At 37.4% G+C, this 72,089-nt stretch overlaps 3 protein-coding genes across 7 annotated transcripts in view; 1 reads left to right on the top strand and 2 right to left on the bottom strand.

The window, feature by feature from the left end:
- SGO2 (shugoshin 2) overlaps positions 1–694 on the bottom strand; it is a 39,791-nt gene extending 39,097 nt beyond the window's left edge. Inside the window, exon 1 of the mRNA XM_069070106.1 lies at positions 539–694. The gene's annotated coding sequence lies outside the window, so the exon portion shown is untranslated. The remainder of the gene's footprint in view (positions 1–538) is intronic.
- A 19,531-nt stretch (positions 695–20,225) lies between these two features.
- KCTD18 (potassium channel tetramerization domain containing 18) lies at positions 20,226–47,430 on the top strand. The gene is made up of 7 exons (XM_069070109.1): positions 20,226–20,504; positions 23,905–24,108; positions 26,420–26,631; positions 28,323–28,510; positions 38,675–38,769; positions 41,061–41,163; positions 45,582–47,430. The coding sequence occupies exons 2-7, from the start codon at positions 23,952–23,954 to the stop codon at positions 46,093–46,095; spliced, it is 1,269 nt and encodes a 422-aa protein (XP_068926210.1). The 5' UTR covers positions 20,226–20,504; positions 23,905–23,951; the 3' UTR covers positions 46,096–47,430.
- Positions 47,431–57,732: 10,302 nt separating this feature from the next.
- Positions 57,733–72,089, bottom strand: part of SPATS2L (spermatogenesis associated serine rich 2 like) — a 254,703-nt gene continuing 240,346 nt past the window's right edge. For all 5 annotated transcript variants that reach the window (XM_069070110.1, XM_069070111.1, XM_069070114.1 and 2 more), the window contains 4 exons: positions 65,889–65,998; positions 64,396–64,498; positions 60,121–60,335; positions 57,733–58,621 (listed from right to left, as the gene is read on the bottom strand). In XM_069070110.1, the coding sequence (XP_068926211.1) occupies positions 58,226–58,621; positions 60,121–60,335; positions 64,396–64,498; positions 65,889–65,998 (824 nt within the window). In that variant the 3' untranslated portion in view covers positions 57,733–58,225. The remainder of the gene's footprint in view (positions 58,622–60,120; positions 60,336–64,395; positions 64,499–65,888; positions 65,999–72,089) is intronic.

Genomic DNA, 72,089 nt, shown 5'->3' on the forward strand with positions numbered 1-72,089 from the left:
ACCTTCCTCACTGCAATTCTGCGAGGGCGTGTACGTATTACCCCCCAAGTGAGAAATAAATGTGCCCGGCTCAGGGAGGGGGAGGGGCCTGTAAGCATTAACCCCAGCTCCCAACACCTGGACCCAGGCTTCGGGGCCAAGTCCTCCAGTTCCAGATCCAATGCTCCAATGTTTCGGGCTCCAATATTTCACGATGTGTTATGGGCAAAAGCACAGTTCTGCTCGGACACCCAGCCCATCCCCAGGTTACCAGGCCCGCCCCGCTAGCAGCAGCCACAGCTACACAGACATTCTCCGCCCTAAGCTCCCCGCTAGGGCCGGCAGAAGAGGGGTGGAGATGCGAGGTCCCTCTGCAAGGGACCTGCCCCCGTGCCCAGGCCGGAGGAAGGCGGCCCGCGAGCGCTAAGTGAGGGCGGCGAGGGAGGACGGGCACCGGGGCAGTCCAGGAGGCGCCACGACCCCAGGACCTGGCCGTGCCCTTGGGACCAAGGGGAAGATGTTCTGATGACGGTCGCGGGCTCTGCAGCGGCTCGCTTACCTGTCCTTCAGCGTCTGTCCCGGACCTCCTGCGCCCAAGCAGAGGCTGCAACCCCAAGGAGCAGCACCCCAGCCTTGCTCCACCGCTCCAGGGCAGGCTGCGGATCGGGTGCCTCCTTTGGATTTTCAAATTTCACAACCGTTGATAATCGCAGGAAGTTAACCAATCACATTCCGGAGAAGGGATTTGGGGGCGGAGAGAAGAACGCTACGTTCGCTTCAGCGTCTGCGTGGGGCGGAAGGGCCCCGAATGCCCGCCTTCAAGCGTCCGGGAGTGGGGAGTCTGGGCGAAGCCAGTGTTGTGGGAGAGGGGGCGGAGCTCAGAGGCTGGGAGACTGGGCGGAGGGCGGGCGGCTGGCTTCAGGTCAGCTTGTTTTGTGTTTGGGGCTGCTCAGTGGCATTCCAAAGTTAGGTGAGACTGTTTTGTCATGAAACCAAGAAAAAGGAAGGCCATTTTAGAGACTTGAAAGGAAGAGAAATCCGTCTAATAACAATAGCTTACCACTGTGGTCTGATGAAGAGAAGGCTGGACTTGGGGCCTGAAAGACCTGGGTTCAAATCTCCGGTGTTTACTGGCCCTGTGAGACTAGGTGGGCGAGTTGTATCTGTATCTCAGTTTTACACTGTGCTAAGGTCTTTACGGTATCCTTCCCAGCAACCCTGGGAGGTAAGTGCTATTATTATCCCCATTTTACAGATGAGAAAATAGGGATAACAATACCTGTACATAACCTTTGCAAAGGACTGTTCTGTTAATGGTAGGTAAATGCTAGTTAGTGTTATTATTAATAATAATAAAAACAATGAATGAAACAACCCCTACCCAAAAGGAGTTTACAGCTTTAAGGGATATTCTTTATATTTATATAGTTCTTTCCACTTACAAAGAAATTTAACTTACTTTTATCTCACAGAATTATAAAATCTCAGGGCTGGAAGGGACCTTAATTAAAGGTGTAGTCCAACCTGTTCCAGGTCCTGGTATCCCCTCTACATGTCTGCTCTGACAAGTAATCATCAGGCCTCTTAAAGACCTTTAGTGAGGAGTTCATTACTTCCCTAAGTAACCTGTCCAAAAGGACAGGTTTGTTTTGGTCTGAAAGGTGTATTTATCTGGTGAACATACATATATACGTGTATGTATAATACACACACACACACACATATACATTAGATGCTTGAATGTATAAGCAGTCAGTTATAAAATACTAAAAGTTGTGTGCATATGAATAAGGTCCTTTTATTTGTACTATTGATTAATTGTTCCAGATAGACTACTAATATGTTTGCATTTACTTCTAACTTCTTCATTATTGGATCTTTAGCTTTGTTCACTTGTCATCTTAAGTTTGTTTATCCTCTGGAATAGTTTTAGTTCATTTTCATTGCAATCTAAACATGAACATTTATAGCCTATAGGAATAATTTGCTGGGGTCAAGAAGGCAAAAACAGTCACTTCTTTTTGTATCTTATCATAAAAAAGATATTTATTAGGTTTTTTTTTGTGTGTGTTCCAATTAATTTTAGCTTCCTGATACAAATAATTTTAATAAAATAGAGTAAAATGGAATGACATTTGTAGCAAAGAACTAGAAAAAAGTAAATGCACATTGATTTGTAAATGACTAAAACAGTGTTAGTGACTCGGTTACTGAGTGTTAATCATGAATGCTTTGAAATATTGTGGTGAAAGAAAGAATAAATATGGTTGTAGGCAAGCATGGGAAAAGTTCTACAAACTAAATATAAAGCAGATTAAGTACAACGAGAAAACAATATACAATATGATTATAACAGGTTAATGGGGAAAGACCAACACCACCAATAAAACCAAAACTGAATGCTTTGAAATTATAATAATCAATGTTGGGTTCAAGGAAGAGAAACTAAAATAGAACCCACTGTGCTCTTTGCAGATGTGTATAGGACTATGGATATAGAACACCACTTAAAATATGAATCTTGGCTTGGTTAATCAGTTTTACTGAGCTGGTTTTTTTTCCCCTCCTTTTTAAATTTCTTGTTATAAGGGATGACTGAGGGATAGTGTAAAGTCAAGCACAAGCAGCTTTCTAGAAGACTGCTGCTATGAACAGCTTTCAAGGTTCTGATTACATGGTATAGCACACTATTTATTGAGTAACAAATCAGAGCAAAACATGCACAGAAATCAAAGTACAACATTCAGAATGTTGTAACTTCACAACTTATCACTAAAATGGCCACATAGTTTTCACCAAAGTGGTCACACAGTTTTAAGCAAAGTACATTTATTTAGTTGATCACAAAAGTCCTTAATTCAGTCACAAAGTACAAAAGTCAAAATCCTCCACCCATGGAATGCAATTAAGTTACAATTTCATCAGTCACTACTCAGTATCCTCTTAAGGGGTAGTAGAAAGTACAAAGGCCCTCCACCCCCATGTCACAAGTAAGTTACAATTTCATCAGTCAGCCTTAAATACCCAAGGAGAGGTCTTTTCATTTTGACTTGAGGCAGGCTCTTAGCTTCCATGGTTTCTCTTCCATGGTCCCAGCTACTGCCAGAATCTAACCAACTGCCACCTGAGTTCAAAGGCAGACAACTCCCAGTTCCTTGTCTAGCTCTTCAGGCAGTTCCTGCTCCACATTGAGGCTCACAGTGTCCAGTCCACCTCAAGTCCTTCACAGTGTCTGTTCCTGGGAAGAGAAAACTTAACAGAGCTACCACAATATCTACACACATCAAGCCTAGCAGAATTACAACAATATTCACATACATGGTCGGCACTATCATCTCAATTCACTTTCTGCCTGTGAAATCAATATAGACCCAAATCAGACAAAGTACTGACACCACAGTCATGCTTCTTCTAGCAACTCCAGCTGACCCTTGGAAGTCTGAGGCAGCTCTGGCAGGAGTTTGGCTGACTTTCAGAAAAAGCTACACTACCACAAGTTCTGTTTTCAAAATCAAAATCACTTTCTCTAGCCTCCACGAAACTTGATCTAAGAAATTCTATCTCAGTTTTCAATTCTCATTTCTCTTCTCAGTTCTTCTCAATTCTCAGTTTAGTCTTTAGTTCAACAGTAGCAGCCCAGCCTCCAGATGCTCCCTGAGAGAAATTCTGGCCTCTCTCAGCTTGGGCTTTTCCTTATATAAGGTATTAGCTCCTCCCTGTTTTGCCCCTTCCTTTTACAACAAGAAGTTCCTCCCACTGTGGGATTCACAAGTTCTGGATAGTAATACTTGATACAATCATACTTGAAACAAGGTGCTAAGTGCTTGCCAATGCAAGGGGATCTTCAAATTACATTACTATTACAGATAGCAATACATTTTAAAAATATATTTTCCCCCTTTTCTATGATTGTTTGAACTAAAAATCATTAGCTAACTTTGGTTTATTGATATGATCAGCAAACATCTCATCATGTTTTTATCCAAGTGGAAATGGACCAAGAATTATATTATGATTCATCATGTAGTAACCTTTCCAAATTTCACAATACATGCTAGGCTATTCTTTTTTAAATGATATTCCTTTTTTTTAAGTATTCTTTGATACTCAGCAATTAAAGTTACATTGAGATGAAATTTGGGTTAATCAATATGGTCTGGGGATGAGGTGTTCCAGATATAATTCAAGATGAATCCTATAGACTCCCTTTTTGTTTTAAGCCTCGCTGTAGAAAAATCTTTCTAAAATTTAGTACTACACTTCCCTTTCGTACTGAATACAATTGAATTTTACTTTAATGATCTAGGATGATACGAGGCTTCAGTAAGCTTAATGTGATCATTAGTTATCATTGTATAATATAGTAGATCTAGAAAGTGTACAAACTTATACCTCTAAACTTATCCCCGGAGATACCATGGTAGTTATTATTTTTTAAACCCCTGACAATAGCTTGCTTTCTTGTCTTTTGTCTTTTTGGTATGGTGTATTAGAAAGAACAATTGACTATAATTCTAGAGACCTGGGAGCTAGTCCTGGTTCTGCCACTAACTTAATGTGTGGGCAGGGTAAATTATGGTTTCTTCAGCCATAAAATGAGGAAATTGAACTGGCTGACCTGTATGATCTAGCAATGTACTTTGTAAATTATAAAACCCTTTATAAATGTCAACTGTTACTACTGCTAATGCTGTATAATACTAAGGTTTTTTCACTTTATTATTTTTTGTCTTAGGTACTTTCCATCTGCCTTAGTTTACCTGCATTTAAGAGTAGCTCCCCATTATGTGTTTATTCTGGCATTTAATACCTTCTCCAAATTACATTCTCAGTTTTATTTCACAGCCCCTTTTATATACTATATTCCAGATGAAGCAAATATGCCTCTGGACATTCTCTGAACTAAATATGTCATACCTTGCCTCCCCACATTGGTACAGGTTATTCTGCATGTGTGGATAGCACTCATCCCTGGGTTACAGAATCCTATTCTTTCAAGGTTCAGCTCAAGCACCATCTTTCCTCTAAAGCCTTCCTGATCTTCCAGTGAAAAGTAATCTTTCTTCATTTAGTAAAACAATTTGTCTGGATCTCTGTTTTATCTTCATTATACTCTATCTTGTATTATGTCCATCTGTCTATTTGTCATGGACAATGGTTGTTCTCGTTTTTAATCCTTTGTTTTCAAAGAGGACCAGTGACATCAAGGGTGATGTCTTGACTTGCAGGTGAATTGGATTTAAGTGAGTCAGAGCTGCACAAAATTGTCAGCCTCTCTCTTCCTGAGTCATCCAAGTCCAGTGGCAGGACAAAAGTCAAAACAAGTGGCAATGATCCAGGATGCAGAGGATAACCTTGAAGTCTTCAACATCTGACCAAGCCCTAAGGACTCCACAATTCCTACTTCATCTGCCTTCATGACTGTTGGAACAAATTGTTCTCATTTGATGGGGAAAGTCTTCACATGCTTGGGGTAAACATCCCTGTACCTCACTGATGGGTTTGAGGCATGTTGGTTACTCTCAATCTGCTTTAGCCCATCTCTTTTTACCAGGGTGTAGCCACTGCATATGCTATAGCTTTTCAAAACCACAGGTGAGAGAGTTGGGTAAAGGAGGGCACCATAGGTGGATGAGCAGCCCTGAAAAGAGTTTGGCAAGCCCTCACACCAGGTACTTGTGCATGGACAATGTTAGTACAAAATTGGAGGGAGCACATACATCAGTGAGATCATAGCTCTATCAAAGTATACATATTATGCCTAACACATATAGAAGGCTCTTAGTAAATTTTGTTGAATTCAGTTGGGCTTTAGATAATGAAAGTTTTTGCTGTCTAGATAGATAAATAACATATATAAATGCTATACATATTCTTTATATTATTAACTTTTAAGTCATTTAAAAGAAATAGCACTAAATAAAAATCATCTAAAGAATGCACTCTTTTATTAGTTAGACAAAAGTAATATATTGGATTTTATTGAAATTTATAATATAATATCTAATTTTACTAAAATAATTCCTATTTCTCAAATAGCAACATTTTCTCAACAGGCAATTGTTAGAGGGAATAGGATGTAAAAAACAATCTGTCAGAAAGACAAAAGTCTGTCATCCTTATCAATTTTGCTTTCCAGTCTAGAATTTTATAAGTTTTTCCAACTTACATTGTGAAAATAATTCATCCTGAAGACATTAATTCAGCAAAACTGTATTGAATATCCATGATTTGTAAGGCAATATGATAAGCTATATCATAAAAGATATTACTGTGTTTTGTATATATATGTAAACTAATATCCTTCAGTAGGAAAGAATAATGAGCAAATTTATGAATTATCTTTTCTCCCCATGAAGTCCAACTCTGATACCTCATCATGGTGTGCAGTTGATCCTCAAGGCCAGAACTTTACCAACAAAGTTTAAGCTTCACCAGGTCCTACCAAGCTGTAAATGTTTCAGGTGTGGGCTGGGTAATGGCCTTTTAAGTATAAAAACCAACCTAGTTAAGCTCAGAGAAATTTACAATCAGATTTGCTACAAAGTGATGACTTTTTCAGTTACAGCATCTTTTAAAGATCCACAAAGTCCTAGTGTAGTTTTAATAGGCATTGAGGTAGAGTTCACGCAAACAAAATGACATTGTTTAAGTATTTATCCCCAAAACAATTAAATTTTTAATATTTTTCAGCACATTTTTGCAAAAATTATAGCTAACGTATTATGTATCTACTATGTTCACGGTACTATGCTAAGTGTTTCACAAATATCTCATTTGATCTTTACAACGACCCTAGGAGGTAGGTGCTCTTATTATTCCCATTTACTTTTAAGAAACTGAGGCAGATACCAAATGACTTAGCTAGGGTTACACAGTTAATTAGTGTTTGAGGCATAATTTGAACTCAGGCCTTCCTGATTCCAGACCCAGTACTCTTATTATGCTGCTTAGCTTCCCTTATGCTCATATCTGCATTGAAGAGACAAAATATTAAAGTACCTGGTGAATTAAAGGCTTCAAAATTGGGTTTCTATTGATCGATTTGGTAGTTCTTAATCAAACACATCACAGGATACATGACCTGCAGTTAACATCATAATTTTCTATTTACATATGCTTATCATGAGAACGGCGGGAGTTGTTTTCTCTTCTTCGATGGTGATCTTTTGGTGACTTCTGTGGTTGCTAATCACAAGGGTCTCTGCTTCAGGGCTTCTCAGGGCTTCCTGGAGGCTATCTCAGCTTCTTGTCAGTTTAGGTATAATGGCTAGAATTTTTCCCCAGTAAGAGTAGTATCAGACTTCTTTATTCATAGATGCAACATCCAGCTAACAAAAACCAAACAGGATGCTCCCAAAACAAGATGAGGTTTTTTCCTTTGATACCCTTGTATCTGGAGGTAGATATTGGCCTTTGATAACTATTAAATTTAGGGTTAAACTTTCCCCCAAATCCTTTGTGGTTTAACAAGTGAATTAATTTGAGCTAGAACAAAAAGTAAACTAGGAAGCAAGATCACTGTTCTCCACCCACCTAACCAAAACTCCTGCCTTTATTATGGATTTCTTTCAGCTGCAAAGCCCCTTGGGCTAACAAAATAACCGACTGTCTTCCTACACATTTATAGCAAGAATTTCAATATGGATATGATTTGTTTCTTCCGGTGTTATGCCCACTTTTTGGTCACTAGGCAAAGGATCTTATATTTAAAATACCATCAGTTAAGGTAATATTTATATATAGTCTAAAACTATGTCAGCCCTAGGACATTCTTTCTCTATCAATGCAAAAGTAGATGTGGGCTGCACAGGATTGAAAGCGGTTTTGTGTTTTACTTTCTTTCTAATAGCAATAATAAAAAACAAGACAGTTGCACCAGAGCTTAGTATGGTCACTACCATGCTTAAAAGAGTGCCTTGAGCAAATCAGGTATTTATATATTATTCAAATCAAACGAGAGAGGGGCAAATAATGTGAAACCCTGAAGAAGGTAGGATCACTATGACTAATAGAGATGGGAGGTGAGAGTGGAAATAAGGAAGTAATATTTAAATATGGTTCCTGTGTGTACCCATCCTCACTGGTGATCTCATCTCTGTGACAAGAGAGTTTATCCTTGAATGACAATGGGGATAGGGAATATTTTTTTTTTCTTTTCACATCTGCTACTTGATTAAATGTCTTTTACTTTGAACTAGTATGTCCGGTGATTGACTTGTTAAAGGTAAACACATTGTTAAGGGCTTGTGATAGTTTTTAATAGATGCTGACCAATAAAGTATCTTGATTTGAGGTAACTTTATGGAGGGGAGACACAGGTGTGTGTGGGGGGAGTCAGATGCTGTATGTGCATAAGAAATATTAATTTGACATAGATACAAGGATGGCTTAGGAGTATAGAGGAGAGAGAGAGAGAGACAGAGACAGTGATGGAGAGAAGGGGAAGAGAAGAGAGAAGGGAAGGAGGAGACAGAGAGAGAGTGACAGAGACAAGGGGAGGAGAGGTTTATGGCAGGAATTGAATCTCCTAGGCAAGAGATAATTTGAGCCAATACTACTGTGGTTTTAGTGGGTGCTGAGAAAAGAAATGGATGGAAGAGGCATTTCAAGGCAGAATTAACAGGACTTAGTAATTGAGTATAAAAGGTGAAAGAAATATTAAAATAGAACAATATCAATACTTTGGAGACTGGGTGAATACTGGTATCTCCAAGACTGCCATGTCAGAACAAAAAGTAGGTCGGGGGTGAAAGATTTAATAGTTTGGTTTTAAACATGTTGAGTTTGAGATACTATTGGAAAATTCAGATTAGGATATTCTGTAGACATTTGGGGTTGCAGGTCCAGAACTCAAGAGAAAAAAGACTGCTGGACTTTTGGAAGTATGATAGGAATGGCATTTATTTTCATTTTTTTCCTATGCTGGTAATCTGACTTTCTTAAAACTGTTATTAAGATCTAAAGGATACTTGTTCTTATGAGAAATTCTTGTACATAGGTTTCTGTAGAAAAGAAATGAGTTCTCAGCTTTCATACATCAGATACAGTACAGGCTTCATTTAATCTCACAAAAAAAGCACAAAAGACTTGTACTTGATCCATTTGTACTCAAGACAATTCTCCTTCCCTCTCTAATGGAACTTTACCTTCCCCCACTACCAATAGGATCTGTATAGGGTATCTCAAAAGTCCTAGTGAAGTCTGAAGTTTTAATAGCTTATTTAAGCTATTAAATTAGTAGCTCATCTAAGTAATTAAAGCTTTAATAGCTTGAAACTGCACTAAGACTTTTGAGGCACCCTATATAGTCCTCTAGGGTATCTAGTATTATCACAGCACTGAGATCCTCTCTCCCTATAAAAAGCACCCTAGCTTACCCAGGATGACTGCCAGCACAGGTTCTTTGATCTGCTTTTCTAAAGGAATGCAACTTTAAAGGGGTCAACAACCTTACAATCTTTAATTACACACACACACACACACACATATATAATTCACTTAGTTCAGGGGGGAAAGTCAGCACAATAAAGACAGAGAAAATAACACAAATCAACAGACAGGGCTTCTAGCTGTCTGACCAAAGCTATACACACATAGTAACCAGAGAGAGAAACACCAACACCTGGGTTTTCAAAGCCAGGAGGCTCCTTAACAGCTACCCAGAGTCTCATCTGGCCAAATCACAGGAACACCCTTCCAATAAGTGAGCCCCAAAACAAAACCTTACCTCAAGGGGCGGCCAGGTGGCGCAGTGAGTAAGAGCACTGGCACCAGAGTCGGGATGACCTGGGGATCGAATCCCAGGCTCAGATACTTAGCACCACACCGAGAAATAACTGGCTGTGTAACCTTGAGCAAGTTACTTAACCCCAAGTGCTTAAAAAATAATAATAATAAAATAAAATATTTAGGGGTGGCCAAGTGGCTCAGCGAGTAAGAGCACTGGCCCCAGTGTTGGGATGACCTGGGGATCGAATCCCAGGCTCAGATACTTAGCACCACACGGAGAAATAACTGGCTGTGTAACCTTGAGCAAGTTACTTAAACCCAAGTGCTTTAAAAAAAAACTTACTTCAGAGTGTATATATATATCCTTTTTCAGAGTCAGAGGACATCATAACCCTTGTGACCTGCTGCCTAATAACAAGTAACAAAAGGTGTTGGCCTTCATGAAAAACAAGCCTCCCTTAATCAGGTTTCTCTTGTTGGGTACCACATGAAGCCAATTAATGGGCAGGGAAGATATTCAGCTTCCATTAATATTATTCTCCCCTGCATGGAGAAAGCATTCAGAGTTGTTGGAAGTAAAGCAATCCAACCTTAAAGGGAGTTTGAATTTCCCTAATAGGCCTTCATGATGGTGATACTACTGGGTTGAAGCTCCCCAACAAGAGAAAAACACTCAGGCTCCAGAAAGATGTGCCTGAAAAAGAGAAAGGAAAGGGGTTACACAAAGAAAGCAGAACCAGATCTTCTTGATTTAGGAATATCTATATTTATGATATTTCTCCAAGGAGACTTTCAGACTTAAGAAGGCACCAGTGGTAGAGTAGTGAAGGAGTTAACCTTGACTAGGCTTCTCCTGGGCATATCCTTTATATTAGTAAATGAAAAATGTAATAGTAAAATCTACTAATCTTAATAAATTAGTTTTTAACCAAAATACTATTTCAAAAACCTTGAAAAAGGTTATTTTTTTTAAATGTCATTCTTTTAAAAAATGACTAGTGATAAGAAAGGAAAAGATTCACTTTAACTTAGTAATACAGGTCAAGGACATTTAGACATGGACTCAAAACATATTTATCTCCTAAAAATAAATTTACTGTCAAAGTGATGAAGTAGAATTAGTTATTTCTGAAATTTTTCAGCTTTCATCATCACATCAATCATTACTGGTAACTGAAATGTCTTTTAAGCATCAGCTGGTTTTTAAAAAAACTATAAAGCAGTAGTTTAAAATGGTGAAGTATACTGACCAAAGTTTTGGCAACATATAGTAATTGGGTAGAGAAAAAAAAATTAAGCCAGTGAATTTTGTTTTAATATTCAGGGGAAAAAAAGAATGAAGGCTGGAAGGAGGGAAAGAGGAAGGAATAAGGCTATAATGAGTAACTACAACAAAAAGCATACTCATTGAATCAAACTTGAAAATTCAGCAAAAAAAGCCCAACTTGAATAAATTTAGGTTTTTTTACTCTTCAACTAAAAGAGTTCTTTTGATAATTATTAATTTTTAAACTCATTAAATCCTTATCCTCTTCAGCATCATTAGTATTTTTGTTAAGATGATAATTTTATGTATATAAACATTATAAAATAATTTCCTTAAGAGTATATAATTTTTATGCATAGATAAAGGGCAAGATACAAAGTGGTCAAAATGATTTATGTATAGAAAAAGAATCAAGAACAAACAACATCCATAAAATATAGTTTTGAAAGAATTTGATAAAAAGTTGCCATTTTAAAAAAAATATTTTTTGATGAAATTTGCAGGAGAACAAACAGACATGAAATGGAACAGAACTCTTGGTATTTCTGAATTGAGCTGTCCTCATCAGCCTTGATAATAGAATTACTGCATTTAGACATAATGCATTGTGTACCACCTTAGCAACTTGTATACTGTCTGTAACCCCAGTTCCAAAGTTCATTGGTATTGGACTATTTCCTTGTTAGTGGAAATCAATGTCTCTTTCTCGTGTGAGAGATGGGATAGAGTTGGTAAGAGTGAAAAGGGACAGTTTCTTTAGTCTTCTTTGAGTTCTTACCAAGTCTTCAAGTTTTCATCTAACATTGATTCATTTTAGGTCCTACAGTCTCTTTGGGTGCTTCTGACTTCCAGCTTTAAGAAAGAAGATGGATGAGGCCAACTCCACTTTAGAATTCTAAAGGAAAAGACTCTGGGAAGACATGAGAGGAACTGGCATTCTCTGTCATATCCCTGTCTTCACTTTGCTACACTAGAGACTTTGGAGAAATTCCCCTTGGTTGAAATCTAGGACATACTTTCTCAGTTGAACTAATTTACCTTATTCCCAGTGGGAAAGTTCCTTCACTCAGTATTGTCTGGTGTATATTCTCATCTGAGTGCTTTTTCTGATTTCTGTTTTGCCACCAATTATATGTGTTGGCTAAATACTTTGTGTGTTCATTGTGGAACCCATATTTGGTGGGAAAAAGGTCAAGCCTTGAATACAAAGCTTGGGACCTTGTTTTCCCCCAGTAATAAACAACAATCAAAAGTTACTGTTGCAGCAAGCACCCCAGCATCCCCAGGGTGGCTGCCAACACAGCTTCTTAGATCTGCTTTTCTAAAGGAAAGCAACTCAAAATGGGTTAACAATCTTGCTTTAATCAATAAAACATATCATTTACCTAGTTCAGGGGAAAAAACACCCTGAACTTCAGAGTATACAGAGGTTACAAACAAACAAACATTTCAGCAGACAGGTTTCCAACTGTCCAACCATTACATCTATACCTAGTCAGTTACCAGAGAGGTAAGCATCAACATCTGGGTTTTTCAAAGCCGGGGGGCTCTCAACGGCTGGTCAGAGTCTCATCTGGTCAAATCACGCAACACTTCTCAAAGTAAGCCCAAAACAAAGCCTCCTATCAGGGATTATATAGCCTTCTCATGGGTCAGAGAATGTAACAACCCTGTTGACCCACTGCCCAATCACAAAGCACCAAGGCGTCGGTGTTCCTGAAAAACAGGCCTCTCACCACAGGCTCTAGGTGCATTTAACCTAGGGGCAGGGAAGATCTTAAAAATTTACATTCCTATAACAGTTACCTTGAACCTGATAATATTCCCTAGACTAATAATATTTAAGGGAGTAGATAAATATAATTCTAACCCAGTACCCATTCTTTCTGGGAAGAGTATAGTAGCAGCCTCTGACCCCTGCCCTACAACTTTCTCTCCTGGCAGGGAATAGTCTCCACTGGGGAAGGATAGGGGAAAAGAGGCTAGAGATATGTATTCTGCCTCCCTTCAAGCTGTACAATGACACCTCCCATGCTACATTTGTCAGAACAGCCCCTTCTAACAAGTAGGGTCTCATTGGCACATGTGGGGTCTTGCCCCAAATAAAAGGAAGTGGCAGAAACAGTGGCATTTAAGATGAAGTTAGGAAGAGTAACTGGAACCAGCTAGTTAACATAGAGAAAAGTCTCTGTGTTGGAGATAACAATTTTAAGTATACTTAGGCATTTGTTTTAAAGCTCTCAAAGAGGGTATCAGGGTGCCAGATCACTTTGCATGGGCAAAACATGCCCAAAAAATAGGGAAGCACTTCAGAGAGAAGGGGACAGATGCAAAAATATGTTGCAGAAGTAGAAATGATAAGGTTTGACAACTGGAGATTTGAGTTAATTGAGAATGAGGAGTTGAGAATGAGATGAAGTTGCCAACCTGGGTAACTAGAAAGATGGTAGCCCTTGACATAAATAAGGGAAGTTCAGAAAAAGAGTCGGTTTAGAGGAAAATATAATGAATTCTGTTCAGGACATGTTGAATTTGAAACGGCTATAGGACATAGTAAAAAAATGTCTAAAAGACAGTCTAGAGCTCAGAAGACAGGTTTGGGCTCAGTATATAGATCTGAGAGTCATCAGTACAGATATGATCATTAAACCCATGTGAGGTAATGAGGTCACTTAAGAGAGTGTATATATAGAGAGAATAGGGTCCAGGCCAGAATTTGGTGGGGTACATTCAGAGTTAACTGGAAATGATATAGATAAGCCAAGAAATGAGACAGAGAAGGAACAATCTGATAAGAGAACTAATAAAGAAGGTAGGGTCCTGAAAAATCAGAATACAGAGAGTATTGGGGGGTGGGGTGGGGCATCAGCAGTGTTAAATACTACAGAAAGGTCAAAAAAGATAAGCACTGAGAAAAGCCCATCAGATTTAGAAATTAAGAAATCATTGGTAGCTTTGGAGAGAGCAGTTCAGTCAAGTGAAAAGGTCAGAAGCCCAACCGCAAAGGATTGAGAAGTAAGTGAGAGGAGAAGTGGAGATAATTGAATATAGACAATTTTTTTTCTAGGAATTTGGATTAGAGGAACAAGTGATATGGGATAGTAGATTGAGGGGAATGGTGGTCTAATGAAGGTTTGGGGTTGTTTTGTTTTTGTTTTTTAGGGCAGGGGAGACTTGGGAATGTTTGAAAGAAGCAGGGAAGGAATCATCAGATGAGGAGAGATTGAAGAGTTGGGGGCAGGGATTATTGAGATGACAATTGTTGGAGAAGAGGGGGGAGAGATGAGGCAAAGAGCTTATGCAGAAATATTTGCTTTGTTGTGAAGAAGGGCTATGTTATTATCAGATACCAGAGTAAAAGAGGATAAAGTAAGGGATAATGTCAAGGGGTTTTCTGAGAAAGAAAAGGGAGGGGGGTGGCTAGGTGGCACAGTGAGTAAGAGCACAGGCCCCAGAGTCTGGAGGACCTGGGATTGGTTCTGGCCTCAGATACTTTCCACACACACACACACACACACACACACACACACACACACACACACACACACACAACTGACCATGTAACCTTGGGCAAGTTATTTAACCCCTATTGCTTTAAACAAAAAGAAAAAGAAAGAAAGAAAAGGGAGAAGAGTGAGCTATTGGTAATTGACATATTTTCTCAGTAAAGTATGATATGAGATCTTCTTGCTGAGAGGGTTGAGGGAGAAGGTGTAAGAAGTTTAAGGAGAGAGGGGTTTTAGAACAATTTCTGTGATAGGTCGGCGGGGAGAGAATCTTTTAGGGAGAATTAAATGGATTATTTTGCTGACTGAAGGCCCAGTTGAGGTTAGATAACATGCATTTGTAGTAAATCCAGTCTGCTTAGTTCTGTGACTTCTTCTAGTGAGGTGACTCTGAATACGTAGCACTGGACCTGGAGTCATGAAGACCTGAGTTCAAATATGACCTCAAATGCACAGTTGTTGTGAGGATGAAATGAGATAATATTTGTAAAGTGTTTAGTACAGTGCCTGACATGTAGTAAATGCTTGTTCACTTCACCTCACCATTCAGTAGCATATAAGGAGGATTGGAAAAGGTGGATGATTAGAGTAATCTAGTTGTACTTTGGCAAAGCTAGAACCCCAGTAGGACAGAGGGCAAGAGATTTGAGAGTAGAAGACACTGTGGAGTTAGATTGTTAACCATAGGGTTGAGATTGAGAATGGAAAAAAGTGAAGTTAAAAAGTGATAATAGCCTGAGAAAATACCCAGGGGGTGGAGGGGCTGGAGATTATAATGAGGCTAAAGAAAGGGTTGAAGAGGAGTAAGGCATAGGGATATTTGGAATGATAGATTATGATCAATCAGATAGAGGAATGTCAGAATTTTTTATTATGGAAATGGAATGTTTATGAATGATGGCAAGACCTAGGATGTGAACATTTCTCTGTTGTCTAAGGGGAACAGAGGAGTAGGTCATGGGATCTGAGGAGACTGAGGAACTGGGAGGTTATCCAACCTCTACCTGAAATGCTATAAAGAGAGGAAAGCCACAACCTCCCCCAAATAACCCAAATTCCTTGAATGCAGGAACTGTTTTACTTTTGTTTTTGTATCTTAGTGCCTAGCCCAGTGACTGGCACATATTAAGCACTTAAATGTTTTTGCTGCATTGATACTTGGCAAACTATAATTGTTAGAAAGTTTTTTCTCTACATCAAACCAAAATCTGCTTCTTTACAACTGCCATTCACAGCTCAGAGCTAAACAAGTCTAACCCTTATTCATATAATAGAACTTTAAATAATTGAAGATAGCCATCATATTTCTCCTAAGGCCCTAAAATTCTTGTGATCATTGTGATGGAATCCTAATAAAGCTGCTTCCAGCCCCAATATTCTAACTTCATTATAGACCTGGCACCACTGAGCAGCAGGCCCACTGTACCTACCTAGGGCTCCCCTACTCCCCTTCCCCCCAATGTCCTAACTTCTTCATATATGCCTCACTGCTCACTAGAACAACAGGTGTGTCCCTGAACTCTTAGTTCCCACAGAAACAGCATGAGATGGGAACCCATCTACTGCCTCTATCTAGTCACTGCCCCCAGACCCATTCCCACAGAAACAGGTAATCACAATCACACCATCCATCTAGCCCAAGATAGGATCATAATACCAAACTGTCTTAACCAGACAGGACCACAATATCTAGCCAGTTGTAGGGCAGAATGACCAGAATGTTTAACCACCTAACCATAGATGGGACCCCTCCTCCATTACCTAATCCTTTAACAAAACCCTCCTGCCTTTTTAATATTCAAGATTTCTGTTGTGTAATTGCATCTTTACCCTATAAAAATCCATCTAGCTTTCCCTGAAGTTGCTGGTTCCTCTTGGAATTTAGCCTACTTCATGAGAGGTATCAATCTCAATAAATGCCTATGCTTGGATTAGAGATAGTCTGACTCTGAATTCTTTGAGATGGTGCCACCACAACATATCATGAAATCCCAACAGTGTTTGGATGGACAGAGTCCCCACACTACAACAGTTTTTGGTGTTTAAACGGCAACAATGGGATGCTGGAAGGATGATGGTGCCCTCAATAGAAATTACAAAGTCCAATAGAGAAGTATGTTGTTTATAGGAAATATAATAAGTTCTTTTTTGGCCATGTTAAATTGGAGATGTCTATGATACAATCCATTTGAAATGTCTATTGAGCAGTTGGTGATGTGGAATTGGAGCAAAGGAGAAAAACAAGGGCTATGTGCATCCTCAGTTTCTTCAACCTCTAGTTGCAAAAGCATGGTTTCCAGTTGCATCACCATCCTATCATCCTCTTTTGGACACATTCAGACTTTCATTGTCCTCCTTAAATATGTCTAGAGGACACTCAGAATCAGATAGGATATGACTGATAAATGACCAGGACAGAGTACAGCAAGTTTATCACTTCCCATATTCTGGGATCTCCACCTCCCAGTGAAGACCAAGTTAGCTTTTTTTCTCTGCCATGTTACATTATCAATTCCTTGGGTTTACATTCACTAAATTCACCATCATCCTTCCAGCATCCCATTGTTGCCGTTTAAACCCTGTGACAGCAAAAACTGTTGTAGTGTTCACTAAAAACCCCTAATCTTTTTCACATGAATTATTGTCCAGCTATTGCTCTCCAATTTTGTACTTAAGAAATTGGCCTTTTAAAAAAAACCTGTAGAATTTTTTGTTTCTTAGATTTTATTTCTTGTTAGATTAAATATCATTTTAGTTTGTTGAGATCTTTTTGAAAAAAAATTCAATGCAAAAAATGCAACTTTGACAAGCATGTCATCCTTTCATTTGAGACATTGATTAAAAAAAAATCAACTAACAGAACCAAGGACAGATCCTTGGAGTTCTCTATTAGAGACTTCCTTTCCTTCAAGTTAGCTTGATTCCACAGTGTTTATGGGTTTGGTCCAGTCATTGAATGAATTGTGAATTTACCTAACTGTACTTTGATCTAGTTCAGATTTTTCCTTTACTTTCTTCAACACAAAGTTGTGAGGTTAGCATGAGGGACTATGGATAGTGGACTGCCCCCCCAAAAACCCAAGGGCTTAACCCAACTAGGTGGTACAATGGATAGAGTGCCAGGCCTCCAGTTAGGAAGACTCTTCTTCTTGAATTCAAATCTGGCCTCAGATACTTACTAGCTGTGTGACCCTAGGCAAGTCATTTAACCTGTTTGCCTCAACTTCCTCATCTGTAAATGAACTAGAAAGGAAATGACAAACTACTTCAGTATCTTTACCAAGAAAATCCTAGAGATATGAAGTTAGACACTATTGAAATGATTGAACAACAAGAAACCCACTAGAAATAAAAAATAGGGCTTTGTACTTTGCTGTGAATTATAGATTATACTTTTCAGAAAGAAATTAGAGAACAGGGGACTTATTTGTTCATTAATTATCTTAATTTTTCTCCAAGCACCAGTGATTACAAATCACATGATTATAGTCCTTTTATCAGTGGCATAGTTTAAGAGCAGAATGAAGTATAAAAGAATATTGTTTATTGGTAACCGATCAAATAGATATTTTAACAATTTTGATTTATTGAGCTAATATCATGAATAAGGTAATGTAGTTTCCAAAAGTGAATTCGACTAGGATGCCCCCAAAATGCTTTCATTCTAGATGGGGAGATAGCACTGTGTACGATGCACTGGATTAGACTTTTTTGGAAGCCTACATTATAGTTCTGGCTTTGTCACTTGAACTAAAGTTCCTTTACTTCTCTGGATCTCAGTTTCCTCATTTCAAAAAGGAAGCTTTTGGACCTGAGGGTAATATTACCACCTGGAATGCTCCTGAGCCCACATAGCAGGAGATTAAACGTAATTGGGAAATTTTTAATAAAATACATAAAAATACAGTGTAACATAGATAATGTTAATATGTGGTTCTGAGTCAAGATGTGCCTTCAGGGATCCTTATGTACTGCTTAGTGGCTCAATTTCTTTTTGAGTTTGACTCTACTGAACTACACCTCTAAAGTTTTGTTCTAGCTCTGACATTCTAAGAAATGTTGTGAAATCCATTATATTCTAATAATTAATCAAATATTTATTAAAAGATTACCATGTGCCAGGGTCTGTGTCAGATATTAAGAATACAAAGACAAGGGTCGGCCAGGTAGCACAGCCAGGTAAGAGCACCGGCTCCAGTGTTGAGAAGACCTGGAGATCGAACCCGGGCTCAGACACTCAGCACCCACCCAGAAACACCTGGCCGTGTAACCTTGAGCAAGTTACTTAACCCCTGATTGCTTTAAAAAAAAAAAAAAGAATACAAAGACAAAAAATAAACACCCTTGTATTCAGCAAGTTTACAATTTATTGGGGAGGTAATATGTACATATATGCCTATACAGAACAATTACAAAATAAATACAATATAGTTTAGGGAGGAAGGGTATTAGTTGTGGGAGGAGTCAGGAAGGATTTATGTAGGAACTGGTGCTTGAGATGAATTTTGAAAGAAGGATTCTATGAGTTGGAGGATAAGGAGGGAGTGAATTCCAAGCATGGGGAATGCCAGTGCCAAGGCAGTAGGGTGGAAGATAAATTTGTGTGTGTGAGAAATAGTAAGAATGTCAGCTTGGCTACTTGTTAGAGTGAAGAAGGGGAGTAATACATAAAGCAAGGTAGACCAACTATGTACTCTAAGAGAGTGCAAATATAAAGTAGTATAGGAGGCTAAAGGAGGGATTTATCACTTCTGATGATACTTCAGGGTGTCAAGGAGCACTAGTGGACTCTGGAGAGCCTTTTTGCCTTAATTTTCTTTTTGTGTTCCATTTTCTTTCACTTTCAGGCCCAGGGTTTGCCCTATGTTCTACCTGCTTAAAGCATCGTTGCTTCTTTTTTCAGTTCTGGGTTCCCCATGGCTCTCTCCTGCTGAAGGAAGTTCCTATTTCCAATGTAGTGAAGAAAGCATTCTTATGAAGTGGAGGACTTTGGGGAGTCTTCCCAGCTCTGACATCTTATGATACTGTGATTATTCTGTCCTCCAAATAAGCATGTAGACCATGTCAACGTTTTATGGGAGGAACTGTTTTCTTGTTACCAAGGATCTAGGGTCAGATATCCGAGTTGGAATCACAGGTATTATTTTACTCCCTTTGTAATCTGGGGCAAGTCATTTAACATATCTGGGCCTAAGTTTCCTCCTTCGGGAAATAAAGATGGTGGTAATGAAATGACCTTTGAGGTTGCTTCCTGATCTAAATTTTAATTATCCAATGTGTTTAGTTATGGTCTGTATTTTTCAGTTGCGATATTAGTCACCCTAAGAAAGACTCAGAGGGAAATAAGGCTGGAAACCCTACTTCTAAGAGAGGGGAGTTAAGGCCGGAAAAGTTATAATGGGACCAGTTTGTGGGAAGATCCAAGTAGGTAGCTTTGGAGGTAGCCCAAGAGGGCAGGGCCAAGGTCACTGACTTGCACCTGTGTGCACCTGTCTGCTTAGGAAAAGCTGAATGAGGTGTGGCAGCGAGGCCCTGGCCAGTATTCCTTCTCTCCCTTCACTGCTTCTCTACAGAAGACTCCTTGCTCCGCCGGGTCACGGCCCCTCCCAGCGGCCTCGGGCTGGACTGGGGGGGAGGGGCAGGCGCGCGGCCAGGGGGCGGGGCTTCAGGCTTTGGCCTCCGCCCCCGCCCCTGCCCGTACGCGGCTGCCCTTGGTGGCCCGCAGTGGCCCACGGGGGCCGCACGGGGGCGCAGCCCGCAGCCTGGAGGTCGTAGAAGGAGGAGGAGGTGCTGCCGAAGCTGCTGCTGCCGCCGCCGAAGCCTCCGCTTCCACTTCCGTGTCTGGGCCGGCTTTGTGCCGCCGGCCTGAGGTCGACGTAGGGGAGGGAGGGAGGGAAACCTCATCCCGGGCTGCCCCGCCTCGGCTCAGCTATCCACGCCCTGTCCGGCCCCCGTTCCGAAGCCAGTAGGGGCCTCGGTTCCGGGCCGGGGCAGGCGACCCGGGAGAGGCGGGGACGCAGGTAAGGAAGGCTGGGGCGGGGACCGGGGGAGGGGGGAGATCACGGATGGGGCTCTGGGATGGGTGATGGGGGCGAGGCCTGAGCGCGCCTAGGTGCGTGAGGGGAGAGATTCACCCTCAATCCCTGGGCCCGGAGGTCCGGGTGGCCCCCCCCCCGGCGCCTGTCTGCGGGAGCTCTGCGTGACAGGGAAAGTTCCCAGTGCCAGCCCCTCCCGCCCATGTTGCGGGGGCGCGAGCAAGCACAATACCCCTTCCTCCGCCCCCGTCCGCGAGCGCAACTCCTCCCCCTTCTCCTGCGGCCCTCCGCTGCCCAGCAGGATGTCTCGGCCGGGACCTGGACGCGGGATGTGTTTCCATTGACCCGTAATGGTGGTTTGCATGGGGTAGAAATGACGATCCCCTGAGTGCATTTGGGGAGAATGAGGGAGCCGAGCTTCCTTGCGAGTAGGGTTGGTTTCTTTGTATTTGCATCCCCTGTTTGGCACATAGTAAGTGCTTAAAGAATGCTTGTGGAAAGACGGATGGATGGACGAATGGACTCCACTGTTGGAAACCTTTTGGGTATTGATTCAAGTTATCAATTCCAATTCAGAAAATATTAAGCGCTTACTAGGTGAGCGTGCCAAGTCCGACATGAATTAGTTTCTCTTGCCCTCCAAGAGCTTACTTTCTCTTGAGGGGAGAGGTGGAGAAAAGAAAACAAAAAATAACTGACCTGTGGTAAGTAAGTAACCTTACTTAGAGTAAGAGTTTCATCATCTTTTTTTCTTCTCCATCTTGCTCTGGCGAAGCCTATGCACTCCTCTGATTAATGTTTTTAAATGCATAAAACAAAAATATACGATTATAACAGAAACTAATAATGAAATAGTCATTGAAAACAAACACAACAAAAAGCAAAGCACAAATAAGTTCACAAAACTCTTGTTAAGAAACCCTGCTCTAGAGAGAACTGAGAAACTGCTGGAGAAAGATTTGAGGAAGGGAGAGAGCACAAGCATCTAGGGAGAGAGATCAGGGAAGGTTTCTGGAAGAGATAGCACCTGAGCCTGAGATGTTTAGAAAGTAGATGGAGTCGTTTTACTTTCTCACCATCCCTGATACCGAATGGCCAAAACACATTGTTGGGATGTTCTCCGGGCTCAGGTGGGGGGGTGGGAGGCGCCATGGGGGTTAGGGGAAGAGTCCATTCCTTTGCAGACCTCTAGAGACAGAGATAGTTATGCTAGGTGGATATTTGAGGAGATACAGTTTGGAAGCCAGGAAAATTTGGGTTCAGGTTCTGCCTTTGACACATACTGGTCTTGTGCCTCAACCTTTCAGTGCTTTAGACAACTCTCTAATGAGTATAATTTGCAGAGAAGGTGCTGACCTGCATTGATTGGTAGAGTATTTCCTCACTTAGGTGGTTCCTAATACCAGTGAAACCACAGGTCCTATCCCTTTTTTTAAAAAAAATGGGAGATGGTATGATTGGTCTTATTCAGTCGATGTGGTTATTCCTCAGATTCTCTTTGATTTTTCATAGAATGAGGTCCAAAAGCAATTTAAAACTAAACAACAACAAAAAAAAGTAAGGAAAAAAGCAGGGTTGTCTTTTGAGCCTTTTAGTAGAGATTTTAAATTTGGTCCCTAATTTTAGGTAATTTAATTGTTGGAACCAGGAATGACTTCCATCAAAGAACCTTTTAGGTTCCTTTAACCACTGTCAGTGATATTTCATTGACCTCTTGCATTTGATCCTTTTAAAAATGGTTTTTAAATGTTATCCCTCTTAACACCATCTAGAAAATTCAGCCAGTGTCATATGCATACAGTATTCAGCAAACTAAAAGATATTCATTATAGAACTTGGAGGATGTCTGCCAGTATACTCAGAACTTTGATCTTAAGCGACCAAGTATAGGGATAGGTTCTTCTTTAATACTTAAACAGGTATGAGTACTCTCTCATTAATTTCTAGTCTTAGGGGAAAAAAAAAAACATTTTCATTATTTGCCATGGCTGAAAGTATTCATTACTTGGTGGTAACTGTCTGGTGATGAGCCAGTTCTGGTAATAAAGCTAATTCTTGTATGAAAGACATAGACAGACGTCACTGGGTCCTTACTTGAAGCCTTTCCAGCTTGGTAGGACTTGCCAAAGCTTGCAAGATATTGGTATAGTTTTTGATGACCTAGTGTCACTTCTATGTTGAAGCGAGGCATCAAAATAGAGTTTTAGTAGAAAAGGCCTTAGTTAATAAGAGTTAAATGATAGTTATCACTGTTAACCTTATCTGTTCAGCATTTATTAGCAATTAGCTACTTAGCTGAATATTTTATTGTTTAAATTCTATCAAAAAATAATAAACTCTTGAAAAACTGACTACTGATATCTTTAAAGCCTTATTTCCTACCACTTATTGTCCCCAAGTGGAGCTCTTTCCATTCCTTACTCTAGTCTTGCCCTCCCCTTTCTCCTAGCAAAAATATCTCTACCCATTGAAATAATTGTCTAAGAAACTAAAGTATCACCTTCTACATGCAACCTTCTCTGAGTCTCCCCTTCTGCCAGCTATGTTGTCCTGCTTTGTACCTCTCATGCCTCTGCTTGATCTTTTCTATACATTTACTTATATTGTAAGTTTTAGTATAGTTAATTTTTATGTATGTCTGACTCTTCTCTTTACCTATTAAAATATAGGGACCTCAGTCCCTTGAGTCAGAAACCAAGTAGTTTTTCATTTTTGTATCCCCAGTGTTTAGCCATAGTATATTGTCCAAAACTGTGTTGGAGATGTGATCTCATTGATATAGTATGTAGGTACTTCTTCCAATAACATAAATGTAGCCTGTCCATTTCTTTTACATTCTGGCTCTATTTATGTTGTCTCATAAATCTGCCATGGTAGAGGGGGCCTTCCCCATGTGTTGGAAGACTTCCTTGAGTTCTTTGGACTCCTGCAGACTTATTAACTATCCTCAGTTTTCACTGATTGGTTTTTTAAAAAATTTTAGCCATAGTGCCTTTAGTAACTATTTATTAAATTGTATTTAAATGATAGCTTTTAATTCTGTCAAGGTTAACTTCAGTTATTGTACTTTAGAGTATATCTGAAAATAAAATTATTTTGTAGTTCATTATTTTTATTTAATTTTAGTTTTATAATTTAAACCATTTAGTCAGAAAATATTTGTATAAGAATCAATAATTTTTTTAAACCCTTATGATATTATACCTTTTAGCATACATTGAACTGTCTTATGTGTTAAAGCACTTTAATTCAGTGTTGCTGTCACTTAAGGTGAATTGTAAAACCTTGGAAATAGCTTGCTTCTCATGTATTATAGGAAAATAGTGATTGTATATATCTCTTTTATTCACTCATGGAAATTGATATGAGCACAACTGTTTTGCAGATTTGGATAGTACTGTGGCCTAATAATTAGGACAGTTGGTGGGAGCAATGGAAGGCAGCAAGGCAGAAGAGGTGCTGGATATTCTCAGACTTAATGTGGGAGGCTGTATTTATACAGCCAGGCGTGAGTCCTTGTGCCGCTTTAAGGAGTCGATGCTTGCATCAATGTTCAGTGGACGATTTCCTCTAAAGGTGGATGAATCTGGTAAATGTATTAAAGTTATAAACATTGTTACAAATCTTCATGAAAGTGGGTTTCCAGTTCAACTGCTCTTCAACTTTCTGAAATTAGATGGTATAGTGGATAGAGTGCTGGGCCTAGAGTCAGGAGGACCTGAGTTCAAATCCAGCTTCAGATATTTTTTAGCTTTGTTATCCTAAGCAAGTCACTTAACTGCTGTCTGCCTCAGTTTTCTTATCTGTAAAATAAGGATAATAATAGCAACTACCTCCTGGGGTTGTTGTAATGATTAAAAATGAGTTATTATTTGTAAAGTGCTTTGCAAACCTTAAAGGACTATATAAATGCTAGCTAATAATAATAAGCATATTAGTTAATAATGTCATTGAACAGAATGATATTTGGCATTTTCTTTATTGTTATTTTATATAAAAATGAAAGAAGTGTGCCTTTCTTTATTCAGTCTAGGCCAGTGTACAAAATCCGTGTTGCTTTGACTCATTTAGGGAAGAAATGAGAACTCATCAAGGCCAATAGAGATCTAAAAATGTGATTAATTTTACTTGGAAATTCAATTTACATTAGAGCAACTTCATGGATAAAGGTATTTAGGATGATTAGATGTATTAGTCTCTCCCTGTGTTCTTCACAGTAGAACGCTTATTTCTGTGGAGAGAGCAGCTGTCTGATGTACAACTGACAAAGAGCAACTAATGTAAGTGTAGAATTAGTGTTAGACTTGTTGCGTAGTCTTGTTACATGATCTCAAGTATGCCTGAGGAAACATTTAAATACAGTGATGTATCCAGAAGAATAGAAAGATAGATGCAAAAGTTACTGCGAGATACAGAAGGAAACTTTAAAAACACAATTCCAGAGCTCTGATGCTGTTCTTAACCATCTTTTCATTTGCCTGGGGCCCATGGAACCTGTTTCATGGTTCCTGTTTGATCAGAAAAATTGAATGATTCTGTAGAGTTAGAGGTGTTCCTGCTACTAATGCCAGTGAAGTCAAAAAAAATTACTTTCTCAGCTGAATGACAGCTGGGAAAAGACAATAAAACCCTCCACAAAACTGCAACTCCATGTTGATAGCTCAGGCCTAGAGTGCTAAGTTAGGAAGAAGATAGGATTCCAGTTAATAGACAGTATCAGGGATACTGAAACTTCCCCTCTCACCAGATCTCCTCCAAAATGCTGCTGTTTCACTCTGTTTTCTAAGCCACCACTAGGAAGGAGTATCCCAAAATTGGGATAGATTGGTGAGCAAAAGGAATTTTCTTTGTGTTGGTCTGTTTAACTATATAATATTTAGAAGCAATATTTAGTTTGTTATATTGTCCATATTTTTCAGTTTAAGCACCAACAATGACTGGACTTAAATTTGAAATACAGACATCAGATGTTCCTTGAAATATTTTAGGACCTGGCATAAAATGTCCCTTGCATATGTCATTACCATAGTAGGTCTCATGTCCTCGAGATAGGGGGTGAATCTATCCCTACTTTGTGGATAGAGAAGGTTCTTCCTTCCCCATTGTGCTACAAAACTATCTACAAACTATACCACAAAACTGTTTAGTCTTATACCTTTCCTTCCTTACCTAGCGTGAGGGACAAGTTCCTTTGTAGAAAAGTAGCAACTAGAGGCTTCTTTTGCTGGGATCTGGTGGTGAGATGTGTTCAGTGTGCCAAGTACCAGGGTGAAACTTGGAATACATTTTCCCATAGAAATAATGTTATAAAAAGTGATTAGTTTCCCAGGTCAGCTCACAAAAGTCAATTTAACCCATAATGTAGCAGAGTTGTAATACCACCACATCAAGCAACTGACTTACAAATGAACTTTTATAAAACCCATTTGTAAACTGGGGGCTGTGTATTTGCTGTGTTCCTGTTTCTAGATAAGTGATTACTGTGATTTACCGTTGTAGCTTTTTATTTGCAAATATGTTTTATAAACAGTCATGTCAAGAAAGTCAGGAGACCTGAGTTCTAGCCCCAGCTCTGCTACTTAACTTGCTTTGTGAACTTGAGCAAGTAGATATCTCCCCATTTGCCTCCAGTTTTCTCATCATTAGAATAAGGGATTTTACTCATAAGATTTTGTGAGTTTTTTTAGTTTTTTTTCCTAAGTGAAACTAATTATCAGGCAAAATTAGGAAAAAAGCAAATAACTGCTTTTGTAGAAGGTACCCATTAAGAAATATAGCATAAGCACCAAATGATCTTGAAAGATCCATGGCCTGGTTAGGTACAGATTTGGCTTGGTGAAATTTTGTTGAAGGGCTTATTCGTGTGTCTAATCATTTTTTTGTATTATGTATATTTCTAGGAGCTTGCCTTATTGATCGTGATGGGAATCTGTTTAAATATCTTTTGGATTATCTTCATGGGGAAGTTCGGATTCCTAAAGATGAGCAAACTCGAATTGCACTGCAGGAGGAGGCTGATTACTTTGGCATCCCTTATCCTTATAGTTTATCTGACCACTTGGCCAATGAAATGGAGACATATGCTTTAAGGTCAAATATAGAACTTAAAAAGGTCTTGGCATTTTCTTAAGTTTCTTTTAAAGTATTTATTAATTTATATCAGTCAGCACAAAACAATGAAAGCACATATTTTAAATAGCATGTTTTACATAAAAATTGTGAAGACGTTTCATTTTCCTAATTTTAGAAGGGAGAATTCATGCACATTTTATGCATTGGACCAAAATAACCACTCTGTAACAATAAGTATATAAACTTGTTATTGTGTCTTGGGACCTCTCATAAGGTTAATGTTTTTCCTTTTTAATTTGAAAGAAATTACTTTAACATTTAAATTATACATACATATATATTCTCATATATATACACATATGTATATATGTAGAATTTTTTTTCCTCATCAGAGAAACAGTATTCCTTGATTACTTCTCTTTAGGAATGTTCTGACTATTGTTGAATTTGTTTGTAAATTAACAGTGATGTATTGTGGCACATGGAGGGGTGGTCTCTACCATAATTGCTCCTTATGTTAGGAGAATTGCCATATTGAATAAAAATTCTATTCTCACCAAATTTAGTGAATATAATAGTTTGTAAATTTGAGGATTAATTTGTGTCATTTTATGACCATTAAAGCTTTTTTGCATTATGCTTTTTTTGATCATGTTTTTAGCACTTAATATGACTCATTGAGCTTTGTTAGTTGCCTTTTACTCTAGTAGTAGATGTTACACATTTTAGAAGGCATTTGGTACCAATTAAAATTGAGTTAGATTAATTTGTTTAGTCTGCTTTATTTAGCGCTTATGTCAGAGACTTTAACCTAATAGCCCATCACTGTAGTATGATGAAATTGAAGGAATACTGTAAGAGACCTCAGGCCATAATGCTCAGGAAGGACATCTGAAAGTCTTTTAATCAACCTTCTTGGGGCCTCTTACTGGCTTTCCTTGTTTTGCTACTGAATTTGTTTTAGGAATTGATTTAGATAAATGGATTAATTTCTATGGACATCAGTTGCTTCTTCTATAAAATGGGATGAAAACCTTACCTGTTTGAAAGCTGACTGCTGGGAAAGATAATCTTTTGAAATTCTATAACTTTAAGATGTATTTTTTGTGATTCTTTTAGTCTTAACTAATAATCAGGATAGAGATTATTATACACACATTCAAATAGTACACATTTATTTAATGTTTACTATATTGATAGCACTGTATTAGGAACTGTAAAAGAATCTATCTGGACCAAGTGTCATGTATGTGTGTGTGTGTGTCTATCTATTTGTGTGTATATATGTATATGTGTGTCTCTGTATGTATGGAGAGACACACACTTGAGCACACACACATACACATGCACATGCACATACGACATTTGGTCAGCATTTGATCCAGGAGATTTCAGTGTGGTTTGGATAGACAAGATAGGAACACATTAAAAAAATTATTTTTAAATGTAGACAGCCTAGCACTGTGGCTCCTTTCATAATCTCTGTTACTGTATAGGCTAAAGCTGTTGGAACTTTTAAGCTCTGAAATTCTGAACTTCAGTGGGTTAGGCTATTGGGGTACCACAGTACATTCAGCGTTATGTGTTGGAAGCTGCATTTAGCCCCAGGTCTCTGTTAACTCCAAGTCCAGTACCCTTTTGACCATACCATATTGCTTTCTGAAGAGAAAAGTCAATATGGCAAAATCATTCTCAATAAACTAAATTTAGATTTTCTGATTTCTGTTCCAGGCTTTGACAGACTTTTGTGATTCTTATGGGTTAGCCTGTAACAAACCTACTGTTTGGGTTCTACACTATCTTAGCACATCTGGTGCAAGCTGTGAGAGTAGAATTATTGGTGTGTATGCCACAAAAGCAGATGGAACTGATGCTATTGATAAACAGCTAGGAGGAAGAATTCGTAGCATTTACAAAAGGTAAGTACAGATTTTATTGTGAAAAAAAGAAGCAAAATTTGCATAACATTACTTTCAATATATGTTACAAAAAATGACATTGTTTGACTGTGAATGACATCAAACTCAATAAAGTTTGTATTTTTACCAGAACCGTGAAAAATATGAAAAATTCTTTATTTAAATTAAAGGAGTTTTTAAGGTAGGGTAGGTGTGCTGGATACTTTAAGAAAAGTTTAGGGGCGGCTAGGTGGTGCAGTGAATAGAGTACTGGCCCTGGAGTCAGGAGGACCCAAGTTCAAATCCAGCCTCAGACACTTGACACAATTACTAGCTGTGTGACTTTGGGCAAGTCACTTAACCCCAACTGCCCTCCAAAAAAAAAAAAAGAAATGTTTATAATAGAAGAACAGTTTTATTGATATAATTTTTTTGCAAGTGCTTTGTCATTAGCCTTACATCTTTAATATTTTTGGGAATCATATTATCACAAGATTTAGAGGGAAAATAGTTCTCAGATCTTCTAGCCCTCTCTACCCCCTTCCAAAAGAAGTAACCGAGTGTGTGCTTGTTATGAGTTTTATCTTAAGGAGGTCACAAGGTATTTGAGAAGAATAAGGGATTAAAAATCAGGAAATCTAGATAATCACAATTCTTCTTTGGCTGGCTGTAGACAATTTGAATAGGAAAGTTTTTCTAAAACACCCACTTTGCTGTATGTCATTGGGCAAGTCATTATAATACACTGTCTTGTTTCTTTTCATTCCTCTTTAAACTCCCTTCAAGCAGAATTTTTATCCTCAAATCAAATGTTTTAATATGGATCTTCTTTAAGGGTCTGTCCTTGACCCTCTTCTCTTATTCCTTTACATTCTTTCTACTGATAATTTCATTCAATTTATAGTATCCACTACCTTTCCTATGTAGATGACTAAAATCTGTATTAGTCTTTTTAACTCTTTCTGTGATCTTTAGACCCACATCTCCAGCTGCCTTCAGGCATCTTTACCTGAATTCTCATGGACTCCTCAAACTCAACATATCCAAGATCAAGCTTATCTTTCCACCTAAATTTGTTTCTTCTCCAACTTTACTCTTTCTGATTGTGGCACCATCATTCATTCATTCAGTCATGTTTGAAACCTTAAGGTTGTCTTTTAAGTTTTCCCTTTCCTACTTCTCATATTTAGTTAGTTACTAAATCCTTTCAATTCCACCTTCAGAGCACATCTAGCATCTCTATCTTTTTTTTCTGTTTCCTACTGCCTCTACCCTATCATAGGCCCTCATTGTGCCCCCTGTGGACTTCTTATATTAGATCTATCAACTCCTATTTTCCTCCCCTCCTAGCCATCCTTCAGACCCAATACATGTGATCAGAATAATATTTTTTCTATCTTATTCTGGCCATATTACTCTACTGATAAAAGTTCTTTGGATTCTTCTTGCCTTCCAAATAGAGTTCAGATCTGTTTTTGTCTTTGAAGGCTATCTATAATCTGGTACTGTGTTATGTCATAGGGTTCCTCTTCACATACACTGCACCCAGCCCTAACTCAGTATAGTCTCTGATACTCTCCACATCTGTATTTTTGCTCACACCATTTCATTTGTCTCAAACGCACCCCTCTCTATCCATTGAATTCTTACCCATCCTTTAGAATACAACTCAAATGACACCTTCCATGATGCCTTCTGTGATTTTACTCCTATTTCAGGTCTGAACCTTCCCCTAGGAACCTCAGAACTTGTTTGTAGCTTTTTAATGTAATTGACATGTAATGTTGTATATTATGGTTATCTGTGTTCATGTTAATCAAATCACAGTCTTATAAATGTATAACTAGAAGTGACCTTAGAGGTCTTATAGTTCCTTATTTTATAGATGAGGAATCAAGGCCCAAGGTGGTTAAGTGACTTGTCCAAAGTCATCTAACTAGCAGAGGCATGATTTGAATTCAGTTCCAAATCCAGTTCTCTTTCCACTTGTTCTCTGTCTACTTGTCCCTCTTCTAGACTATAAGCTTTATGAAAATAAGGTCTCTTATTTGTGTTTCATATCTTCCACTTTGCCTAGCATTATGCTTAGCCCTCAGTAGATTTTTTTAAACAATTATTTAATTTCTCCCCCAATTACAAAACTTTAAAAACAGTTTTAACATTTAAAAAAATTTTTAGTTTAAAATTCTCTCCCCTCTCCCCCATTGAGAAGGCAGGCAGTTTGATATAGGTTATACCTGTGCAGTCATGCAAAAGACATTTACATATTAGCCATGTTTTGGAAAAAAAAACATGGAGAAAAAAGAAAAAAACTACCAAACAAGAAAAATAAAGAAACTAAAAAAAAGTATGCTTCAATCTGCATTCAAACTTCATCAGTTTTTTTTTATCTGGAAATGGATAGCATTTTTCATCATAAGTCCTTAGATCATTGTATTAATGAGAAAAGCCAAGTCACTCACAGTTAATCATGGTACAGAATTGTTATTATAATCATATACCACAACTTGTTTAGCCATTCTCCAATTCATGGGCATCCCCTCAATTTCCAGTTCTTTGCCACCCCTACAAGAGCTGCTTTGAATATTTTTGTACACATAAGTCCTTTTCCATTTTGTTTTTTTATCTCTTTGGGATACAGCCCGAGTAGTGGTATTGCTGGGTCAAAGGGTATACATGATTTTATAGACCTTTGGGCATAGTTCCCAGATTGTTCTACCGAATGGTTAAATGAAATTACATCTCCTATAACAGTGCATTAATGTCTCAGTTTTCCCACATCTCCTCCAACATTTGTCATTTTCCTTTTCTATCATATCTAATCTTATATGTGTGGGGTGGTACCTCAGAATTGTTTCAATTTGCATCTCTCTAATCAGTTGTGATTTAGAGCATTTGTTTCATATGATTATAGATAATTTTGATTATTTCATCTGAAAACTGCCTAGTCATATCCTTTCATCATTTATAAATTGGGGAATGGCTTTTATTTTTATAAATTTGAATCAGTTATCTATATATTTGAGAAATGAGGCCTTTATCAGAGAAACTTACTGTAAAATTTTTTTCACAGTTATGATTACAAAATGTATCTCCTTCCATCCTATTACTGCTCCTGTTTAATCCTATTCTCTCTCTCCTTTCACCCTTTCCATCCTCAAAAGTATTTTGCTTTTATAACCTCCCCAGTTTTCCATCGCTTGTGTCAGTCTCCTTACCCTTACTTATTCCCTTTCCTTCCTACTTTCCTGTAGGGTGATAGATTTCTATACCCAACTGAATATGATGATCAATGGAGTCTTTCAATTTCTCTTTTACACTTTGGTTCTAGACTTTTAGGACATTTTTCCTTGATAAATTCTTGAAAGATGATATCTAGGTTCTTTTTTCTTTTTAGTCATGACTTTTCAGGTAGTCCAATAATTCTTAAATGATCTCTCCTCAATCTGTTTTCCAGGTCAGTTGTTTTTCCAAAGAGAGATTTCACATTTTCTTCTATTTTTTCATTCTTTTTATTTTGTTTTATTGTTTATATTTCATGGAATCATTAGCTTCTGCTTTTGTATCTCTTTTTTACATTTAGCCTATTCTGCTTTTTAAGGAATTCTTTTCTTCACTGGATTTTTGTACCTCTTTTTTTTTTGTTTTTTAAGGTGTTATTTTCTTTTGCCTCTTTTACCAAACTGTTAACTCTTTTTTCATGATTTTCTTGCATTACTGCCATTTCTTTTCCCAATTTTTCCTTTGCCTCTCCTGTTTAATTTTAAAAATTCTTTTTGAGCCCTTCTAGGAATTCTTCAGTAGGAATTCTTTTTGAGCCTGAGACCAATTTACATTTTTCTTTGAGTCTCTGAATGTAGCAGTTTTGACTTTGTGATCTTCTCAGTTTGTGTTTGATCTTGTTAGGGTAGTGACTTTCTATAATGGAGTCAGGATCATCTTTTGTTGTTTGTTCATTTTCTCAGCCTGTTTCCTGACTTTTAAAACTTTATATTAATGTTGAACTCTGCTCCCTGAGTGGCAGGGACACTGTCCCAAGCTTCAGTTATTTTTTTGTGTAGCTTTTTTCAGAGCTACTTCTGGGGGGTCTGTAAGTTTTCAGTTCCTTCAAGGTGGTATGATCTAAGGAGAGGTGTATGTACCACTCCCTGGCCTGTGAGGGACCACAAGCACTCTCTTCTGGAAATGTGACCAGAGTATGCTAGTGCTCCTCTTAAGCCTTCCACTGATTCCCAGGGTTGTGACTTGAATCCAGATGTGGGCAGTGCAGCAGAGTCCTGTCCCCAGTGCCAGTATAGGGACCCCATGACCTCCTTCTGACCAGTTCAGCCCCTTAAAAATAATACAATTAAAGGTAGTGTGTCATAATATGTAGAGGGCTAGTTTTGAGGCAAGAAGAGCTGGGTGGAGGAAGACCTGGATGGAAGTCCTGTCTGTAACATACTGCTTGTGAATCCTAGGAAAGTCACTTAATCCCTTAATGCCCTAAGACCCCAAGTTATAAAAGAGTTGCTAGTCTTCAGTGATAGAGGGGGGGTTAATGAAATCATAGGCCTAAAGCAGCCTTTAACTAGGTCACAAGCCCTTTGTGAGCAGGTATTGTCTTGCTGGGATTTTTTTTTTGTATCCTATAGCATATGCCAGGGGGCATTATGGTTAGGTATTTTGTAAATTTTAGGTTTTTTTCCCTCATCAAAGTATATAATGGCACTTCAGTCTTTCTTAATTGCACTTGGAATGAAATAAATTATTTGAAGACTTAACTTGAAAGATTTCTTTTTCCATAAATATTCTAGAACAGTGTCAGTTTTTTACTTTACTCAGTCATATTAGTAGTTTCTTAGCCTTTTCAAGTATGAAGAACATTTTTAATATAAATTTTTTTTCATATACGTTCAAATGTTGATAGCTATACTCTTGATAGCATCTCTTGAAAAAAATACATGGTGACCAAAAAAGTTATTTTGAAAATTTGAACATTTTGAATTCCATAAGACTTTAGAATGAATTTGTCTTATTATAACAGCATCTTAACCCATTTGAAAAATGGTAATACCTGTTCATGTGAAACATTATTCAGTCTATAGAAAACATTTTTGCATATTATACTGAGAAATTTAATGAAGTTTCTGGTACTGTTACTTTTGGAAATTAGAAGTCTGGTTGGATTGACAAAACATTTTCAACCTTAAATCTGGTTCCACATCCTCCAGCTTGTTTGAGTAGTTAGATTACTGTGACTGTAAGTGCAAAAAATCCATTTTACAAATGTATTTTATAGGAATAGGAATGAGGTACTTCATAGTTTTATTAGATATTTTTGAGATTTTTGAATGAGCAAGTAACTAGAAGTGGACCAGATCCTTTTGTATAAAATCTTCCCTCCCTCTGCCCTTTTCTCTCTTCCTTCCCCCCTCCCCTTAATCTTTTTTCTCCCTACGTGGGTCTCACTGAAAATGCAGCCGTCACCTAGGGACTTGATCCTACTTCTGATCAGCACAGGAGCTCTTAGTCCATTTCTGCTATAGGCCACTTTGTCTCTCCTTAGACAGTCTGATGCCCCCATCTCTCACTGTCAGGGAATCACATTAGTGGCATTGTACTTTGTGTCTACACCTGATTGGCTTAGGCCACTTCAGCTCAGAACTTTCATCCTTTAATGATCCCCCAGCCTTTGCCTTCCCTAATAGTGGCAGTTACTGGCCTGGCTTACCACACCCAGCTATGCAGATTAGTTTTATTTTGATTTTTAAAATATTATGTATTTTTTTTAATCAGCAAAAGTCCATCTTCTCTGCCACCCTTTCTCTCCCCTGCGTTGAGAATGAGAGAAAAACAAAGCCCCTGTTATCAGTATATGTAGTTATACAAAACAAATTTCCATTTGGTCATGTCTAAATGCACACACACACACACACAAACGCACGTGCACATGCGTGCACACATGCTCTTTTTCTTCACTGAGTTCTTTACCTCATTGCATGTTCCATCATTACTCTTCTGGGATTGTGGTTGGTCATTACACTTTTCAGAGTTCCTAATTCTTTTGAAGTTATTTGTCTTTACCATGTTGTCGTCTTTTTTATAAATTTTTCTCCTAGTTCTGTTCCCCATACACTAGTACATATAAGTCTTCATAAATTTCTCAAAAACCATTCCTTCATCATTTCTTAAAGCATAATAATATTCTGTTATATTTATATACTATGATTATTTCCCAATTCTATTCCCATTCTTTGTTAGCTCAAAAAGCTATAAATATATTTGTACATTTTGGGATTTGTTTTGCATTGTAATGTTTTATGTTGATTTGTGATTTTGTTTAGTCCTAAACTAATCACTTCCTTAGTCAACCCTCCCTCTATTTCTCCCTTCTACCTTCTCCCCTTTCCCTCCTATTTTTCTGTTAAGTGAAATGTATTCCTGTAGCCAGCTGTGTATGTTTTCCATCCCTCCTTTGACTAGTTCAGATGAGAGTTAGGTTCATGCATCAACCTCTCCCCTTCTGCTCCCCCATTCTTGTTTGAATTGATGTCTGCTTGCATACTCTGGTTATGTGAGAGAATTTTCCCTAACCTAATTTCTTTCCCCTGCCCCCACCAAGTGTATTCTCCCCCTGATTTCTATTCTTTTAAGATCTTCAGTACATAATACAACCACTCCCAAGCCTTTCTGTCTGATTAGACTCCCTCTGTGACTTTCAGTGATGATGGGGTTCACAGGGAACATATGTATCATCTTCCCATATTAAAATGTAAGGATTTTTTTCTTGTTTAATAACATAGGATATTGATTCACTTTTACCTTTCTATGTTTCTCTTAATTCCTGTTTGAACTTCATAGTTTCTACAAGGTTTCTTCAGAGTTTCTTTATTTTCATCAGGAATGCTTGTAATGTAATGCCAAGCAAAGGCAACTTCCCAAGGTTCAAAATACCAGCATAGGTGCTCTCCATTTTATTCAGTGACAAATTAAGAACAGAGAAGATCAAAATATGACATTATTCAAAATACAGCATTTACTAAGTGTGATTAAATAATCTCCAAGTACTACCCCACCCCAGGACCTTACATTCATTCAATCAATTACAAAGTCCGTTCTAAATACTACTCCACCCCTAGGCTGTACCTTCATTTAGTCCACCACAAAACCCCTCTTCTCAAATGGAAATTAGTTTCCAATCATAAGTAAAGTACATTCATTTGTTCAATCATAGAACACAAAAAGGTCAAAAGTTCCCCACCCCTGGATCACAATTGAATCTACCCCAGAGTTACAACAAGTTTAAGCACAGCACTTAATACCCAAATGGAGGTCTTTTCTTCATCTTGACAAGAGGCAAGTTCTCAGCAATCTTTGTTCCTGGGGAGACAAAGCTTAGCAAGGCCACAAGATACATTGCCAGTCTCTTCATTAATTCATCCTCTGTCTGCAGAACAGTCCTAGGACCCCTGAAAACATTAGCAAAACCCTCTCCCAGGATTTCTGTAAACATACAACAAGAAAATCCTTCTTCAGGGCTTCTGAACCAACAGCCAGGTTCCAGACCTTCTGCTGGCAAAACAACATCAAAACAGACAAAGTACCAGCAAAACAGCCATGTCTCCTCAGTCCTTGGCAGCTCCGGGGGCAGGTCTCAAAAGTCCAGGGCAATTCAAAGTGGCCCTCAGCAATCCTCTCAGTCTCTCTCTGCCTCCATGAGGGTGCTGCTTCCAAAAAGTTCTTCTGCCTCTCTCTTGTGTCTCTCCAAATCTACGTCACCAGCTCCTCCCAGTTCAGGACTTTCTTTTCACTTCAACAAGTCCATCCCACAGGTGGGATTAACAAGCTCTGGGTTTCAACACAATCAAACCCAAAACCAAGCCAATACAGGGGAATCTTTAAATGCCATTACTATTACAATGTTTGGCGCTATTTCAGTTAAAAATCCATTTTTTTTCCTTTGTAGATTATATTTAGTTTTGGGGGGTAATTCTTGGCTGTAGACCATTATATCCTTTACCTTCTGGAATATGGTATACCAAAAGCTTCACTTTCTCATAGTCTTATGTAAACAGCTAAATTATGTGTGATCCTGATTGTGGCTACTTAACATCTTTCTTTTTGGCAGTTTTCAGTGTGGTTTCTTTGACCTAGAATCTTAGTTTTGTCTAATAATCCTGGGAATTTTCATTTGGGGGATTTTTTTTCGGGAGGTAACTGGTAGATTCCTTTTATTTTCACTTTGTCCTCTGGCTCCAAGAGATCTGGGCAGTTGTCTTTTTAAGATTTCTTGAAATAAGATGTCTAGGTTCTTGTTTTAATCATGACATTCAGGTAGTTTGTTTTTTCAGTCAGTTTTCCAGGTCATTTGTTTTTATCATGAGATACTCTGTTTTCTTCTATTTTTTTAAACTTTGTTTTAATATTTCTTGTTGCCTTATAGTGCTATTGACTTTTGTTTGGTCTATTCTGATTTTCAGGGAGTATATTGCTTGAGCGAGATTTTGTACTTCTTGGGCCAAGCTATTCATTCTTTTCCTTTTTTTTTTTTCAAAGCAATTGGGGTTAAGTAACTTTACCAAGGTTACATGGCCATTTATTTTGTGTGGGTGTTAAGCATCTGAGGCCAGAACCGATCCTCTGGACTCTGGGGCCAGCACTCTTACTCACTGCGACACCTAGCCACCCCTATTAATTCTTTTTCTAATCCTTTCTTCCCCAGTGCTCTTTTTTTTCTCTCCAGTTTTTCCCTCTAGTAATCTCATTTCATTAATAAAAAGTCCTTTTAACTCTTAAAAAAAATAAAATCAAAATTCTTACTTCATCTCTTCTGGGAATTCTAGTTGAATTTGTGCCCAAGCTGTTTTTTTCTTATAAGGCTTTTTTTGTAGATGTTTTTGAGTCATTCTTTTCTTCTGGGTTTGCATCTTCAGTTTCCCTATTACCATAATAACTTTATCCTGGAATTTTTTTTTCTTTGCTCATTATTCCAGACTACTTCCTGACTTTGGACTTGATGTTACAGTGGAGCTCTGTGCCACTTCTGGATGGAAGGTCTGAGCTTGTTCTCTTGCTGATTTCTTGGGGCATTTAATGTTACATTGTTTCAGGATCTCAGGGACAGTCTAGGAACCTGCAAGATTTCAGTGTTCCCAAAAGAGGTCAGTTCCAGGGCATAGTCTGATTGTCACTCTACCTGATCTGAGCTCTGCAAGTTCTTGACCCTGGTTTGGGTCTGAGCAACAGAAGACTGGTGCTATCACTGTCAGCCAGCTAGGAAGCTCTGCTGGTTCAGAGTGAGAGGACTGTAGGCTTCTCTCTGTTCTGGAATTCCTGCCTTGGGTATTCCTCTGCTGGCTTCAGACTAGGCTGAAGGCTGGCACTGAGCCCCTGCTTGGTTCCTGGGGTCTGAGCACATTGCTGCTACTTGCTTATGAACTTACTTAAGATTGTTGGGAGTTGTGGGGAGTGGAAGTATGTACCCGTGTCAATCTGACCTACACGCAGGACCAGGAACTGGGTACTGGGCAACGGAGTTGCCCATTCACACCTATCCTGATCTCAGTGCCCCAGTACAGGCCTGGGACCTCTTCATGTCCTGTGCACAGTCTTTGCCTGGGTGCTGGAGTAATCTACATGGCTCCTGGCCATATCCTATCCTTAGTTTCATCATAACTCTTTGTCTGTGTCTCTATGCCAGCCTGGTCTGGAACATGAGTCACTGTGACTTTGTCTTGGATTCCCCCATCAGGATTCAGTCAGGTGCATTTTCTAGGTCTGTTTGGAAGAGGTTTTTTCTTGGGTGAAGAGGGAGACAGCAGAGCTTACTGTGCTATTTCCTGCTACTCTCCCATCTTGTCTTTACATCTCCCATGAAGGCATGTTTTAAAGAATTATGACATGAAAGTTTTTAGCAGTTTTTTTCTTTTAATGTCAGATATGGGACTATGGCATTATTAACATTCACAGACGATTCATGTCTTCACTCAGGAACTCATTGTTTATAATTCACATTTTGTTGGCACTAAATAATGACCAAAGTAATAATAATGCTTTGGATATATACTGATCTGAGGGCTTCTTCCAGAAATTCCTCAGCCGCTTGTGGGGAACCACTAAGGTAGATACAGATGTAAAATGTAGGCTGATATTAATACAGTATATTAAACATACTATTTTTCTTACCTTTAAAAATATTTCTAGAGAGGCTGGAAATAATGTTCAGTACATCTGGAGCTATTATTCAGTAACTGAATTGAAGAAGATGATGGATGCATTTGATACTTGGGAAGGTGAAGGTATGATATTAATGATTTTTTCCCATGGTAGCAGTTAAACTTTTCTCAGAACCACAAAGTGTGTTTTAATAGTCTGGTGCTTCTGTTAAGGAAGTTCTCTGAATGTGTCCAGCAAGAAATTGTCAGACTGTGCAGGATAATATACTGAGGTGGTTTAGTTAAAAGGCCATGTGTCATGAGTTGCTAGTTGTCATTATTAACTTCTTTTTATTATTTCATTGTGCAGTTCAGTGCAACAGTTTGTTTTTTTGAGTACCAACAGTATGTCTAAAAGTGCTTAAAATTCAGTTTGAAGAAGAAAATAATTTGAAGAAGGGAGAAAACATCTTATGTAGTTGAATCAAGAGAATGTGATCCAAAGCCAGTTAACATTTTAATGACACATTCCAATTTGTAAAACATATTTTTGAAATTACATTGTTTTTTAAAGGGATTCATCAAAAAATTAATTTTAATTGATACATTTTGTTTTTGAATTCACTTTTCTTTCTAAATGTGTGTCCTTCCCTTTTGCTCTATGTAGCAAAACATCTATTTATACCAAGGAATAACAAAGAGGGGAGAAATTGAATTGAACAAAACAGAACAATACATCAGCCAAGTCTCATTGTATATAATATTTCACATCCTTAGTTCCTCAGCTCTGCAAAGAAGGGCAGGAGAAGCATTTCCTCATTTCTTCAAGACCAAGTGTGATCATTATAATTGCAGTGTTTAGTTTCTTTTTTTTTTCCCTTCCATTGTTGTAGTCAGTGTATATAGTTTTTCTAGTTCTGTTTACTTTACGAAACTGCTTACTTTATTATACATCAGTTCATATACATCTTCCCATGTTTCTCTGAATTCTTCATATTTATATTTTTTATGGTGCAATAAACATTATATTACATTCTTGTATTTTTTTAATCATTCCCCAACTTATGGGAATCTGTTTATTTCTACTTTGTTACTAGAGAAAGTACTGCTATGAATATTCAAGTGTTTATTGGACATTTCTTTTAGTTTTTGACCTCTTTGGGGTTTATACCTACCAATGGGATCTCTGGGTCAAAGGGTACTGACATTTTAGTCCTTTTTTAAAGAGAAATTCTAAATGCTTTCTAGAATGAATGGAACAATCCATAGCTCCAACCGTGTATTAGTGAGCTTTTTGTAACTGCTCCAACATTGACTGTTCTATATTTTATTATCTTTACCTATTGTCTATGTGTGAAGAAAAACTTAAGAATTATTTTGATTAGCACTTCCTCTTATTATTGTTTGGAATAATCTTTCATATGATTGTTTCTAGTTTGCAGTTCTTTTGAAAACTGTTCATCCTGTTTGACCACTTAGGATTTAGAATTTGGATCCTGGCCTAGTTTTCCTTTTTAACAATTGGGAAGCAGTGGAATCATTAATGAACAAAAGGAACCTAGTATCTTTATAATATATAATATAATAGAATCTTAACTCTTACATATATGCCCATAGAAAAGGGAACAAATGTGTTAGTGGTTCTTCTTGCCCACTTCTGTGCTTTCTAATTTTATGTAAACGGTAGAACAAAACGAGGATTCTGTGTATACTTTTTAAAGAGATATTTTTAGTTGATATTCCTTGATATCCTTTAGTTGATATCCCCTTCCTTGGGGAAAGAAACTAGAATTGCATTTTCATTGTTCTATGGAACTTCTGGATGAAGAATTTTTCTCTGCTAATGGAGGTTGGCATTATATAGTTTACCTAGTATCCTGTAGCCAATATGTGCCAGATTCTGAGGCCAGTTCTCTTATCTTCTCTGCTATGCTATGTCCCCTATTCCTTACTCTTAGAAAATATTCAAGTATTTTCATAGAGGTTACATGTTCTATGCTGAATTCCTGTCCCTTTTCTTCAGTGATGACTATAAAATAACATTTACATATTTCCCTTCTAGACAGAGATTGATTATAGTACCCTAGGGAAGCCCCTTTAATGGAAAGGACCTTAAAGACCCTGTAGCTCCACTTCCTCGTTTTGTAGAGTAGACTGAGGCCTAGAGAGGACAAGTGACCCGCTCAGGGTTGCTCAGTGTCAAAGGTGGAATTTGAATCTAAATTCTCATAATTCCAATCCAGTGTTCTTTCTGTTGTGCCAGCCTTCCTCTCTCTAATGATTTGGTTGTAAATCTGTTGTGAGATTATATATATATATTCTTTTGTTATAGTAGAATGTGTGAAATTAATAGTTCTTCTGCTTGACCTTATAGCTTCTTGGTGCTGCATATTTTAATATAGGATCTCATTCTGATGTTTTCTTTTGCACTGTAGGTGTTAGCTACTGGCGTGTTCCACAGGAATTGATAGAGTGCTGGACTCTTGAAGAGCGACCTTTACAGGGAAATTTTCGTCACATGGCTCCAATTAGAAAAAGGTTATCTTTTTTATTGATTACTTTTCATTATATTGGTCAGGGATCTATATTTTTGTTGTTTTTTTTTTTTAAAGAGAAAACAATCCATGCTTCTCTTCAGATAAGTTCCAGCATGACTGAAATATAATTCGTGTTTTCCCTTATTGTCTCTTAGAACTTTTGGTGTTTATTACTTTTTTTTTTTTGCTTTTTTGGAGGGGGGAAGGCAGGGCAATAGGGGTTAAGTGACTTGCCCAAGGTCACACAGCTAGTAAGTGTGTCAAGTGTCTGAGTCTAGATTTGAACTCTGGTCTGCCTGACTCCAGGGCCGGTGCTCTATTCACTGCGCCACCTAGCTGCCCCTGGTGTTTATAACTAAATTATCTATGTCGTGTCCCATTCATTTGGATTTATTTTGACTGAACAAAATTTGACCCATCTTCACTAAAGGTTAGGAAAGGGAAAAAGAGTATTGGAAGTCAGGAGAGAGATTTAGAGAGAGATTCAAACATCAAATGAGATAACATATGCAAAGCACTTTGTAACTTGAAATGCTATATAAATGCTAACTATTGTTAAATATATTGTTAATTCAATTGGTTTAAAAAGTCACATAACTATAATTCCATCTTATTTTTATGAAGTATTTATAGTACATAGATTTATGTATACTATATTATCTGACAACAATCTTGTGAAACATATTATAAATACTATCATTCCCAGGTTATATACGAGGAGCTCAGAAAAATTAAATGATTTTCTCAGTGTCACAAAGCTATTAAAAGACAGAGCTGGGGCCTCCCCTAGGTCTTCAGACTCTTAAGTCCTGTATCTCCTCTACTCTAAGATCCTGCCTCAGTAATAAGATTTCTGTCCTAAATTTTTTTTGAGTAAATAGTATTTTATTTTTTCCAATTACATGTAAAAATAGTTGTCAGCATTCATTTTCTATAAGGTTTTGAGTTCCAAATTTTTCTCCCTCTGTCCCATCTCCCCTCCCCAAGATGGCAAGTAGTCTGATATAGGTTATACATGTGCAATCATGTTAAACATATTTCCACATTAGTCATGTTGTGAAAGAAGAAACACAACAAAAGGGGAAAAGCACAAAAAAATAAAAGAACAAAAAAAGTGAGAATAGTGTGCTTCAATCTGCATTCAGATTCCAGTGTTCTTTCTCTGGATGTGGATAGCATTTTCCATCATGAGTCTTTTGGAATTGTCCTGGTCTATCCTAAAATTTAATGTTATTATTCTAGGGTGGCATATACTGGTATTTATTTTAATAAATATATTTATTTATAAGTTTATTCTCTGTAATCAGGCAAAGTATTTAAGCAATATATCTATGTTTTCCATTTACCTTTGAAATAGATGAGAAGCAGTGTTACCTTACTGGATAGAAGGCTACCTTGCCACCAGTAAGATGGGGTTCAAGTCCTGCCTGTGACAAACACTAGTTGTGTATCCCCGACCCCGTCACTTCAACTCTCAGTGCCCCAGGCAGCTCTTTAGGATTCCTGAGTTTCATATCATATGATAGCTAACACTTATGTAGTACTTCCAGGTTTTCAGAATGTTTTCTATTTTTCACTTGATCTCACAACAACCCTGGGAGATAGGTGCTATTATTATCCCCATTTTATAGATGAGGAAACTGAGGCTGACAGAGATTAAATGACTTGCCCAGGGTCACACAGCTAATAAGCATGAGGCAGGATTTAAACTCAGGTCTTCCTGACTCTGGGTACATAACAAACTATCATGATGCTAGTTGTCTGTCTAAATTGATGGTGGAAGTTCTCCACACCAGTTGAATATAAAACTTAATATAAAATTACTGCAGAAGAGGTTACACAAATTTATGGAAGTTGAATTTGATTTATTTAAACTAGGACTACAATACGTTTTTTATAGAAAAATATGTTCGGGTTTTTTTTTTTTCAATTAAAGCTTCCGACACAATAGAAGTTTAGATGAGTGATTTTCTTTGCACATATATGAAAACCTGGTCATATCTCCTGGATATACAAATGTAAACTAATTTTTGCATCTTGAATATTGGAAATTCATAATGATATATCTTGAAATATTCTTTGCTTCTATCATCAGTTCAAAATTTTGTATTTAGTAGAATTTTATGAGTGAATAAATTATCCATTTAAAAATTAGCATTAGATCCACTCTCATACAGCTCTGAATTCAACTGTATTTTAAATATTTTTAATTATGTGTTTTTCCTCTGGTTCTAACAGACTGGATATCATCTGGTTCTGTGAATGCTGTACCCCTTTAGATTTCCTAATTTCTTGATCACTTAGTGTAGTGAGATTTCTGATTTAGTTAATGTCCTTTAAGGTTTTCTCTGTTGTCTGACATGTTTTCTGTGTCTTTCATGGATGTTCAAAGAGAATTTGTTCCAGACCTATGTTAGCTCTTTTTTTTTTCCCCAAATGATATCTCCCATTTCTTAGAGCTCCTTATTTCCTTTATTGTTTTTTTTTAGCATGCTTTCTAAAATTAGTAAATTATTAGAAGGTCTAGGCTAAAACTAGGATTCAGGCTAAAGGCTGCATCTGAGGACCTAAAGGGTCATATGCCCCTGGCAGGGGAAAAATAATGACATTTGTGGTATAGATAAATAAAAGTGAAGTCAACAGGGCTAAATTTTAGGCAAATGTATATATTATGCAGTACCAAGTATTCCATTCATTGGGATTTTTTTAACCTCTGAGCAATTTATAATGATGAATCTGAAGCTGGGGAAAATTCTGAAGTTCCTCCTGAATCATGAGAATATTTTTATGTTATATTTGTCAAAGTTCTAATGTTAATTTTATATATATATATATATATATATTTTTTTTTTTTTGGAGGGGGAAGGCAGGGCAATTGGGGTCAAGTGACTTGCCCAAGGTCACATGGCTAGTAAGTGTTAAGTGTCTGAGGCTGGATTTGAACTCAGGTCTGCCTGACTCCAGGGCTGGTGCTCTATTCACTGTGCCATCTAGCTGCCCCATGTTAATTATATTTTAATATTTTCTGATTCTTTAAGTATTTCCAGTTCATGTGTGATATATATGGTCATTTTATTAATGAGAATATTTAATTATTTAATTTTAATATTTAATTAACTAGATTCATTCCTGACGTTTCCAGTTTACTCTTTATTCTCTTGTGTTTTAGAAGCTAATTTTGTTTAAATATAATAAATACAACATAGCAAAAATTATAAGTATTTTGTGCAGATCACTATCCTAGGCTTGGGGTAGATAGGGAGTTAAGATAAGACATAGTCCCTGCTCTTAAAAAGTTTATAGTTTAGTAAATTTAGTTAAAAGGGGAAAGATTTAGAGGTTTGATCTGATACTTGATAAGCAATTTTTTCATATATAGGGAGGGAGCAAAAAATATTTCTAAAAGAAAGGGAAGAGAAACCAAATACAAAAGAAAGTGATGAAAACAGTGAAAACTAGGCACTTTAATAGTAGCCGTTTTGCACATTTTTGGTCTTGCTTTTGTTGTTTCACTCTTGGTTTTCTGATAAGCCTTATCCTTAGTTCATTATCTTCCCCAAACTTGCCTGACATTTCCCTGAATGTGACTGCGTGGTGGAACAAGCATGAAAGAGAGACTTTGAGAAGCACTTGAGCTCCGGCTCAGCCCCTGCACTGGCCCAGGGTGAGCCGTACGGCCTCTGTGGATCTCAGTGTCTCCATTTGTGAATCAGACTGACTGATAATTACTGCTCTTTGTAGAGCGCTCCCAAGTTTTATGGAGCTTTTTCCTCACAACAATCCTAAAGCCAGTAAGTAGTCTGGATGTTATCCCCATTTTACACACATGGAAAAGTAAGGCTCTGAGATGTGAAATGATTTGCCTGTGGTTACAGAGCTCGTCTCTGTCAGAGATCGGAAACTGAGCTCAGTTTTCTCTTGACCTGAGTCTAACATTCTCTACTTTATACTGTTACTGCTTCTTCAGTGATTTTCAAATGTTTTCTAAGGCCCTTTCCATCTCTGACTCTCCATAATGTATGATTCTGTTCAGCATCTCACCATACCATGGATTTGGTTCAGTTGAGGATCAAATCCTATTTCAGGTATGTAGTGATGTATTTTATAGTTCTTTCAATTGAACAGTAGACTGAGTAGCCTCTTTGTTCCCCTATGCCAGTTTCATAATTCAGTTGTTTATTGTCTGAAGTTTGTCATCCAGAACATTTCTTATAAAAGTAATGACAGCTATTTATGAGATTGTTAACTTTATCTAGTTTGTTTGGTTTTATACAGGAGATTAGCTTTACCAATTTTAAAAAATTTTTGGGCTTGAAAAAAACCTTTTTTTTTTTTGGCCTGAAGATTAACTTTGGAAACATTATTTCATTACTGTGGATTGTGTAAAATCTTGAAAATGACAGTCCTTTATATTTACAGGCGCTTGATAGCCTTGAATGAAGAGGAAGAGGATGGTGTGAACTGTAAAGCAGGACCTAAACCCATTAGATTTTTGGGTCCTTCAACAAGCACACATATCAAAGTCAAGAATTCTGCTTCAGTAAAGGTGGTTACATCTAATACTTCAAAAACCTCTTCCCAGCTGACAATTAAGCGACCCAGTAGTGGCAGTCACTTAGTTCGATGCCATACAGTGTCAAAAACCATACCTGATCCTGGCATTTCAATGGCTGTGAATTCACAGACGCCCTGTGGAACTGGAAGTGCAGAAAATGGTGAAACACATACATCTCCAGTGAAGGCTTCCCTGTCAGAAAAGAAGCCCACCCCTACTCGAGTGATCAAACTGAAGCGGACTCCTCTGTGTACTGTAACACCTTCTCAGCTGTCCTCTCCAGGAATGAATCAAACCAACCACCCAGAAACCCCATCTGCTGAAATGCCCCATACTTCTAGTGTGTGGGCTCAAAATGTGAAGAATGAAAATAACTAACAGTAACCAGTGGGGGAATTAAGATTTCTTGTCTTTATTTCTTAGAACTTCTGACCCATCTGGTACGATGAAGTTATTAACGAGTATCTTTTGATACAGTAGTCATGGAAACTATAAATTTGAGAGTTAATGGGGAGTTTGTGGGCAATAGGAGTTTTGACTGAAGGATTAAATGGTTAGGACTGAGTTATTGTTTTTAAATTTTTGCAACATTTAGTTTTTCCATAGGCATAGTTATGAACCTCAAGTTTTAAAAGAAGTGCTGGATTTGTTTTGTTTTAATTTTTTAATGGCACAAAGGCAAGAAAGCAGCTTAGCAAGCTAGTCATTAGATAATCTTTGTTCTATCTACTTTAGGAAAAAAATGATAAATTTAAACTTTAATTGGGACTAGAGCACTTTCATGTATTCATATTTATTGAAGGCCAGGGCTTGGAGTATGTCACACAGTTGGTACCTGTATTATTATATTTTGTGTTAGTTAAAAGATTGGAAAATAAAATGTTGAACTCCTAGTTTGATCAAGTGGAAATAACCCCCATCCAGTCTAGGCCATATAAACAGAAAATATAGGAAGGGAGGACATATAAGACGATACTTTGAGATCATACCTTGACTCTTAAAATTTAAGAGTGTTCTCTCTCTGTGTCTCCATCAATCTCTCTCTCTGTCTCTCTCTCTCTTTCTTTCTCTCAATCTCTCTCTCTCTCTCTAACACATGTACACACACATTCACACACACACACACACAGAGTTGGCCTTTCTTACTACATTCCTTTTGCAATTCTGTTTAGATTTAATGTAAGGAGAATTATTAGGGCATAAATTCTAGGGTACTTCTTTAGAATGATTTGATAAGAGATTGTTTTCTCTTATTTTGGTTGACAGAATTTTTTTTTTTTACATTTTGAAGGCTCTTTGAAACAACAGAAGTTGGAAGTTTAACTGTCTTTTAAAATAAAGCTAATATTTTTCAGAAATGACCGAACACTAAAGGAGGACATTCATTTGCACAACATAATTTGTATGCATATAACTATCCACATGGGAAAATGAATTTAAGATTTTTTTACAGAATATTTGGATTAATCATCTATTTTTCCATGAATATTCAGTTGCATATATTTTACCTTTTACATTTTTTATTTTATATCTGAACTCTTTCTACCTTCAAGGAATAGTATACCTTTTGTGTTTTTACAACTAATTTCATAAAACAATACTTTCTACTTCACTACTCATCAGAATACTTGGATAGATCTTAAAGAGTAAGCTAAAGATCCTTAAGAGGACTAATTTTACAAAAATAAAATAAAACTTTTCCAGAAAAAGAAATTGTGATGATTTTTTGTGAATGTGCATTTTCCTAGGTCTCACTGCCCTTTGGTAGTAATCACATTTGCAGTTATGTAGATTGGGAACTTTTCTTTTGACTCTGAATAATGTAGAAAATAATTAAACATAAATAGAGAAATATACTATCACAATAGATTATATTTACATATGCCAAAGCCTTTGAATTGGAGTTTTCATTGGCTAGAATTTTTAATATGTGTGGAATGTTGAAGATCTTTGACAATGCTGCCACAAAAAACAATCTCCCATATTCTATATGTTTAAAATACCCAGTCCTTCAAAAAAATGCTATATCAGAATATAGGTATTCAGAACTTTAAAGAATATATTGAGTTTTCCTCTTTGTCCAGAGGAGCCAGTATTGGGATATAAAGGTAGATTGTATTGCTGACAAGTTGTCAAGTGTGTTTTAAGTAAAGGTAACTAACAGCTGTGTTTAGTTTTTTTCCTTTTGCTTAAAGGAAAAAAGATACATCCTGTGCCTTTTTTGTTAAATATGTGAAATGAAACCAGTTTAGCTTAACCACCCTATATTTGGTTCCTCAGAATTTGGTTTGGGGCAAAATGTAAAGGAGACTGAAGAAACCAGGTTTGGGAAAGGAAAGTTAAAACTGATGCCAGGAAAAAAGGTCAGATGGAGGGTGGTGGTCTTACTAAGCTTTTTTTTTTCTGTCTTGACATGATCATTAGTTTCATAAACAAAACAAAATAAATTCCCATAATAGCAAAGTACAAAGATCCTTAATTAAATCTGCTATAGCTTGTATATACCTTTATAAGGGGAATCGGGCAAGCATGTAGATGGTACAATATAGTCTGCTGTTCCTGGGAAAATGGCCTGAAAGCACATCTGTTGATATTTTTGTTTTAATGTTTCTCCAGTAGACCTGTAGTTGGTCAGGTAATGGAATTTATAACAATGACATGCATATGTCAGTATCCTTCAGGCCAAAAATAATCTTAATTTACCTTTTTTTTCTTCGTGTAATCTATGTTTTGAGGAACAATTTACACAGATAAAATAAAGACCTCTTTCATTAGGGGAGAGGATTTAGAATTAGTAAAAAAAAAAAGTTAAAACATAGTAATTTTTGGTATTTTGAGGTATGACCTTAAAATATCCTATATCAGTTCAGTAAAGATTGAAAAGGGTATGCTTACCAAGACTGAAAAATGCATTTTTGAGTCACCAAAAAGAAAAAAAAATTGCAAATTATTACTGACATGGTCCTCAAATTGTTCTAAAAGCATCTTTAGTTGAAGTAATCACTACAAACAGCTGCATAACAAATTAGAAAAAGAAATGCTGTGGCCAATATAATAAACTAAGATAGTATCAGACCCTTCCTCTTTAATGTGAGTCTTGACTAAGTTCTGGTTATAAGCTGACCTGATGAATTGTGTTGATTCAAACTGGTGTTTGGGTCAGTTAGGTCAACCCAACAGCATGTCTCAGAATAAAAACATTCCAGTTTCAGACTTACTATCTAGAGAATTGGACAAGGAGTTTTAGGAGACTTGAATTCTGGTATTTTGGTACCCTGTGCAGTGCAGATTTTCCATTTGTTAAATAAGGATTAGATACTTGTTCAGTGTCTTCTGTGAAGTGGAATACAAGGAAGTATCTTAAAAATTTACAGTATGGCTAGGGAGATGACAATTGAAAAGTTAGAGACAGGTAAAAAGTCAATTCCAAATGATTAGTATGAACAATAATTCCTACAGGGATTAATATCAAGGGGAAAAAAAAACTATCTGCAGATAGGGAAGGTTTCACTAAAAAGGTGAGATTCTAGCTGGCCATTGGAAGTGGAAAGATTTGTAGAAATGGGAGAAAGGACATTTCTTTGGGGGGCATGACAGTAGCAATGATGAGGAGCTGGAAAGACATGAGCTGTGTTCAGAGAAAGCAAAGTATTTGAGTAGTAAGTTTGGAAAAGCAGGTTAGGGCCAGAGATAGAGGGCGTTGAATGTCAGGCTAAGAAGTTTGGAACTTCATTCTGAAAACAGAAAAATTATGAAAATGAGTTTTGAGGATGAATGTGACAGTGATTGAATTGGGATTGGGGTAGGGCAGCTAATACATCTACACAATTGTAAGGACCAATGGCATTTATATGTGATAGTGCTTTATTATAACTTTTGCAAATTATTATAATTACTATTAGCAAGAACTGTTAGATAACTAATACTTAGATGTCATCTTTTCCCCCATGTTGTTTAGAGCCACATAGAGACCTCTAAAAGCTTTATCACTACCTCTTAATGAGGTAGGTAGGTGACATAAAGGACTGGTTTATTGATGAGAAACTGGGACCTGATACTTCTGGTGATTTGCCTCAAGGCCATTCAATGTGTCATATTCCCTATGATAATCATAGAAGCTCAGGCTCTTGTCTTAGTGGCCTTCCCATGGAGGCAATTTATTTACTTTACCACAAATTAAACCAAGTTGCATTGTTCTGATGCTCAAAAAAGATTTAGAACTTCCCAGGCTCTACTTAAACATTGAGAAAGAATAACTGTATAAGTATACCTTGCTTTATCCAAAAAAAAAGTTTCAAAAATTGTAAAATCACATGTTAAGTGTACTAGGTGAACTCATTAAGTGAAGTCACTGGCGAATCACTTTGTAAAGGGAGAAGTTGTAGAATTTATGTGTATTGTTTACATTGAAATAGTTGGTACATAATCTTGATCAGAATACTATATTCTACAAGTTTGTACTTAGTGAAATGAAGGGACAAAAGCTCTACATAATATGAAAAGAAATATTCTAAATGGCTTATCTGTTCCAGGTATTATACTTATCAGGTAACTAAGAATTTTTAAAGGTGATGGTGAGGTTTTTTTCATATGTATTTCTATGCTTCCAAGTATTGAAGTCTATTCCAGATGGTGTATTTTAGTTGTCTAAGAACTTTTAATAATGATGGCAAGGTTTTTCCATATGTATTTATATACTGAAACTATCCATTGAATATTGTCAATTAAATGCTATATGTTCTTAGTGAATAGTGAATGAATGATTCTTTAAGTTGGCTTTGCAATTAGTACATAGGATTTTGAAAATTCAATATAGTCAAAAGGAAACATGAATACCTAATGAAAAATATTTCTTTGTTTCCAGCTGCTTTTAGAGTTCTATATTCATAGAATTTGGATGATGGTGCAGTCTTAAGTAAAAATGAAGCCTACATTTTCATTTGTATTCTTGTCAAACTCCTGGGATGCATACAGTATGTATTGCTATAGAAAATCTAATTTTTCTTTGTTATAGCCTCTGTTCAACATATGTTGCCCCCAAACAGACCATACGTATTTAAAATTTTCTACAGTGAAAGTTGATGCAGGCAGCTGCATTTTAAGCCAATAGAATTTCACAGGAACTGTCACTCAGTGCTGTATACTATCTATCCATGTAGTAATGATTTTTTGCTTGTAGCTTTGTTTTATATCCATTTCCTGTTGTCATCCCAGACTCCACATTCCACTAGTAAAACCCTCCTTAGGTATGTAAAACTAAATGAGTACAGTGTCTTAGGAGAGAGGAATTTATATATATATACTGAATGTATTTTTTACACCATACATCAAAGATATGATTTCATCATTATGGATACTGATTCCACTGATGTGGATCACAGCCTTTCCTTGCCCCTTTGGTAGGTTCATGAATTACTGTGGGCAAAAAATCAGGTGACCAAGCCTTTTGGTGACATTCTGAAAATTTAACTAGATGGGTTCTTTGATGATAGTTCATAATCTGTAAGTCTTTTCACTTTGCCAGATCTTGTGCTTTCTTGGCATAATTTTTGAGAACCAAAGGTTGCCACAACATGTTGAGGCATCAGAAAAGGATTTTTTTTAAATGGCAGTTTATTTGCATCAGGTGGGGGGAAAATGCTGCTATCCAGCACCTCTTATTTTTGTCACTGCAGCAAAAACATTGTGGAAATAACAGTTTTTCCAGTAAAGGAGGCTTTAAAAAAGGAAGCTCATGCAGTAGAATGTATGCTTCTTGAGTTTTTGCCTTTGTTTCCCCTAGCACCTCAGACAGTGACTTGAATGTAGATCCTTAATCTATGTTGAATTCAGGTGGTCAGGACTGTAGCTGAATCAGTGATGTACTGGAAGTAGCACTGGCTCTGGAGTCTGCAGGCCTGGGTCCATGTCTTCCCATTGAACTTGTGTGACCTTGGGCCAGTCACTCAGCTTCCATTTTATCAAATACAAGATCAACGGGATTGGAGTAGATAACTCCTGATAATCCTTCCAACTATAAATCTGATATATGGTCATTTCCAATAGGTCAGCAGTATAACGAAAGTCTTTTGACTATTACTCTTGATTACCTGGCCTGTTTACCTCTCCAGAGGTTCCGTTTCTGTTCCTAAAGGTTCTTATCCCTTCCTCCCACTCATAGATTGGTCCACGGCATATGCCCAAGGCCTGTTGGATGAAATATGCTAAGCAAAGCAATCTTAGCACCTTAGTCTCTCTCAACCACTGCTTCATCTGGTTCAGCAAGCAAATGAGAGGGAAGACAGCTAATGGTTTCAGCTGAGCAAGGTAGCAAGGTTGGTATTTTAAAGATGCAAGTGAAAACAGCCATGTGAAAAGAGAGAGAAAGGAGTCTTGAGCCTTTTAAAATAAATTGTTCAAGGCCGCACTTAATATTTCTGGCTCCCCTAACACATTAGATACTGTTTCATGAACATTTGTGACAAAGAGGTTACAAAGATGTGCTCTCCATCCATGTCACTTCTTAGTTCTGAGCTAGAGAGGACTTAAGGTAATTTTCCTTCTTCTCTCTTTCTCCCCTTGCCTTTTATAAGGCAAGTCCTTTCAAAAACCCAAAGCTAGAGATGAGCCTCCTTTCTTCAACTTTCTCCTGGCACTATATTCTTCTTCACACTCATAACAACCATGCCTTGTCTTAAAGTTATTTCTGTATGTCATAACTTACTAAGATTGTAAACAGGAAGGAACTATTGTCAAACTTCATTTCTGTATCCTTAGCCCATGGCACTGTTCATTGAACATAGATATTTAATATATGTTAATTGGATTGGATGGATGGAGATTTCTCTTCTCTGGAGTTAGTGCATTTAGTGCATGGGTTCATTTTAGTTGGATTCAAGCTTTTTACAAGCCTTCAAAGTCTTTCATAAAGGTTTTTGAAGAACCAGAATTTAAAAGTTGGCTAATAAATTTCTTCTGTGTGTGATTTTTGGCAAGAATTTTCAACAATGTATTATGTCAGAAGTCTAGGAAAAAGCCTTGTGTTGACACTTGAAAAACCATTAATGTATACTGTTACCAAGAAGTGGTTTTTGTGTTCTAATTTTCTGTAAAAATCTTGTGTAGTAGGTCTCTTTTTGCTTAGTATAGTGATCACCTACAGTGAAATAAAATACAATGAAATAAAATTTCTTCCAGAAATATATACACTTGCTCTGTCAGACTATTATTTCAGTTCACTTAATTATCCACAAAAGGCTAGCCTAGATGCAGGGGCAGGGAACCTGCAGCCTTGAGGCCACCTCAAGGTCCTCAGGTGTGGCCCTTTGACTGAATCCAAACTTCACAGAACAAATTCCCTTAATAAAAAGATTTGTTCTTTAAAACTTGGACTCAGTCAAAAAGCCATATTCAAGGCCCTAGAAGGTCACAGGTGGCCTCAAGACCCCAGGTTCCCCACCCATGCTAGAGGATCTAGAAGGCCATAGCCTTATATAGCCTTATCTCATGAATATCTACATATAGGGAAAAGTAGGTATGTAGATATAGATATATATGTATAGGTATTTAGATAAAGAAATGTATCTCATGAATAGCTAGCTTCAAAATGGTGGCATTTTCTCTTTTAAAACTTACTGGATGTTTTTAAAATTTACTTTCTTTGGAATACTATTTTTTCACATAAAAGGGCTATTCCTGTACTTTTGTAAGGATTAGAACCCCAAATCCAAAGGGCTCATGAAAACTGATTCTCCAAACAAAATATGGTGAAAATATGCTATGAAAGAACTATTTTTTTTATGAATAAGTTGTTATAATAAAATTTACATGAAGGGTTTTCTCTGGAAAAAAAAATTGCTAGAGTCTTCTCAAAGAGCCTTTATCTAGGGGCAGCTAGGTGATGCAGTGAATAGAGTACCAGCCCTGGAGTCAGGAGGACCTGAGTTCAAATCCAGCCTCAGACACTTAACACTAGCTGTGTGACCTTGGGCAAGTCACTTAACCCCAATTGCCCTTCCTTTTCCCCTCCAAAAAGACAAAAAAAAGAGCCTTTATCTACATGACTGCTTCTGTAGTGCAATCCAAGACCATAACAACTAAGAATCAGTGAGTTCCTGATACTGAAGTAAAAAATGGATGCAGAGAACTTCCTTACTGTGTCAGTGAGATTGATGACTCAGGGAAAAGGAGGATGGGAAAATGTCCTTATACTATACTATGAAGAATATTAAAATGTAAGTAGATTCAACCCAAGAGTGAAGCAATGAATGAGTCTTAATAATTTTGTTTCTTCATTTTACCTGCAAAATTAAGAACTGCAGATTAAAGTCACCAAGATTTTTGGTAGCATATTCAAACAATGTATTAATCACTGGCAGGCTACTTTATTCTTTGCTCTTGATGGTTTGTCAGAAATTGGAAAAAAAAAAACAAATACAGGTTTCTTATAAATTTAAGCCTCTTGGATTATAGTTAGACTGGAAACTACAGCAGAGCAGAGATTGTGTCTTATTCATATCTGCATCTTTTCCTAGCACTTAGTAAGTGCATTACACATTGGAGGAAGTGCTTAATGTTTGTGGAGCTGTATTTTCCCTTTTAGAAAATTTTAATTTTGATTTACCTTTATTTACTTAGTACAATTTTCCTAACTTATTTAATGTTTGCTATCATAGTTCTTAACTATATGTTCTCTTAGTATCAAAATTAAGCAATGGGGATATAAAACCTGCTACTCTTGAAACACATATGACTTTTCAGAACTCCACATTGCTTTAGAAACAAGTGTAAAAAAAAGGGGGGGGGGAGGCTAGGTGGTGCAGTGAATAGAGCACTGGCCCTGGAGTCAGGAGGACCTGAGTTCAAATCCAGCCTCAGACACAACACAAAAAAACTAGCCATGTGACCTTGAGCAATCACTTAACCCCAGTTGCCCTACCTTTCCCCCTCTAAGAAAGTGGGGGAAAAAAAGAAAAGTGTAAAAGGAAAAAAATATTATCACAAGTCATATTAACAATCTAATATGTCAGCATTAGAACATATGATGGCACTCTAACCAGCAGTATCTTCAGTAGAATTATTAAATTATTATTAAAGTTTAAAAAATGTTGTTACTGTTTCTACAACATTTTGTTGATGAATCTTGGTCTGCTTGATAGCCTATGATCTAGGTAAAAAAACTGCCCAGATCTCCACTTTCAGCTTCTTGTAGTTTCATCTAGATTAAGTTCAACCCTAAACTTTTGTATAAGGAGGAATCACAGTTGATAACGTTGGTAGCTTTGCCTTAGTCTCACTTGGATCAGCCTCCCTACAGGCACCTCATGGATAAATATGATTACTCTGCTGATGCTAGTATAGGTAATTGACATGTAAAACGAATCCTTTAAAGACATATTGTTGAATATGTTTGCATTTTTGATCCAACCTGTTGTCCTTCAAGAACAGTGAATTTTGCATTAATTTGTTGAGCTTTAGTGTATTGAGGTTTTTTTGGTCAGGTTTAAAAGGGTACAGTTTGAACATTAATGAAACAGGGACATGAGTGAAATTCTTGATTCTCTAACTTATAACTGTACCTTTCTGGTAACTTGGGATTCAGAAGACCCTTACATTTCACATTTGGAGCTTTGGATAAAAAAAAAATCTGTGTTCAGTTGTAGGTGAATTATACTCTAATATTTTAAAGGTTTCAGTTTAAGTTTTTCCTGCTTCTCTGCTTCAGAGTTCACACCACCCTTTGTTTTGTAACTCAAATGCACTTGTTATGCAATATTGCGTATTTTAGCAATTAGTATTGGTTACTTGATTCTCCCAGACCACAAGTTCTATGACAGCAAGAATCACATCTTATCTAAATTTTAAATCTGGACAGCTGTAGTTGCTCAGTGTTTGGAGTGCTGGACTTGGTGTCAGAATGACCTGAAAATTCATCCTGCCTCATACAATTAATTACTAGTCATCTGACTCTGGGAAAGTTATTTAATCTCTGTCTGCTTTAGTTTCATTTTTGCAAAATGAAGGTAATAAAGTACTTACATTCCTGACTTGTTATAAGGATTAAATGAAATAACATATGCAAAGCTCTATGCAAACCTTAAAATGCTATATGATAGTATTAATAGCTAGCATTTATAGTATTTAAAAGTTTGCAAAGCATTCTAAAAATATCTCATTTGATCTTCACAACAGCTCTTTATTATAACTATATTATCACTATTTTATTATTATCACCATTTTACATAGGAGAGGCTGAGAGATGTTAAGTGGCTTGCCCGGGGTCACATCAGTAGTAAGGGTCAGTCAGGATTTGTACTTAGGTCTTCTGTGATTATTATTATTCTCCAATACTTAAGATAGTATTCAGGTTATAGCAGGTATTTAATACATGTTGTTTTCAGTTATATCTTCATAGAAATTTTTAGAGGAATTTTTAACCCTTTGTGAACTAGAGAAAAATAAAAATTTAGACCATTACTGGACTGGTTGTTGTGGGTTAAAATTTCTAACATCACACAGGGTGGCAGAGGCTCCCAGAGTCATATCAGTAATTTTTACTAGATGAAGCTACTAAAGGATGTATTTTAATAAAATAAGTTTTGCATTAAATTGTTGAAATTACTGTAAAAACAAATTAGCGAATGTTTACAACAGGCTTGCACAACCTACAGCCCACAAGAAAACATCCTCTACATTTTTCATGGGCCACTCAAAATCCTTTGGCATGCCCCAAGCAACCCACAGGACACAGGTTGTGCAGGCCTGATTTACAAGAGTTAAAAAAATCAATTTTAGAATAAATGTAATTAGTTATGCTACTTTTCAACATCTCTATATATTCATATGTGTATACCCACCATATATATATATGTTCATGGGTGTATATATGTATACTTTATTGCTGTTATGAGTCAGATTTTGCTTTTAATCTAAGGAACTGTAGGAGAAATTGGGCTTGTAGAATACTGGCAGACAACACTGGCATACATTGCAACCTGTTTACATGTATGTATACTGATAGATATGTTCATATATGTGTGCAAAGGACTTTATTGCTGGATTATGAGCTAGTTTTTGCTCTTAATCTAAGGAACTGTAGGAAAAAGTAGGTTATGAAGGCTTCTGGCAGAGAACACTGGTATATATTACAACCTGGTAAGCCCATTTTTTGCTTTGATCCTAGAATTTCTTGATTTACCTTCAAGGCTGAAAATTTTATGCTGCAAAATGCTAAAACATTGTAAGAGCAAAGTCTCATTCTACAGAAGTATAGGCAGACATGCAAAATCCTTCTATCTTATACATACTTAGCCCTTCAAAGATTGTGACTTGAAGGTCTACAGTTTAATATGGGAAAACACTGACTGTGGTTCTGGCCATTTTTCTTCTGTGTTTGAATAAACAATTCTTCACTCCTTGAGTGTGATTTGACATTCTGAATTCCTTTTAAATGTAGGGGATGCCTCAGGGGCTTCTACAAACTTTCTATGGAGAGAGCAAACATCTTCTTGTACTTGGCAGAGCAAGTGTACTGATGATGTATTCAGTGCAGGATACTTCTTCGAAGACAGCTGGTGAACTTGGGATGCTGAAGCACTTGTGGAACACCACAAGCTGAAAGCAAGTTGTGCAAGGAGGTTGACCAGAATGTCCTCTGGATGCACCAAAGTCTGACTGAAGCATTGTGGTCAGAATTGGCAAATGATGAGGGGAAGGGCTAATTAAGTGAACCATGAGTTTGTTAAGACCAAAGAAATCACTGGATCATTGAGCTTGTATCACTGATCAGCTTCCCCTCTTCATACCTGGTAGGGGGGCCAAGATAATATGAACAGAGTTGTGTTTCTATGTGTGAGATATCTTGGTATACATGAAAGGGGAGTTTATTTTGGAGATAGTGTGTTCTTTCCAAGTAATATCATATGTAGCTTTGTGTGGTGTGTCATGATTAATAGCTTGCCAACGGAGCACAATGTACGGTGCATTCAATAAAAATTAAGCTTGATCTAAGAATATCCATTCACATAAGACCCAAGCAAATGTCAAATGTAGCAATTTTAATAAAGCAATATATGTATATAATTTTTCAGAAAACACCAGATGTTAAATTCTACAAAAGCGCATATCTTAGATCACTTTTGCCTGATCTTCAGGATTTGTTTTGCAACATTAACTTCTCTAAAAACAACCAACAGACTGGTACAACTGCTACGACATAATAAAGTTGCTACTGGGCATTTGATCTTTAGTTTACATCTCGATTCTCCTAATGAATGAGTAAATACTGCTTGGCTAAAATGCTGCAATATCTTGATGAAAAGAAGCTTCAATGCATCAAGCAAAGCCATGAAAGGTATGAAGCAAGCTATAGCTGATTATTAGAATGGGTACAAATTATCAAGAGAAGATGTCTTGACGATATAGGATTTGCATACTCTGATCAACAATCTTGGCAGCAATTAGATCAGCACCTTGGGCAGGGAACCAAAACTGGGTGAAAGCTGCTTTTCTCTTTCTTAGGAATGCTAGTTTAGGCCACCAAAGTCACAGCTGGCACAGAGAGAACGGCAGCATCTGCTGATACTTCTATCCTTGTGGGACAGAGATTACATTGGGTAACCCTAGCAACGTTCCCACGGAAGGGCCTGGCCTCAGGGGTATCTACAGCATGCTGCTTTCGCCTGGGTTTTTCTGAGTGGGCCAGGTTCTCAGAAGCCTTGGTGGCCATGGGCAGCTCTTGGTTTTTGGTGATGCCCTTATTTTTCGGCCGGAAGCTATTGTGCTGTTGTCTTCTATGATCATGTCTCGGGTTGCCCTTCACAGGATAATCTGCTTCATTAATGTTGCCTTGTGACTTGGCAGCACCATTCAGCCTGTTGTTATGATACTGTGGATTAAATCTTCGTCTCTGGCTAGAAGGGCCATTCTACCAAGAAGGAAAACAGATAGCTGTTAGATAGCTTTGGCTTTGTGTTAGCTGAAAGCCTCTGCAGGGAAAACACCCAAACCGTGAATATCATTAATCATGACACCTCTAAGTCAACACATGTTTTTTTTTTCCCTCTAGAAGAATATGACAGCTTACAAAATCTTGGATCTCAAAGAATTATATTTAAAGCACAAATCAGATAGATTCAAATATCTGTATCCTTCAAAATGATTAAATGAAATGCCCCAGGTCAACATGCTGGTTTAAAACTTGTGAAGAAATTTAAGAAAAAGAGGAACTGTTTTCAGTTGATAATAAGAATTCTGTAAGATCAGGTTCACAAAAATGAATGTCAATTTAGCAGATGTAAGAGACAGAGCATTATGCAGTTCTAAGAAGACTTCTTAAAGATAACAAGAAACAAACAGTGCTTTTTCCCCCCTTTTGACTGAACTTGATTAACATCAATATTAAATTATATTTATCATTCTGAGAAAGTGAGAGAGACATTCGTTATCTCTCAAGGACATGCTAGAGGAGTGGTAGGAAAGTTAAGACAACCCCCCGGAGCCTGGGTTTAAGGCTTCTATGTTGTGTTGGACAGGAATGGGGAGGTGACCATTTGCTTATGTGGTGAAGAAGTCATCCTAGAAACAGTTCATGTCATTTTGATGCATGATCCTCCTTGAAAATTCTACGCCCCCAAAAAAGGGAAAATGGGTGTGGCTCATAATCCATAACCTAGATATAAATGAGTACAGAACAATCAAAGAAAATAAGGTGTAGGTGGTCCTAGTTCCAATCCCATCCTGCATTTGCATGAACCTCTTTCATCTATGAAAAAGTTGTTAGGTATCTAATTATGGTGGTAGCTGGGAACTTAATTAAAATATATTTGAATGGATTCTTTGCTAACAGGTTTTAAATTTTTTTCCCAAGCCTATGCAGATACTCTCTTCACCACCCCCATTCGTCAAAACACATACAAAGTTAGGCCTTCTGAATACAGGAAATCCTGGAAAATTCTCATGCTGCCAACCTGCTGCATGGAGCTTCGAGACAGGAATAATGGGAACTGGTCATATGACTTGAAGGGTGAGTTAAGGAGGCAGGCACAGATAGAATTTAGTGTCTAGCAGTTGGTGCTTCCTCTACCACTAGAAAAGAATGAGCTAGTCCACTGGATAGTAGGAAATGATTAGATAATACTAGAAGACCTTAGGACCTTGACAGGGCAGCTAGGTGGTACAGTGGTTAGAGCGCTAGGTCTAGGGTCAGGAAGACCTCAGTTCAAATCTGGCCTCAGACACATTCTGGCTTTGTGACTCTGGGTAAGTCACTTGACCTTGTTTGACTCAGTTTCCTCATCTATAAAATGAGTTACAGAAGGAAACAGAAAACCACCCCAGTATCTTTGTTAAGAAAACCCCAAAAAGGGTTAGGAAGAGCTGGACATGACTGAACAACAACAAAGATCTTGCTTATATTTGCCTTACCTGTTTGGTAGCTGGTATGACTTGGGGAGAGGTTTCATTGGTGCTTGGAGGATTACTTGGCATTTTAGTGATAGCTGCTTTGTTGTCAGAAGTCTTATGACTTGGTGGTTTTCGATTATAGGTGTTCTGTTTTCCAGATGTGGTGTGGGCATTCACCACAGGCAGCAGTGAGCTACAGGGTGTTCTTGAGGAGTAATTGTTTTTTGGATGTGAAACTGAAAAACAAGACAACAACAAACATCAGTATTATGAAATAAACATTGGTGCCTCAGTAACTCACCTGTGAATTACAAATTTCCCTTGTTTATTTTGTAGATGAGGAAACTGTCAGTTGGTGGGAAAGGGGACCTGTTAGGAGTTAATTCTCAACCTTCAGCACCCTTTCTATTTCTAGATGCTTAAGGTTCAGGCCAACCAGTATATATAAAATGTCTTAAGTTTACTAATGCTGTTATCTGGTCCTTTACTAAAGAGAAATTCCTTTTTTCGTGCACCCCACCCCCCAAAAAACTTCCATCCAGCAACCACAGATGATTCTTTGGAATCATGAAACAGTAGAAACTAAGCTGGCAGACTCTTTGGAGTTAAGTCAGGTTGCTAGAGAGCTAATATTTATAGTTCCTGTTGTTTTCCCCAAAATGTAACTTTTCTGACAAATGATGGTGACTTTTCTTAGAAGTTCCAGAAAAGAGAGCAAGAGCAAGAAAAGCAGCACTTTATAACTCAGAGTTCACTTGAGGGTTTGTTTGTTTTTTCTTTTTGGAGGGGGGGAGGTAGGGCAATTGGGGTTAAATGACTTGCCCAAGGTCACACGGCTAGTTTTGTGTTAAATGAGGCTGCATTTGAACTCAGGTCTTCCTGACTCCAGGGCTGGTGCTCTATTCACTGCACCACCTAGCCACCCATCACTTGAGTTTTTATTAACTATGCTGACCATTTTTAAACTAGATCTTAAAATACAGATTTTTCTTTCATTCTTAGAAGAGAACTCTTCCTTTTGATTTCGATGAGGAATGGTGTAGTTTAGGACTTTGTCATGGGGTTGGTAGTTGCCAATTTGGATTTAATCCTGGGCACTAAAAACAACAACAAAAATCCACGGGCGTAGTAGTCATTACATTTCATGTTGGTTACTTTTCTGTGCTTCCTTTTAAAACCTGCATTTCTTAGCAGTCCTTGTCATGCACAAAGTGAGGACTTTATAATCCCACTATCAGCATGCTATGGCCAAGCTTTCTCTTATAGGGTCTGAGGAAAGGAAGGGGCATTCTCATCCAGAGGCTCGATTCTTGTCTTGACTACTTGGCAAGGACGTGTTTCTCCCCACTAGATGGCACTGGAGCGACGATGATGCCTCAGGCAGAGATGTGAATCATCTTGTGAGATTCAGAAGGCTGAAGCCACACAGTCACTGAAAATAAACTTCATTCTGTCCAGAAAGCCCCGGTAGAAATTGTGACAAAGTCAAGCTTTCAATTGGGAATTATACTCTTTGCTCATTTTTTTTTTTCAGAGAAAAAAGCCAGAAAGAGGATGGAGAGTGGGGGGTGGAGGGGAGGGTGAATCTTTCTGTAAGACATGTAAAGAGTATAAAGAAAAGAAGACAACCTTTTGAAGGTGCAGTCAATTCTGAGTTATCCAGGTGCAAATTTACTAGTTTATAGATCTTCCCTCTTCCCTCCTTCTCCTATATTTTTTTTTGTTGTTGTTGTTTTTTGGAGGGCAGTTGGGGCTAAGTGACTTGCCCAAAGTCACACGGTTAGTGTGTCAAGTGTCTGAGGCTGGATTTGAACTCAGGTCCTCCTGACTCCAGGGCCAGTGCTCTATTCACTGAGCCACCTCACCGCCCCTCCTTCTCCTATCTTTTATCCCCTGTATTGTTCATTCCCACTTCCACTGGCTTAAAATTGGGAAACTCATTGTTGAAGTTTGACTGTTAGGTCAAGAATGAGGGGAACAAGACAAGCTAATCATATGAAATGAAGTCTTTGAGCTATCTGTGGACTTCACTTAAGTCACACAGTTGTAGGTTGTGTCTGACCTCAGAAAAGTGTAGACTCTAAGCACATGGACATACTGCACAGATAGCAGTTGGAATACTTTACAACACAACTGATTATTATCAGATTTATTAGAAAGTCTTACTCTTTAAGCAACTTATCTATAATATCTCGGCTGTTTTAAATCAGAAGAGTAGTTTAGCTTTCTGTTCTTTAAAGAAAGTACATCACAAGGTGCAAACTGTAGTTGACCTGTCTATTTTCCATATAATTAGTCATAAAAACTCCTCATGACATACTGACATTTGGGGAATCTGAGTCAAAATTTTGGCATTTCTGGTGAATTGCTATAGGATCTTAAGCAGAACAATCTCTGTAGGTCTCACTTGTATAATAATTTAATGGCTCTGTTAACGCATCATCAGTCTGAATATTTGCTTGACTAGTGCAGATCACAACCCATCCATGCTGTCTCATTCCATATGATTCTTGTCCTCTAGAACAGGGTACCTTTAGGGTATCATGGACTCCTTTGGCAATCTGGAAAAGCCTCAAGACTCCTGCTCAGAAAAATTATTTTAAGTGTATAAAATAAAACACAGAGAATTATAAAGGAAAGCAGATAGATTTAAATAAGTTATCAAAATATGTATTTTTTTAAAAAGGAGGTTCAAGGACCCCAGGTCAAGATCCCCTGTTATGGGTAGTTCTTATTTAAAAAAATATGTGTGTGTGTGTGTGTATTTCTTGAGCATAAGTGCAACAGTCCAGGTGTCCCTCTGTTTTCTCTCACCCCTACTACATTATTGGATCACATTTTCTTGATTATATTTTTAGAAGAAATGTCTTATGCCTCTTTTAGCATACAAATCATTTTTGTTAACATGTACCCCATATAAACTGACCATGCTTTTTTCTGTCTGTTGGATCAGCTGCAGTTTAATTCATTGGGAATTGTGGGAATCCATTTTTGGTAGCCATTTAGTAGTATCACTAAGTAAATGTTTGTGTTTAAGAGACTGTATATGTGCAGCCTGGGACCTTCAAAGTGATCAATTTCCAAAATGCAATCTAGCTAGCTCTCTTCATCTATTTAATTCTGAGCCCAACTCATTATCCATCTTCAGTATATTTACAGATGGATTAACTCACTGGACTGCCTATCTAACTGCATGTCATGATCTGGGCAATAGGCATTTTTCATCCACTTAATTTCTCTTATGTGGTTTATCAAGTTGATTTCTTCTGAGTATTTGTGGAAAGTCTTAGTAAGTATTCTGAGGCTTGATGCAGTCAGCACAATGTAATTTAGAAAAAGGAGCATCTGAAGGACTTTACCAATCATAGGGTATCTCTTTTCTATTTGATGTTTGTGCAGGATGTTATCCTTGACAGCTACACACATCTTTGACCTGTTTCATGCCTCATTTAATATTCTGAAATAGAGGACTGTTGAAGAGTTATGTGTGTTGTTACATCTATCAAGAAATCTTGTAGGCGTGTAATATATGCATGGGAGACACCTTGTGAATGAAGAGGTGAATTATGTTCTTTAGTGAATAGATATAAAATTTACAAACAATAAATTCATTGGGATTTTGTATTTTTTATATGTATCAGTCAATCAGGTAACTGAAGACGTAGTGTGCAGTAGGAAATTAAAACCTTCTTTTTTTCCTTCTTATATCTTCATCAATATGTATGTAGATCATCCTTATAAAGATTTTACATAGGTGAGAAAATAGGAACAACACTTAGTCATTGCTGATGTCACCTTTTTTGGGGACAATAGTCCGTGATTTTTTTTCCATTCTTTTGGAATCTTCCCCTCTGAGATATCTTAAAAACTGATTCCTGAGTGCCTTCAAAATGATGCTAACTTCAGACTCTATTTCTTCTGTATGTACATGATCAGGTCCAGTAGCTGTTTCTCCTGACTTCATCTTTTTCCATGTAATTTTTACTTTATCATGTAACATCCTGTATATTAGGGATGTCTGAGTCCAAATGTGGTTGTGATTTCACTTCCATTAAGAGATTGTTATAGAAATGCTGTTAAATCTGTTCCATTTTGCATTTAGAGGATGATGTGTATTAAATGGTTACCTAACTTGTACATTCCTTTATACGTATACAATCATATACATATGTTCCTCCCCACCAACTGCAATTTAATCTTCTTTGGTAAAAGGATGATTAAAATACTGACTTATGTTTTGGGGTTGGTGGGAGTATTACAGATTAACACAGAACTCATTCACGATGCAAGACTCACTTTCTCCACAGAGCATGATTTGGGTCTTTAGCTGTTCGATGTCACAGGAGAACCTGGCAGATCTTCCTAGCTCTTCATCATATTTGCGTTCACTGACAAAGTGCTTAAGAGAAGGACAATTAAACAGAGACATTAAGGTAAAAAAATGTCAGTGGAAATATTTTTCAGTGTCTTTAGGTACAAGAATAGTAGTCATCAATGATGAATCACACTTTAACACATTTGTAATAAAGTGCCATGGAGACACTAGTTTTGATTTTCCCTGAGCTTGGTTCTCTCACCACACCCCCACCCAACCTCCAGTCCTCTCCTGGTTCCTGACATTTCCAGTTCTCTTCCTGAATTTTATGATTCTATACTGTCACCTAGGATCAGCTGATCCTTACTATTACTATCAATTCTAGGAGAATCTGTATTTTAATTAGGGACTCTGGAAATTTTAAAAGCTCTCTGCAGTCAGTAGGAGGAATAACTAATAGAAGACTTTCAAGAACTTTTACAGGCTCAAGGTGATATGTGTTTTCGGTGATTCTCTCTGCCTGATGCCTCTCAAATGACCTCATATGAGTAGGTCCTGACTCCCCTATTCATAAGGTCACATCTACCCAAAGAAGGGGAAAATGGTTACATTCTCATTCCTCCCAGAATCTCTCTTCTCAAATTAGGTTTATGGTAAACTGAGTAGAGATAAGCTCTTCTGAAGATGGAAACTCATCTGCCTTGTTTGGGACTATTCCAATCCTCTGCTCCTTCAGCCACTCTAGAAGACTATGCTGGGGATTTTTGGTTGGGGGGGGGGTACAGCATATGTTGAGGTAAGATTAAGAGGAGGATCACAGATTCAGAACTAGAAGTACCTTCAGTTCACTTGATCCAATCCCTTCATTTTAAAGATGACAAAATTAAGATCTACCCAAATTAGATGATTTGGTCAAAGTCACCAAGGCAGAGCTGGGACTTGAACTTAGGTCTGAGATTTGAATTCAGTTCCTTTGACTCCAGGCTACTATCTGGAGTGTCTCCTTATTTCAAGAACATATTCTGGACATGGGTGATGTATTCATTAAAGTTTGTAGGAAGAGAGCTTCCACATTCAACTTTCCTCTATTTCAGTTGCTTGAATTTAAAATTCTCTATGTCATACAAAGTTCTGTCTCTCTGTTTCTGTCACCATCTCTCTTACCACAATTACACACACACACACACACACACACACTCACTCTCCACTAGCCCATTTCCTCTGGGCCTGTTCTCAGTGAATATACAGAAAAGCTCAGTCCTCCTCTATGATAATAAATCCTATCATGCCTTTTTATACTTAAATACTATTATTCAGTAACCTTTACCCTTCTCTAGTCTCCATTTTAATCTTCTTGAAAGAGAACCTAACATATTATGTCAAATCCTTAGAGGAAAAACACTATATACAAAACAAAAACAATGGTGATCTTATCTCAGGCTTGGCATTCAGGCTTTGACATTTCAAAACTTACCTTAATTTCCGCCCGGAGTTCAGCCAGCTGTGCCTCAGCCATTTGACTGGATAGATCAGTAAGTCTCTTTAATTCTTCGGCTTTTTTCTGACGAGCAGTCAGAATTTCCACTACCAAGGAAGAAAGAATAATATATTAAGGGCTGAAATGTAAATATATTAATGGATATATTTTAGAATCAATTTTCCTTTTTTTATATTGACTTTTGAATACATAGCCATGCTCTGTTTTCTGGTCTGGTCACTGAACCTGTTTCCCAGTGCAAGCTGTTAGTGCTTGCTAATCTAATCCCCTTCCCGGTGTTTTAATCCCACCAATAAACTCCTCCTCTAATGAATGATCTTCCTCCCCACCTTTTTACCTCTTCTCTATTCCATTTTCTGTCAAAAATTCAAAAAGGCACCTGATCTAATTTTGTCCGAAGATCTCAAATTTCAAATGGGGAAATGCTAAAAGAGACAAATGTCTTAAAATAGAGACTGTGAAAAATTACAAGCCGTCTAAAAGCAACTTGAAATTCCATGCAAATCTGGATCACTGTGTGAAGCATGGGGATCCATTGTAAAGGAACAACAACGTTTTGTTTTGTTCTGTATCCTGAAAAATGTCTAGAAAAATTTGGTATTTGTGCTAGTTATTAAATACATTAAACATTCAATAATAAAATAACAGAATTTGTTGACAGATACAGTCTATATTTCATCCATCCAGATTCACTTAGGGTAACTAATTGCCATTCAAGTCATTCACCCACATTTGACTTGACACCGAGTACTTTTAGGGGAGCTAAAAGATTCCCAGATGCCTCTGCTCTGATGATATGCTTCCATTCTACAAAAAGAGCCAAGTTCCAAATGTAAGCATTTCATGTCTGTATTGTAAATGTCCCCAAAGGCACATTTGCAAGAGCAAGTCAATGCCAACTTGAACTGGAATGGTCCAAGAAGAGTATTCTTCAGCATCTGCACATGTGGAGAAGACGCTAGGGAGTTCTCAGCCTCTATGTTTTCATACATCTGTCAGCTAAATTCCAGATCCAAATAGACCTAGCAGCCCACAGGCAAATCATGTGAATTTGTGGCAGTTCCTAAAATACATTAGAGCCCATAAAAAAATGAATAAAAAATATACACAGTAAGATTAAATTTACAATATTATCTTTTAACAAACTCTTAACATCTCATTTAAGTTCTACAATCACTGCCCCCATTTCAATTAGACAAACACTCTTTGCTATAAGAAAAAAAAAGTATATCTAATTGCGAATGTGTATACAGCCATTCATTTTGAATTCTTGGCTGAATAATAACCCATTGCTCTATTAAGTTCGAGTCATAGCACACCTCCAGAACCAGTGCCAAACAACATGATTTCTGATTGTGAGAATGCTTAATATACAAAATATCAAAACGGGGCATTTAAATGCCTGAATGAGACAAAGTAAAGAATGAATCAGGAGTTAAAATGCTCTACAAAACCATATATCATGTCATTAGACTGTGATAGACATATCTTTTCATAAAACTTAACAGTGATAGTGATGTTGTGATATTAACAAAATAATCAAACCATAAATCATATAGCCCAATGGAATGTCAGGCTGCTATAATTCCTTTTTGATTACTTACCCCCTCCCCCTGATTTACCAAGTCACATTTCCCAGGAAAGATTGATCTGTGCTGTACAGCCTCTGAGAATATGTAGGAACCTGCTAAAATATTCAAATTTTTTTGTACTTTCCCCTTTGTTTATGGGGATGGTGGTAGTAGTGACAGTGGCATAGACTTACATGAAAGATGTTGGACGGGATGATGTTTTGGGTGATTTATTATCAGGATGGAATTAGGGGAAAGTAGCAGTTTCTTTTCTCAAAATGATCACTTGAAAGTGCCTAAGACCAGTGATTCTAGAAAGCAATTTGGAATTAGGCCAAAAAAAAGTTTCTAAAATGTCCAAATTCCTTTCACTCAGAGGTGAAAGCAATGGTAAAGCATATACCTCATAGAGAACCTAAATGGAAAGAAAGAGGTGTGTGTGTGTATACACATATATGTGTGTGTTCATAGCAGAACTTTAATGGTTAAAAAGAACTAGAAACTAAACAGATGCCCACAAATTGGTATAAAAATGTCATGGAATATTACTGAATCACGAGAGAAGATGGATTTGAAGTACAGTATTCAGAGAAGTATGGGAAAAAATATGAACTGATGTAGATAGAACAAAACAATTATACATATTGCTTACAACTATGTAAGTGGAAAGAATAGCAACAAGTCAAAGGACTTGGGTTCAAATCCTGTTTCTGACATCTACTCGATATGTTACCTTGGACAAGTCTCTTGGGCTAGTTTCCTGAGGTCTATGAAAAGACAGGGTTGGACTAGATGGCCTCTAATTTCTCTTCTGCCCTAAATCTACAATTCTATGAAAAATTGAATGCTGTGTAATTATAAAGACCAGTCTTGGCTGAGGAAAAAAATGAGAAGCTCCCTTTCTCCTTTGAAAAGGTGAAGGACTGTGGAGGACTTTGTAGAGGTGAAAGACAGTAAATTACATATACTGTCAGAATTGGTCAATGATGTTGGTTAGTTTTACTGAACTGCTTTTCTCCCCTCTCATCTTTCTCGGCCTTGTTACAAGGGATAACCCACTGTGTAGTGACTGGAAGGGATATGTTCATAAATGGAAAGAATATAAAAACAAAAGCTATTAAGTAAAAATTTAAAATTTGGAAAAGAAAATAAGTGTCTGGGCTCCAATATTTTCTTACCAATTCAACTTAAAAAATGTAGGCCTGGAAGTCCAGAGATCCAGAAGGCATATTGTCATATAAAAGTCTGAAAGAATTTATGTGAAGTAGAAAGTATAATAAGATTAGCCGATGGGCTCTTTTTTTCAGGATCATAAAGTAGGAAAGAGATGGTGGCAAATGTTCCAAATGAAACTAGGTAAACAGACAGAATAATAAAATCATAAAAGTGTATCTAGTCCACCCTCCTCACTTTTCAGATGAGGAAACTGAGGCTTAGAGAAGTTAAACAGCCCATTTGGGGCCATGAAGCTGGACTACAAATCAAGAATTCTCAATCCAAGCACTGTCAGTTCCCAAGGCACACTAGTAATGCTCTCTGACTTCTCTTTATATTCAGTTTTGAGACAACTGACAATTAGATATCAGGCTTTTTTTTTTTTGAGGCACTAAGACTAAAAAGCATTCACACCAATGGCAGTCAAAAACCAAAGACTTCATCCAAAAGGATGTGAATGAGCCCCAAAATAAGATTGCAGGTGCAGAATTACCAGCCAGTTCCTCCTGTGCTCAAGTTAATGTAAATGTGCATGTAAATGAAGACATGTGCATCAGCAAGTCTTTGGAAGCATTTTACTTATATTCTACATTAACATTTCAAAGCCATTCATTATGAAAAAGCCTTAAAACTTTAGATCTAAAGCACTACTTCTTTTGGGGCCCATATTATCACCTCAAAGACATCAATCAAAGATTCAGGACTGAACCTGAGGTTCATTTGATCACGTCAATATAAACAGAATTATAAGCAAGTTTTGAAACTACCATTTTCTTCTCTCTAAAAATATGAAAGGGAAGAGTGGTTGAATGAAAAACTTTACAAATCACTGTATTCAGGATCTGACATATTAATATTACATTATTATCTATATTTTTAAAAAGTATCTAGATTGTTGAAATATATTTTCTCTGTTGCATTTATAAAGTCCTTTAGAATTTTAGGAATATACTAGAATACCATTCATGAAGTGGAAGTTCCCTTAGAAATCACTGAGTTCAACTTCCTCATGTTACAGATGAGGAAACCGAGGGTCAGAAGTTAAATTATTTGTCCAAGGTCATACAACTAGTCAGCTTCAGAACTGGGACGTGAATCTAGTTCTTGCGATTCTCAGCACTGTATTTCTTTTATTTTACCACCTTCCTTTCTACCTCTTATAATTCCTAGTTAACTTCAAAGTTAAGCTCAAACCCCACTTTCTACATGAAACCTTTCTTATCTCCTCAGTTGCTTGTGTCTTCCCCAACCCTGTGCCTGAAATTTACTTTGTATATATTTATGTGACTGTCTTGTTTTCTCTCATGATGTCTACTCCTTGAGGGCAGGAGCTATTCTCATTTTTTTCTTTGTTATCACTCGTGTCCAGTACTGTGCATTGTAGATAATAGGCAGTTAATGCTTATTGATTATAAAATGAACTGTACTGTTTCAGAATTCGTTATAAAGACTAATTCATTTTAGATCTCTTTTAGGGAGGTTAATTACCAGAAATACTAGAAAATTTTGTTATGATATTTCTTGAGTTGAGATCTTCCCTTTTTCTTTGTTATTTATCCCTTATCCCTCCACTAACTTAGGAGATGGGCAGCTAGGTGGTATAGTGGATAGAGTGCTAGGCTTGCAGTCAGGAAGACCTGAGTTCAGATCTGGCCTCAGATACTTACTGTGTGACCCTGAGAAAGTCACTTAACACTGTTTACCTCAGTTTCCTCATCTGTAAAATGGGCTGGTAGAAGGAAATGGCTAATCACTCCAGTATCTTTGCCAAGAAAACACCAAATGGGGTCACAAAGAGTGGTACATGAACGAAACAGCTCAACAACAATAGACGTGAACCATAATTTAAACCTTAAGCAATTTTTATTTTTCTGGAGCATGGGGACAGGGGCCTTAAAGAAGCTAAAATATGTGAAAAAGGTTAATCCCCCAAGAAGAGGTAGGCCATCCCCTTCCCCATGATTGAATGCCTGGTTCCACAACTGGGAGTAGTGTGGTACCCTAATCTCTGTTGACTTAACTGGGTGGTTCCTCAATGCTAGGAAGTATATCCGAAATAAATTCAGCCTATTTCGATGGACAGCCCTTAAGGTTTTTTTTTCCTCAGAAGTTGTGTGGAAGGAGTAGCCATTATGTGGAATTGACAAGAACAAAGGCAGAGAAATGAGAAAAGGAAGAAAAGAAAGGGGTAAAGAGAGGAAAAGTGACAGGAAAAAAAGGGAGGGAGGAGGGGAGGAAGAGAGAGAGAGAAACAGAGAGAGAGGAGAGAAGAAGAAAGAGGAGGAGGAGGAGAAGAAGAGATTTTTTTTCTTCTGCAATTGTTTGAAATCAAGGAATGCAAAAGGGATGGAAGGAGAATATCTAAAGAGCCTTCATATTTAGGTTATAAGTGCCTGGGGATTTACACAGGAGATCTTTGGTACTAATGAGATCTTTGGTACTAATGGTTATTCATTCAAGGGTTTCTCTTTTTTTTCTCTTCCTTTCACTAAAATTTTTTTCTGTATCAATCACTTAACCAACAAATATTGATAAAGTATCTACCATCCACCAGGCACTGATACAAATATAATAAATGAAGCAATACCTGCTTTCAAGGAACATACTCTGTAATACTGTGAATGGGAGTCATTCTCAATATGCTGAAGGGAAAGCACCAGGTAGTCCTTCCCAGGTTTTCAGGGTGGAGAAATGTAAGCCAATGAGAGGGCTCCTCAAATTATACTCAGGCATCTCATGTCATGAGAATCTCTGACAGAGGGACTATAGTAAGTTTCTCATCTATCATACTGTCCTTAGGCATCAGTCTTGAGGTTTTAATTCATTTCTTTAGTTTGTAATTCCTTGTTAAAATCCGGCTCTAATGTCTAATTGTACCTTGGAGGTCAGTGTAATCTTAAATTCTTAAAAAATATAAATCAGTGCAATACAAGTTCTGACAGGTCCTGAGATAGAAAGACATGAGAATACAGTGACAGATTGGTTATCTCTTGTCCAAGGACCAGGTTAGCTAAGTGCTATTGTTGTTATTTTGCCTTGGCACCTCATGAAGGCTGTCCACGAAGATATTAGAGGTTTGTTTGCTGTGTTACTGGAAGTAGATCATAGCACTGAAATAATCACGGAAATGCTGAGGTTTGCAACCATGTTGGTGTGTTCAATAATGCTGGTCCCGACATTCCATGGAAAGTAAATTAATTTCATTTACTAAGTGCTTCAGTATGGTGCAGTGTATCTTTATTGGGTAAGTTTTGGAGTCAGGAACTTGGTTAAAGTCCTGTTAATGACACACACTACTTGTATGACTAAGGACAAGTCATTTAAGCTCTCTATGCCCCTAGGCAACTTTCTAAGGCAACAAACTGCTTATCTGCATTGACAGAGAATTTCC

Source organism: Petaurus breviceps, unplaced genomic scaffold (assembly GCF_028583685.1).
Source record: "Petaurus breviceps papuanus isolate PSGF00001 unplaced genomic scaffold, PetGlider_PUasm1.0 90804, whole genome shotgun sequence".
Taxonomy (NCBI): domain Eukaryota; kingdom Metazoa; phylum Chordata; class Mammalia; order Diprotodontia; family Petauridae; genus Petaurus; species Petaurus breviceps.

Excerpts from the sequence above, each read along its gene's own strand:
- KCTD18 (XM_069070109.1), top strand. The coding sequence starts at position 23,952 with ATGGAAGGCAGCAAGGCAGAAGAGGTGCTGGATATTCTCAGACTTAAT. Across the intron at positions 26,632-28,322 it reads CAAATATAGAACTTAAAAAG|GCTTTGACAGACTTTTGTGA; the intron begins GTCTTGGCATTT and ends TTTCTGTTCCAG. Across the intron at positions 38,770-41,060 it reads TGATACTTGGGAAGGTGAAG|GTGTTAGCTACTGGCGTGTT; the intron begins GTATGATATTAA and ends TTTGCACTGTAG.